The following is a 71816-nucleotide window of genomic DNA, read 5'->3' as shown; positions in this document are numbered from 1 at the left end:
TATCCTCTACGATCTGGAGTGTGCCTTTACTGCCCATCATCTTGATAAACAATAGCGGGACATTTTTTTTATTCGTTCATGGGATGTCGGCGTCGCTGACAAGGCCAGCATTTATTGCCCATCGCTAATTGCCCTTGAGAAGGTGGTGGTGAGCCACTTTCTTGAACCGCTGAAGAGCTTGTGGTGAAGATTCTCCCACAGTGCTGTTAGGTGGCGAGTTCCAGGATTTTGACCCAGCGACAATGAAGGAACAGCGATATATTTCCAAGTCAGGATGGTGTGTGACTTGGGGGGATCGTGCAGGTGGTGTTGTTCCCATGTGCCTGTTGCCTTTGTTCTTCTAGGTGGTAGAGGTCGCGGGTTTGGGAGGTGCTGTCGAAGAAGCCTTGGTGAGTGGCTGCAGTGCATCCTGTAGATGGTACACACTGCAGCCACGGTGCGCCGGTGGTGAAGGGAGTGAATGTTTAGGGTGGTGGATGGGGTGCTAATCAAGCGGGCTGCTTTGTCCTGGATGGTGTCGAGCTTCTTGAGTGTTGTTGGAGCTGCACTCATCCAGGCAAGTGGAGAGTATTCCATCACACTCCTGACTTGTGCCTTGTAGATGATGGAAAGGCTTTGGGGAGTCAGGAGGTGAGTCACTTGTCTCAGAACACTCAGCCTCTGATGGCTCTTGTAGCCAGTGTATTTATGTGGCTGGTCCAGTTAAGTTTCTGGTCAATGGTGATCCCCAGGATGTTGATGGTGGGGGATTCGGCAAGGGTAATATCATTGAATGTCAAGGTGAGGTGGTTAGACTCTCTCTTGTTGGAGATGGTCATTGCCTGGCACTTGTCTGATGTGAATGTTACTTGCCACTTATCAGCCCAAGCCTGGATGTTGTCCAGATCTTGCTGCCTGCGGGCACGGACTGCTTCATTATCTGAGGAGTTGCGAATGGAACTGAACACTGTGCAATCATCAGCGAACATCCCCATTTCTGACCTTATGATGGAGGGAAGGGCATTGATGAAGCAGCTGAAGATGGTTGAGCCTAGGACACTGCCCTGACGAACTCCTGCAGCGATGTCACCTCCAGACTTGACTATTCCAATGGTCTGGTTGGCCTCCCATCTTCCGCCTTGCATAAACTTCAGCTGATCTAAAACTCTGCTGCTCATATCCTAACTCACACCACGTTCCATTCACCCATCCACCATGTGCTCGCTGACCTACATTGGCTCCCGGTCCACCAACGCCTTGTTTTTAAAAATCTCATCCTTGTGTTCAAACCCCCACATGGCCTTGCCCTCCCTATCTCTGTGACCTCCTCCAGCCCTACAACCCTCTGGTGACTCTCAGTTCATCCAACTTTGATGTCTTCTGCATCCCCCACTTCTTTCACCCCATCATTGGCGGCCATGCCTTCAGCCATCTAAGTCCTAAGCTCTGGAATTCCCTTACTAAACCTACCTGCCTCTCCCGCTTTCCCTCCTCTCTTAAGATTCTCCTTCAAACCTAAGCTCGGTGTCAATTTTTTAATGATTATGCTCCTGTGAAGCACCTTGGAACATTTTACTAGGTTAAAGGCGCCATATAAATTCAAATTTGTATTGGTTGCGATGGTAGCAGGTTTGAGTGGAATGGGTGCAGGGCTGGATGGGATTCTACCAAGGTTGGGTGGATAAAGGAATGAATGGGAGGATATTAGGATTGGGCAGAATGGCAGCAGTGGGTGGATGGGATAGTTCTGGGATTAGCTAGAATGATACCAGGGTTTGGTAGCCATGGTAGCAGGACTGGGTGGGCATGATTGAATTGGGTGGTACCAGTGTTGTGTGGACTGGTAGCAGGGTTGAATGTGATTCTCCAGGGTTGGGTGGAGTGGTAGCAGAGATGGGACCAGGGTTGAGTAGCTATGATGTCAGGGTTGTGTGGGCATGATAATTCTGGGTGGCACCAAGGTTGGCTGCAGTTCTAGTGAGGTTGGATGGTATCAGGGTTGGGTGGAGTGGTGCAGGGCTGGATGGGATTCTACCAAGGTTGGGTGGATAAAGAGCAGGGTTGGTTGGGCAGGATCGAATTGGGTATAGTACCAGCATTGGGGCTTTAGTAGCAGTGTTGGGTGGGTATAGTAGCAACATTGGGTGGGTATGGTAGCAGGGTTGCATGGAGGGGTAGCAGGGTTCGATGGGAGGATACCAGTATTGGGTGCTGAGCACACAGGCTTTGACAGGAGATACCAGTGTTGGGTGGAGTGGTAGCAGGGTTGGACGGGATGGTAGTCGGGTTATTGGGGAACGTAGAGTTGGGTGGGACAGATAAAATCCACTTTATAAACAATCATTGAAATTGATGGATTCCTGGAGCATGATGTCACACCCATGATGCTCTGGTAAGAGCAAGTCCTTGTTTTTTTGAATGGTGTTGGACAATGAAGGAATGTTCCTGGAATACTGGGAGAGCTCCCTGCTCTTTGTAAAATGGGATCTTTTACACCAATCTAAGCCGGCCAAGCCTCAGTTTCACATCTCGTCCAAAAGTCGGCACCTCGACATTCCCACACGACTGTGCTGAAGTACCAGCCTTGATTATCTGCTCAAATCTGTCGTGGGACTTGAACCCACTCCCCCGAAACTCCGAGGTAAGACTGGCCCCAACTGAGGCAAACTGATGTGATTGGAATAGTTAAAAGTGGTATCAGGCACAAGAGAGTAGAGCAAAAATATTAAACAAATCAATAAAACATTCTCCCAATATCACACCAGTAAAAGAGCAGTTAGTCAAGGGTGGAATTCTAAAGACAAGTGACACTCGGTTCTCAATGTTCGACACAGAGACAGCTGTGGTTTCAGGTTCTATCGTCAGAGTTGCCTTTAAATCGGATCCACTTGCTGTTGCCAGTTCCTCAGGAAAGATCCTTGACTTGAGGATTTTGAACACTTCAGACCCTGGGATGAGAGGGAGGTTGAGATTGTGAAGTGACAGCTCCCTGGTAACCATCCCGATCTCAACAGTGACCTTTGTCTTTAAAAATCATCTGTAATTCTGTTCACAGGTCGGATTCACCCACATTGTTTAAAAAAAGATCACCAGTGTGTTGTTTAATTATCTTGGTACTTACCTGCAGTGATTGTATAAAGGAGGGAAGTCTGTCAGTGAAGTAGTTTTGCTGTCTGATATTGGACACCTTGGCCCCGATATTAGCATGGAGGCGGGATTGCAGTGGACGGGTGATTGGGGGCATGGGTGACCCGCCCAATAAAAAATGTCCGTTTCGCACGCAATCGCGAGTCAATTGGAGCTCCTTAATGTGGCTTCTGGGTTTGTCGTCGGAAAGCTGCGCAGCGGACGGACTGCGCCCCCACATCACAGGCTGTCAGCTGGAGGAGCTCTATTTAAAGGGACAGTCCTCCAATGGCTGCTCCTGGAGCAAACACCCACACATCACAGTGGATCAGCACAGGGGCAAGGCTGCTCCAAGATTCAGCAATGCCTCACTCCAGGTGCTACTGGATCGGGTGAGGAGGAGAAGGGATGTGTTCTACCCAATGGATGGGTGGAAGTGCCCTGCCTCTGCCACCAAGATGGCTTGGTTCGAGGTGACAGACCCGAGGTGGCAGAGGAGGTCACCAGCAGCAGTAACATCTCCTGCACCTGGATCCAGTGCAGGAAGCACTTCAATGATTTAATTAGGTCAGCCAAAGTGAGTACACTTATTGATTCTCCTACATTCCATCTTCCACATCACTGCCCCCACCCCTCAACTCATTCTGCACTGCCGACACTACTCTATCACATCACTCCCCACACCCACTTAAGGCTCATCCTCAACTTACCTGCACTTCCTCAACACTTCCTCACCTCCCCATTACTCACCCCATCGCTACCACTCAATCCAATCCTCATGCAATGTCACGGCTCTGTCTCATACTCACGCTCTAATGCATCTCTTTCATGGTTAGCCTCACCCAAACCAATGCATTCATCGGTTGGCCACGTCACCATCACTCACTCACGCGTCTGAACATTCTCCCCTTATAGGAGAAGAGAGCCCAGAATGCACGGGAGAGGGCGAGGACCGGAGGGGGGGCCGCAACAAATCGTCATCCTCACAGACTCAGAGCAGGAGGCGCCAGAGCTTAGCCGAACTCTCGAGCGCCTGTCCGTCGGGGACACCGAGACTGGCACCCGACAAACGTCTGGTAACATAACTTTAACATTCAGCACACACAATATGAATTGATGTTAACATGCCTTGCCATCTTCAGCACCTCAGTATGCCCATCGCAACATGACACATCTGTGATCATGGTTAATATTGCCTTCTGTTCTCTTACAGGGCCTTCAGCGACCGCTGTGATGGCAGAGGGCGATTCCTCAGATGACCTGCCGGTCTCTGAGGGCCCACTGTCACATCTGAGTGATCCATCCACCAGCGCAGATACTCAAAACTCGGTGGGTCCTAGTCCTCAGTTAGTTGGGGTCGCACCTGGTGAGTTACCACACACATGTGAGCACGAGCAGACACCGGTGGCAGGGGCAGCTGCGGAGAGTCCGTGTCGGTGGGAGCACTCCTCTCCAGGCTCTGCTCAGCTGGACGCAGATGCTGACCCCTGCAGGCCATCCTTTAAAAGGAGAATGATCGAGGGGCAGCAGCACATTTGCGAGGTGCTGGAACAGGTGCCACACGCAGTCTCCACAATAGCACAGAGGATGGAGGAGTCCAACTCCTGCATGAATGGAATGGTGGCACAGGTACAGGAGGGAATCTCTGAGATACTGTCACAGGGACGTGATCAACTCTCTGAGATAGTGTCGCCGGTAAGTGAGGGAATGTCTGCGATGGAGGGAAGGCGAGCCTCCATGGAGCTTCAAGCACGGCTCACAGATGAGTCCATTCAGGCCCTGACAACGGCCTTTCGGACTCAGGGTGAACAACATTCTGCCGTCTTAAGCAGGCAGGCAGGTACTCTAGCCCTGGCCTTAAAAGGCTTCACACATGTCCTCCAAACTGTCATCCAGCAGGATGGTAGGAGTGGTGTGGGCCTGGCCTAGGGGAGGGATGATGGCGAATGGGGACATGGAAGTGGGGACGCCACTCAAAGCGCCCCCACGTCTCACCCATTGCCCCTCTCAACCAGTACCGGCAATGCTGCCTCCTCTCCAGGTGGCCGAGTCTGCCCCTGCACAGATGCAGGTGGAGCAGTCTTTGGAGGGGCCCTCATGGGCACCAAAACCCAGAGGGCGTAGGCCAAAAGCATCTAATCAGTCAGGGCATGAACAAGAGCAACCTGCCACGACCTCTGCTGCAGCCACAGGGGATGCACCATGTAGGAGTAGTCAGAAGCGAAAGGCAAAGGTTTTGTAAGCACAAAGAGGATGCACAAGGGTGTTTGACGGTTGGTCATGTTTTTTATTTATATTTGCTTTTTGTTAAATGCACATTAAATATTATTATTGTCACCACTACTGCCACGTCTTGGCCATTCTTGACTGGCTTCTGTAATAAGGCCCTTTCATGAGGTTCACCATGAACGCCCACACTTGATGACACCCATTGGGTCACTCTACAGTGGGTGTATGTGTAATTGTAGGACTGTTTTGTGCAGGGGGGGAGGGAGGGGGGAGGGCGCTGGTGAGGCCGCTGCTCTGTCCAGGTGGTGAGGACTGGAGTCTTCACACTGTCTGATGTTAGGAGAACCGTTCACATATCCGTGACTCACTGGCCTCACGAGCAGCCAGGTGAGCTGCTGTTCTGCCCATGGGTTGCTCCTCCTCCTCCTCCTCCTCCGACTCCTCCTCCTCAATTTGGGTGGCAGATGTGGATGGGGCCTCGTCTCGCGGCACCCCTCCCTGTTGTGCCCTGTTATGCAGGCCACAACACACGACTATAATGCGTCCCATTCTGTCTGGTGCGTATTGAAGCGTTCCTCCAGGACCATCAAGGCACCTGAAGCGCATCTTGAGCATACCCTCAATTGTAGACCTGGTAGCGATGTGGCTGTCCTTATAGCGACTCTGTTGCTCGGTGGTGGGGTTCCTCAGAGGTGTCATGAGCCACGTGTGCAGGGGGTATCCCTTGTCCCCAAAGAGCCAGCCCTTGCGGGTGTTCGGTGCGTGGAAGAGGGGCGGGATGTTGGACTCCCAGAGGATGAAGGAATCGTAACAGCTGCCAGTTTATCTGGCGCACATGTGAAGGAATCTCTTGCGGTGGTCACAAACGAGCTGAGTGTTTATGGAATGATAGCCCTTCCTCTTGATGAACAGTCCTGGCTCTTGTGGAGGTGCTCGTATTGCTATATGGGTGCAATCGATTACACCCTGCACCCGTGGGAAGCCAGCCACAGCCTGGAATCCCACTGCCCTCTCCATCTGGCTGAGGTCGTCCATGGGGAAGTTGATGTAGTGCGAGGACTTGCAGAACAAACCATCGGTGACCTGCCTTATGCACTTATGTGCAGACGGCTGAGAGACCCCGGCGATGTCCCCGGTGGCACCCTGGAATGATCCGGAGGTGAAGAAGTTGGGACAGTGGTGACTTTGACAGCGACAGGTAAGGAGATGCTGCTCGGCCCAGCCGGGAGCAGCTCGGCATGAAGGAGGCTGCAGTTGTCTGCGACTACCTGGCGACTGACTCTGAGCCTCCGTATGCGCTGCTCCTCAGAGAGGTCCAGGAAGCTGAGCCTCGGTCTGTAGACCCTATGGAGAGGGCAGTGCCTCCTGCGACGTCGCTCGCTCTGTTGTTGCCCTCCGTGCTCTTGTGCAGGTGCCTGTGGTCCAGCATTGTGTTGTGGAGTTCCACGTGGCAGAGGTGGAAGCCATGCCTGTCCTCGGATGAAGTGATGAATGCAGCCATGGTTACCCCCATCATAAGGTGTGAGTTTGAGGGAGTCCGCAAAGTAGGTAAATACGTTTGCACAGCAGTTTTGGGTGGAAAGTATGAATTTTGAGTGGAAACACAAAGGTCTTGCAGCCGAAACTGTGTCTGAAGTGACAGAGTGCCCTGCTGCAATAAATGAGGTTTTCTCCCCACCTGTCAAATAAACCTTTGCATCTCCCACTGGCTGCTGGCCGAAACACGTCTGCTCCAACAGGGAGTGTTTCCCACAGCACGGGAAACACGCTGAGGATCCTTCAAAATTGCACCCCCGCCAAAATGTCGAGTCAATCAGGTATCTCAAGAACCTTAACTATCTGTCAAGGTAAGTAAAGGCTTTAATTGCCGGTGGGAGTCCCACATTCAGGAGGTGCGCGAACCCGAACGCGTCACTGGGGAACCTGGAAATCAGTGGGTTGGAGCCGGGCTCTGAACCCGCTCCGGATTTCTACAATTTTAGGAGCCTCCCCGCCTCAACGTACCCGCTCGGCCATCCGAAAATCGGGGCCTAAGTCTTTGACCCCTCACTTATTTAATTAATCTCGTCCAACAGGGGAATGGTTTGAAAGGCGCACATCCTGTTTTAACTTGGAGACCCACCCACGGACCCAGCAGGCAGACACTATTCGGGATATGGTGACCAGGACTTGTGTGATCAGGAAAGCTCCAGCACTAAACGTGCCCATGGGGATTCACCAGCATTATAAACATTCTCCCACCATGATGTGGGGTTTGTATCCCATTCTCCATTTCCTTGTTATCCTGCTGCATTTTGACCAGATGTTTCTGAGAGGTAACACTTCTATCCAAGACACTTTGAAGACTGAATGATAAAGGGGGAATAGGGTGCCTGAATTGAATTACAGCCTGGAATGCTTCTTCCATTAAGTCCCCACGGATCTTCAGTCTGGTGACATCATGATCAACTGCAGTTACCGGGGAGACCCAATGGTACCCTAGTTCGAACTCATGGGAGGGGGTCACACATCCCATTGACCGTGTTAGTGGACACTCACTACCTCCATATCTGAAGGTCTTCTCGGTGGTCGTGTAACAGTATTTCCCACTTCCTTGGTAAACAATATGAGAACCGTGCCATTGGGACGTCACCCGCATGTCACAGAGGGGTGCTTCATTTACAAACATATCTGGTGGTCCTGAGTGTAATTAGTTTCACAAAACCAGGCATCACCCCGTTGGACAAAAAATTGAAGTTTTACTTCCCCCCCACTGGTCCCCAAGACCAAATAGGGCGGGGGGTTGATAGAATTCAGTCAAGGTGATTCCCACTAACCTCCCCACCGACTGTACGGCAAACAGAGGTCGGCCAGATTGGTTGCCCAGTCTAGGGAGCTCAATCAGTAGCCCAAAGATTTCCTGGGCCCCACACTGTTTACAAGGCACTTCGGCAATCTGTACCTTCTCAAAGCGTCTTATTGGACACAGGTTAGTTTCGCCAGGTGACCATTTGATCAATTGCTCCTCCGTTATCCAAGTGGGTAATTTTCCCTCAACTATGTCTCTCAGCCCTTCTGCTATTCCCTCCTGCCAATGACTGAGATACATGCTGCACACCACCGCCTTAGAGGGCTGAGATGCAATGGTCTCTTGATTGTATATGATTTCATGAATCTTATCCCGGCTTGTGTGGACACCCTGGACTATTTCATTGAAGGATGAGAGACCCTCTGACCCCCTCATCGATCAGGTCCAGGTTACCCTCATTTAGTTTGGTTAATAACTTCTTCAGTTGTCCTGTCAGTCTCCCCTGATGATAAGACTGATTTTCTGTATCCAACCTGTTAAATACCGCTCCTGCGGTAATTCCCCCGGCCTCCCAATCAGTGCGAGATCTGGGTCGCCGGGTGAGCACGATTCAGCCCCCATCCTGCCCTCCCTTCCATTGTCTCCCTGCTGTCTGCTTATGGAACCCCTCTATTATCCGAGTTAGTAACGCACGAGCCCAGTTAACATGATGCATGTCACATAAACCTTGTGGGAGCGTTACATTGCTTGAATCGACAATAACCCGGACCGCCTCATATCTCACCTTTGTGTACACACCACCGGTCCGTTATATAATCCGTCAGAAAATAAAGCCCCGTCACAACTAGATTCAACCGTGTGATATTCTTGTTGGACTTGAATCTTTATACAATTATTTTTAACTTGTGACGGGTTTTCTGATCCCAGTGTAACTATATCATCCCTCATGTTGTTCATGAACAAAGGGAAAATAAAGCTGCCCCACACTTGTTGAGCCTCCCCGTTAGGTTCAGGGAGCACGATATATGGCACACCGTAAGAGGATGTGTAAACCGTCTCCCCAACCTCTCGGTGCACACCCCAATGATCAGAGGATTGTATTGTTCGTGGAAGTCGCACCATCCTTTGTCGGGATGGGATAACATAATCCTCCATGGCCACCCTCGATGTCTGTTCTATCTTTGTTCCAGGCCAAACCGTCCTTCCATTTGAGCTGGAATAGAAACCAGCCTGTCTGTGACCATTCGTATTCTGGGTGAGGAACTCCCCCACCTTGAGTGTGAGAAAACTCCAAGGGTTTCGATCTCTCATCTGTCCTTCAATAAGGCTGTCAGTTCAAAGTGACCCTGCCTCCAACTAACGTTCCTCACAGCACAGGTGTAAGTACACATAATGCTTTTGTGGCCAAAATTTACAACCACTTGTAATCTTTCTGTTTGGAGGGCAATGATTACTTGCATTTTTGTAACATTGTGACCATAATGGACACCGATATCTCAGCCCCAATTTAGTAATTCTGGTTGGTGTAAAGCAAAACGTTAACCACCAAACCGGAGATATGGGGCATGATTTTAAAATGCTGGCGGGACGGCAATGGGGGGGAGGGGCGGGGGGGCCAATCGGCGCATTGGAAACCCGAAAAATAAATCCCTACCTTTCGCCACGTGATCGCAACTTAATTGATGGCCCTTAACGTGGCTTCCGGGTTTGCAATCTGAAAGCTGCGCAGCGGGCGGACTGTACATCCACATGACCTGCTGTCAGCTGGAGCGTCTGTATTTAAAGGGCCATTGCACCAATGGCTTTTGCTGCATAAAAGAGCAACCAGGCAGAATGGAGCAGCAGAGGGGCAAACCAGCTCCAAGATTTAACGACACCTCACTTCAGGTGCTGCTTTTTGAACTCAGTAGTGTGAGTGCTGTGTGTCTTCTGAACTCAGTAGTGTGAGTGCTGTGTGTCTTCTGAACTCAGTAGTGTGAGCGCTGTTTATCTTCTGAACTCAGTAGTGTGAGCCCTGTGTGTCTTCTGAACTTGTTAGTGTGAGCGCTGTTTATCTTCTGAACTCAGTAGTGTGAGTGCTGTGTGTCTTCTGAACTCAGTAGTGTGAGCGCTGTGTGTCTTCTGAACTCGGTAGTGTCAGCGCTGTTTATCTTCTGAACTCAGTAGTGTGAGCCCTGTGTGTCTTCTGAACTTGTTAGTGTGAGCGCTGTTTATCTTCTGAACTCGGTAGTGTGAGCCCTGTGTGTCTTCTGAACTTGGTAGTGTGAGCGCTGTTTATCTTCTGAACTCAGAAGTGTGAGCCCTGTGTGTCTTCTGAACTTGTTAGTGTGAGCGCTGTTTATCTTCTGAACTTGTTAGTGTGAGCGCTATACGTACTCTGAATTCGGTCGTGTCAGCGCAGTTCGTATTTTGAAATCAGTAGTGCTAGTGCTGTGCATTCTCTGTACTTGGTAATGTTAATGCTGTGCGTTCTCTGAACTCAGCAATGTTGTGCTGTGCAATCTCTGAACTCAGTAATGTTAGTGCTGTACATTCTCTGAACTCGGTAATGTTAGTGCTGTACATTCTCTGAACTCGGTAATGTTAGTGCTGTGCATTCTCTGAACTCGGTCGTGTTAGCTCTGTGTGTTCTCTGAACTCGGTAGTGTCAGCGCTGTGTGCTCTCTGAACTCGGTAATGTTAGTGCGATACGTTCTTTGAAGTTGGTAGTGTTAGCTCTGTGCCTTCTCTGAACTTGGTCGTGTTAGCGCTGTGTGTTCTCTGAACTCGGTAGTGTTAGCATTGTGCATTCTCTGAATGCGGTTGTGTTAGCGCTGTGTGTGCTCTGAGCAGTGCAGTGTTGGGGCTCCGCATTCACTGAACTCGCTGGTGTGAGTCCTGTTCATCTTCTGAACTCGGTAATGTTAGTGCTGTGCATTCTCTGAACTCAGTAATGTTAGTGCTGTGTGTCTTCTGAACTCGGTCGTGTCAGTGCTGTGTGTTCTCTGAACTTGGTAATGTTAGTGCTGTACGTTCTCTGAACGCAGTAATGTCAGCGCTGTACGTTCTCTGAACGCAGTAGTGTAAGTGCTGTACGTTCTCTGAACTCAGTAATGTCAGCGCTGTACGTTCTCTGAACTCCGTAGTGTAAGTGCTGTATGTTCTCTGAACTCCGTAGTGTAAGTGCTGTACGTTCTCTGAACTCAGTAATGTCAGCGCTGTCCGTTCTCTGAACTCCGTAGTGTGAGCGTTTAATGTCTTTTGAACTCAATCGTGTCAGCGCAGTTCGTGTTTTGAAATCAGTCGTGTGTGTGCTGTGCATTCACTGTACTTGGTAATGTTAGTGCTGTGCATTCTCTGAACTCAGTAATGTTCGTGCTGTGCATTCTCTGAACTCAGTAATGTTAGTGCTGTACATTCTCTGAACTCGGTAATGTTAGTGCTGTACGTTCTCTGAACTCGGCAATGTTAGTGCTGTACGTTCTCTGAACTCGATAATGTTAGTGCTGTACGTTCTCTGCACTCGATAATGTCAGTGCTGTGTGTTCTCTGAACTCGGTAATGTTAGTGCTGCTCATTTTCTGAACTCGGTAATGTTCGTGCTGTGCGTTCTCTGAACTCGGTTATGTTAGTGCTGTGCATTCTCTGAACTCGGTCGTGTTAGTGCTGTACGTTCTCTGAACTCGGTACTGTTAGCACTGTGTGTTCCCTGAACTCGGTAGTGTTAGCGGTCTGTGTTCCCTGAACTCGATAATGTTAGTGCTGTGCATTCTCTGAACTCAGTAATGTTAGTGCTGTACGTTCTCTGAACTCGGTAGTGTTCGTGCTGTGTGTTCCCTGAACTCGGTAGTGTTAGCATTGTGCATTCTCTGAATGCGGTCATGTTAGCACTGTGTGTTCTCTGAACTTTACAGTGTCAGGGCTCCGCATTCACTGAACTTGCTGGTGTGAGTCCTGTTCATCTTCTGAACTCGGTAATGTGAGCACTGTGTGTCTTCTGAACTCGGTAATGACAGCACTGTGCGTCTTCTGAACTCCGTAATGTTAGTGCTGTGCGTTCTCTGAACTCGATAATGTTAGTGCTGTGCATTCTCTGAACTCGGTCGTGTCAGTGCTGTGTGTTCTCTGAACTCGGTAGTGTTAGCGCTGTGTGTTCTCTGAACTTGGTAATGTTAGTGCTGTACGTTCTCTGAACTCGATAATGTTAGTGCTGTACGTTCTCTGAACTCGGTAATGTTAGTGCTGTACATTCTCTGAACTCGGTAATGTTAGTGCTGTACATTCTCTGAACTCAATAATGTTAGTGCTGTACGTTCTCTGAACTCGGTAATGTTAGTGCTTTATGTTCTCTGAACTCGGGAATGTTAGTGCTGTACGTTCTCTGAACTCGGTAATGTTCGTGCTGTACGTTCTCTGAACTCGATAATGTTCGTGCTGTGCATTCTCTGAACTCAGTAATGTTCGTGCTGTGCGCTCTCTGAACTCGGTAATGTTAGTGCTGTGCATTCTCTGAACTCGGTAATGTTAGTGCTGTGCGCTCTCTGCACTCGGTCATGTTCGTGCTGTGCATTCTCTGAACTCAGTAATGTTCGTGCTGTGCGCTCTCTGAACTCGGTAATGTCAGCGCTGTGTGTTCTCTCAACTCAGTAGTGTCAGCGCGGTGCATTCTCTGGATTCGGTAATGTTAGTGCTGTACGTTCTCTGAACTCGGTAATGTTAGTGCTGTACATTCTCTGAACTCAATAATGTTAGTGCTGTACGTTCTCTGAACTCGGTAATGTTAGTGCTTTATGTTCTCTGAACTCAGTAATGTTAGTGCTGTTCGTTCTCTGAAATCAGTGATGTTAGTGCTGTACGTTCTCTGAACTCGATAATGTTAGTGCTGTGCGTTATCTGAAATCAGTAATGTTAGTGCTGTACATTCTCTGAACTCGGTAGTGTTAGTGCTGTACATTCTCTGAACTCGGGAATGTTAGTGCTGTACGTTCTCTGAAATCAGTAATGTTGGTGCTGTACGTTCTCTGAACTCGGTAATGTTAGTGCTGTACATTCTCTGAACTCGGTAATGTTCGTGCTGTACGTTCTCTGAACTCGATAATGTTCGTGTTGTGCATTCTCTGAACTCAGTAATGTTCGTGCTGTGCGCTCTCTGAACTCGGTAATGTTAGTGCTGTGCATTCTCTGAACTCGGTAATGTTAGTGCTGTGCGCTCTCTGCACTCGGTCATGTTCGTGCTGTGCATTCTCTGAACTCAGTAATGTTCGTGCTGTGCGCTCTCTGAACTCGGTAATGTCAGCGCTGTGTGTTCTCTCAACTCAGTAGTGTCAGCGCGGTGCATTCTCTGGATTCGGTAATGTTAGTGCTGTACGTTCTCTGAACTCGGTAATGTTAGTGCTGTACGTTCTCTGAACTCGGTAATGTTAGTGCTGTACGTTCTCTGAACTCGGTAATGTTAGTGCTGTACGTTCTCTGAACTCGGTAATGTTAGTGCTGTGCATTCTCTGAACTCGGTAATGTTAGTGCTGTACGTTCTCTGAACTCGGTAGTGTTAGCGCTGTGTGTTCTCTGAACTCGGTAATGTTAGTGCTGTACGTTCTCTGAACTCGGTAATGTTAGTGCCGTACGTTCTCTGAACTCGGTAGTGTTAGCGCTGTGCCTTCTCTGAACTTGGTAGCGTCAGTGCTGTACGTTCTCTGAACTCGGTAATGTTAGCGCTGTGCCTTCTCTGAACTTGGTCGCGTCAGTGCTGTGTGTTCTCTGAACTCGGTAGTGTTGGCATTGTGCATTCTCTGAATGCGGTCGTGTTAGCGCTGTGTGTTCTCTGAACTGCACAGTGTTAGGGCTCCGCATTCACTGAACTCGCTGGTGTGAGTCCTCATCGTCTTCTGAACTCAGTAATGTGAACACTGTGTGACTTCTGAACTCAATAATGTCAGCACTGTATATCTTCTGAACTCGGTAATGTCAGCACTGTGCGTCTTCTGAACTCAGTAATGTTAGTGCTGTTCGTTCTCTGCACTCGGTAATGTTACTGCTGTTCGTTCTCTGAACTCGGTAATGTTAGTGCTGTACGTTCTCTGAACTCAGTAATGTCAGCACTATATGTTCTCTGAACTCCGTAGTGTGAGAGTTGTGTGTCTTCTGAACTCAATAGTATCAGCGCAGTTCGTGTTTTGAAATCAGTAGTGTTCGTGCTGTGCATTCTCTGAACTCGGTAATGTTCGTGCTGTGCATTCTCTGAACTCGGTAATGTTAGTGCTGTACATTCTCTGAACTCGGTAATGTTAGTGCTGTACATTCTCTGAACTCGGTAATGTTAGTACTGTACATTCTCTGAACTCGGTAATGTTAGTGCTGTACATTCTCTGAACTCGGTAATGTTAGTGCTGTACATTCTCTGAACTCAATAATGTTAGTGCTGTACGTTCTCTGAACTCGGTAATGTTAGTGCTTTATGTTCTCTGAACTCGGTAATGATGGTGCTGTACATTCTCTGAACTCGATAATGTTAGTGCTGTACATTCTCTGAACTCGATAATGTTAGTGCTGTACATTCTCTGAACTCGATAATGTTAGTGCTGTACATTCTCTGAACTCAATAATGTTAGTGCTGTACATTCTCTGAACTCGGTTGTGTTAGTGCTGTGTGTCTTCTGAACTCGATAATTTCAGCACTGTGCTTCTTCTGAACTCGGTAATGTCAGCGTTGTGCGTATTCTGAACTCGGTAGTGTGAGCGCTGTGTGTCTTCTGAACTCGGTAATGTTCGTGCTGTTCGTTCTCTGAACTCGGTAATGTTAGTGCTGTACATTCTCTGAACTCGGTAATGTTAGTGCTGTACATTCTCTGAACTCGGTAATGTTAGTGCTGTACATTCTCTGAACTCGGTAATGTTAGTGCTGTACATTCTCTGAACTCGGTAATGTTAGTGCTGTACATTCTCTGAACTCAATAATGTTAGTGCTGTACGTTCTCTGAACTCGGTAATGTTAGTGCTTTATGTTCTCTGAACTCGGTAATGATGGTGCTGTACATTCTCTGAACTCGATAATGTTAGTGCTGTACATTCTCTGAACTCGATAATGTTAGTGCTGTACATTCTCTGAACTCGATAATGTTAGTGCTGTACATTCTCTGAACTCAATAATGTTAGTGCTGTACATTCTCTGAACTCGGTTGTGTTAGTGCTGTGTGTCTTCTGAACTCGATAATTTCAGCACTGTGCTTCTTCTGAACTCGGTAATGTCAGCGTTGTGCGTATTCTGAACTCGGTAGTGTGAGCGCTGTGTGTCTTCTGAACTCGGTAATGTTAGTGCTGTTCGTTCTCTGAAATCAGTGATGTTAGTGCTGTACGTTCTCTGAACTCGATAATGTTAGTGCTGTTCGTTCTCTGAAATCAGTGATGTTAGTGCTGTACGTTCTCTGAACTCGATAATGTTAGTGCTGTACGTTCTCTGAACCCGGGAATGTTAGTGCTGTACGTTCTCTGAAATCAGTAATGTTAGTGCTGTACGTTCTCTGAACTCGATAATGTTTGTGCTGTGCATTCTCTGAACGCGGGAATGTTAGTGCTGTGCGTTCTCTGAACTCAGTAATGTTCGTGCTGTACGTTCTCTGAACTCGATAATGTTAGTGCTGTGCATTCTCTGAACTCAGTAATGTTCGTGCTGTGCGCTCTCTGAACTCGGTAATGTTAGTGCTGTGCATTCTCTGAACTCGGTAATGTTAGTGCTGTGCGCTCTCTGCACTCGGTCATGTCAGCGCTGGGCGTTCTCTGAACTCAGTCGTGTCAGCGCGGTGCATTCTCTGGATTCGGTAATGTTAGTGTCGTACGTTCTATGAACTCGGTAATGTTAGTGCTGTACGTTCTCTGAACTCGGTAGTGTTAGTGCTGTACGTTCTCTGAACTTGGTAGTATTGGCATTGTGCATTCTCTGAATGCGGTCGTGTTAGCGCTGTGTGTTCTCTGAACTGCACAGTGTTAGGGCTCCGCATTCACTGAACTCGCTGGTGTGAGTCCACATCGTCTTCTGAACTCAGTAATGTGAACACTGTGTGACTTCTGAACTCAATAATGTCAGCACTGTGTGTCTTCTGAACTCGGCAGTGTGAGCGCTGTGTGTCTTCTGAACTCGATAATTTCAGCACTGTGCGTCTTCTGAACTCAGTAATGTTAGTGCTGTTCGTTCTCTGCACTCGGTAATGTTACTGCTGTTCGTTCTCTGAACTCGGTAATGTTAGTGCTGTACGTTCTCTGAACTCAGTAATGTCAGCGCTGCACGTTCCCTGAACTCAGTAATGTCAGCACTATATGTTCTCTGAACTCCGTAGTGTGAGAGTTGTGTGTCTTCTGAACTCAATAGTATCAGCGCAGTTCGTGTTTTGAAATCAGTAGTGTTCGTGCTGTGCATTCTCTGAACTCGGTAATGTTAGTGCTGTGCATTCTCTTCACTCGATAATGTTAGTGCTGTGTGTTCTCTGAACTCAGTAATGTTAGTGCTGTACGTTCTCTGAACTCGGTCGTGTTAGTGCTGTACATTCTCTGAACTCAATAATGTTAGTGCTGTACATTCTCTGAACTCAATAATGTTAGTGCTGTACATTCTCTGAACTCGGTTGTGTTAGTGCTGTGTGTCTTCTGAACTCGATAATTTCAGCACTGTGCTTCTTCTGAACTCGGTAATGTCAGCGTTGTGCGTATTCTGAACTCGGTAGTGTGAGCGCTGTGTGTCTTCTGAACTCGGTAATGTTAGTGCTGTTCGTTCTCTGAAATCAGTGATGTTAGTGCTGTACGTTCTCTGAACTCGATAATGTTAGTGCTGTTCGTTCTCTGAAATCAGTGATGTTAGTGCTGTACGTTCTCTGAACTCGATAATGTTAGTGCTGTACGTTCTCTGAACTCGGGAATGTTAGTGCTGTATGTTCTCTGAACTCGGTCGTGTCAGTGCTGTGCATTCTCTGAACTCAGTAATGTTCGTGCTGTGCGCTCTCTGAACTCGGTAATGTTAGTGCTGTGCATTCTCTGAACTCGGTAGTGTTGGCATTGTGCATTCTCTGAATGCGGTCGTGTTAGCGCTGTGTGTTCTCTGAACTGCACAGTGTTAGGGCTCCGCATTCACTGAACTCGCTGGTGTGAGTCCACATCGTCTTCTGAACTCAGTAATGTGAACACTGTGTGACTTCTGAACTCAATAATGTCAGCACTGTGTGTCTTCTGAATTCGGTAGTGTGAGCGCTGTGTGTCTTCTGAACTCGATAATTTCAGCACTGTGCGTCTTCTGAACTCAGTAATGTTAGTGCTGTTCGTTCTCTGCACTCGGTAATGTTACTGCTGTTCGTTCTCTGAACTCGGTAATGTTAGTGCTGTACGTTCTCTGAACTCAGTAATGTCAGCGCTGCACGTTCCCTGAACTCAGTAATGTCAGCACTATATGTTCTCTGAACTCCGTAGTGTGAGAGTTGTGTGTCTTCTGAACTCAATAGTATCAGCGCAGTTCGTGTTTTGAAATCAGTAGTGTTCGTGCTGTGCATTCTCTGAACTCGGTAATGTTAGTGCTGTGCATTCTCTTCACTCGATAATGTTAGTGCTGTGTGTTCTCTGAACTCAGTAATGTTAGTGCTGTACGTTCTCTGAACTCGGTCGTGTTAGTGCTGTGCATTCTCTGAACTCGGTAATGTTAGTGCTGTGCATTCTCTGCACTCGATAATGTTAGTGCTGTGCATTCTCTGCACTCGATAATGTTAGTGCTGTGCATTCTCTGAACTCGGTAATGTTGGTGCTGTGCATTCTCTGAACTCGGTAATGTTGGTGCTGTGCATTCTCTGAACTCGGTAATGTTGGTACTGAACGTTCTTTGAACTCGAAAATGTTAATGCTGTGCGTTCTCTGAACTTGGTCGTGTCAGCGCTGTGCGATCTGTTAACTCGGTTATGTTAGTGCTGTGCGTTCTCTGAACTCAATAATGTTAGTGCTGTGCCTTCTCTGAACTCGGTCGTGTCAGCGCTGTGTGCTCTCTGAACTCGATAATGTTAATGCTGTATGTTCTCTGAACTCGATAATGTTGGTGCTGTGCCTTCTCTGAACTCGGTCGTGTCAGGGCTGCACGTTGTCTGAACTCAGTAATGTTAGTGCCGTACGTTCTCTGAACTCGGTAGTGTTAGCGCTGTGCCTTCTCTGAACTCGGTCGTGTCAGGGCTGTACGTTCTCTGAACTCGGTAGTGTTCGCGCTGTGTGTTCCCTGAACTCGGTAGTGTTCGCGCTGTGTGTTCTCCGAACTCGGTCGTGTTAGCATTGTGCATTTTCTGAATGCGGTCGTGTTAGCACTGGGTGTTCTCTGAACTGTACAGTGTTAGGGCTCCGCATTCACTGAACTCGCTGGCATGAGTCCTGATCACCATCTGAACTCGGTAATGTGAACACTGTGTGTCTTCTGAACTCGGTAATGTCAGCACTGTGTGTCTTCTGAACTCGGTAATGTCAGCGCTGTTCGTCTTCTGAACTCGGTAATGTCAGCGCTGTTCGTCTTCTGAACTCGGTAGTGTTAGTGCTGAACGTTCTCTGAACTCAGTAATGTTAGTGCTGTGCGTTCTCTGAACTCAGCAATGTTTGTGCTGTGCATTCTCTGAACTCGGTAATGTTTGCGCTGTATGCTCCCTGAACTCGTTCGTGTTAGCGCTGTGTGTTCTCTGAACTCAGTAGTGTTGGCATTGTGCATTCTCTGAATGCGGTCGTGTTAGCGCTGTGTGTTCTCTGAACTGCACAGTGTTAGGGCTCCGCATTCACTGAACTTGCTGGTGTGAGTCCTCATCGTCTTCTGAACTCAGTAATGTGAACACTGTGTGTCTTCTGAACTCGGTAATTTCAGCACTGTGCTTCTTCTGAACTCGGCAATGTCAGCGCTGTGCATATTCTGAACTCGGTAATGTTAGTGCTGTACGTTCTCTGAACTCGGTAATGTTAGTGCTGTACATTCTCTGAACTCGGTAATGTTAGTGCTGTACATTCTCTGAACTCGGTAATGTTAGTGCTGTACATTCTCTGAACTCGGTAATGTTAGTGCTGTACATTCTCTGAACTCGGTAATGTTAGTGCTGTACATTCTCTGAACTCAATAATGTTAGTGCTGTACGTTCTCTGAACTCGGTAATGTTAGTGCTTTATGTTCTCTGAACTCGGTAATGATGGTGCTGTACATTCTCTGAACTCGATAATGTTAGTGCTGTACATTCTCTGAACTCGATAATGTTAGTGCTGTACATTCTCTGAACTCGATAATGTTAGTGCTGTACATTCTCTGAACTCAATAATGTTAGTGCTGTACATTCTCTGAACTCGGTTGTGTTAGTGCTGTGTGTCTTCTGAACTCGATAATTTCAGCACTGTGCTTCTTCTGAACTCGGTAATGTCAGCGTTGTGCGTATTCTGAACTCGGTAGTGTGAGCGCTGTGTGTCTTCTGAACTCGGTAATGTTCGTGCTGTTCGTTCTCTGAACTCGGTAATGTTAGTGCTGTACATTCTCTGAACTCGGTAATGTTAGTGCTGTACATTCTCTGAACTCGGTAATGTTAGTGCTGTACATTCTCTGAACTCGGTAATGTTAGTGCTGTACATTCTCTGAACTCGGTAATGTTAGTGCTGTACATTCTCTGAACTCAATAATGTTAGTGCTGTACGTTCTCTGAACTCGGTAATGTTAGTGCTTTATGTTCTCTGAACTCGGTAATGATGGTGCTGTACATTCTCTGAACTCGATAATGTTAGTGCTGTACATTCTCTGAACTCGATAATGTTAGTGCTGTACATTCTCTGAACTCGATAATGTTAGTGCTGTACATTCTCTGAACTCAATAATGTTAGTGCTGTACATTCTCTGAACTCGGTTGTGTTAGTGCTGTGTGTCTTCTGAACTCGATAATTTCAGCACTGTGCTTCTTCTGAACTCGGTAATGTCAGCGTTGTGCGTATTCTGAACTCGGTAGTGTGAGCGCTGTGTGTCTTCTGAACTCGGTAATGTTAGTGCTGTTCGTTCTCTGAAATCAGTGATGTTAGTGCTGTACGTTCTCTGAACTCGATAATGTTAGTGCTGTTCGTTCTCTGAAATCAGTGATGTTAGTGCTGTACGTTCTCTGAACTCGATAATGTTAGTGCTGTACGTTCTCTGAACCCGGGAATGTTAGTGCTGTACGTTCTCTGAAATCAGTAATGTTAGTGCTGTACGTTCTCTGAACTCGATAATGTTTGTGCTGTGCATTCTCTGAACGCGGGAATGTTAGTGCTGTGCGTTCTCTGAACTCAGTAATGTTCGTGCTGTACGTTCTCTGAACTCGATAATGTTAGTGCTGTGCATTCTCTGAACTCAGTAATGTTCGTGCTGTGCGCTCTCTGAACTCGGTAATGTTAGTGCTGTGCATTCTCTGAACTCGGTAATGTTAGTGCTGTGCGCTCTCTGCACTCGGTCATGTCAGCGCTGGGCGTTCTCTGAACTCAGTCGTGTCAGCGCGGTGCATTCTCTGGATTCGGTAATGTTAGTGTCGTACGTTCTATGAACTCGGTAATGTTAGTGCTGTACGTTCTCTGAACTCGGTAGTGTTAGTGCTGTACGTTCTCTGAACTTGGTAGTATTGGCATTGTGCATTCTCTGAATGCGGTCGTGTTAGCGCTGTGTGTTCTCTGAACTGCACAGTGTTAGGGCTCCGCATTCACTGAACTCGCTGGTGTGAGTCCACATCGTCTTCTGAACTCAGTAATGTGAACACTGTGTGACTTCTGAACTCAATAATGTCAGCACTGTGTGTCTTCTGAACTCGGCAGTGTGAGCGCTGTGTGTCTTCTGAACTCGATAATTTCAGCACTGTGCGTCTTCTGAACTCAGTAATGTTAGTGCTGTTCGTTCTCTGCACTCGGTAATGTTACTGCTGTTCGTTCTCTGAACTCGGTAATGTTAGTGCTGTACGTTCTCTGAACTCAGTAATGTCAGCGCTGCACGTTCCCTGAACTCAGTAATGTCAGCACTATATGTTCTCTGAACTCCGTAGTGTGAGAGTTGTGTGTCTTCTGAACTCAATAGTATCAGCGCAGTTCGTGTTTTGAAATCAGTAGTGTTCGTGCTGTGCATTCTCTGAACTCGGTAATGTTAGTGCTGTGCATTCTCTTCACTCGATAATGTTAGTGCTGTGTGTTCTCTGAACTCAGTAATGTTAGTGCTGTACGTTCTCTGAACTCGGTCGTGTTAGTGCTGTAAATTCTCTGAACTCAATAATGTTAGTGCTGTACATTCTCTGAACTCAATAATGTTAGTGCTGTACATTCTCTGAACTCGGTTGTGTTAGTGCTGTGTGTCTTCTGAACTCGATAATTTCAGCACTGTGCTTCTTCTGAACTCGGTAATGTCAGCGTTGTGCGTATTCTGAACTCGGTAGTGTGAGCGCTGTGTGTCTTCTGAACTCGGTAATGTTAGTGCTGTTCGTTCTCTGAAATCAGTGATGTTAGTGCTGTACGTTCTCTGAACTCGATAATGTTAGTGCTGTTCGTTCTCTGAAATCAGTGATGTTAGTGCTGTACGTTCTCTGAACTCGATAATGTTAGTGCTGTTCGTTCTCTGAACTCGGGAATGTTAGTGCTGTACGTTCTCTGAAATCAGTAATGTTAGTGCTGTACGTTCTCTGAACTCGATAATGTTTGTGCTGTGCATTCTCTGAACGCGGGAATGTTAGTGCTGTGCGTTCTCTGAACTCAGTAATGTTCGTGCTGTACGTTCTCTGAACTCGATAATGTTAGTGCTGTGCATTCTCTGAACTCAGTAATGTTCGTGCTGTGCGCTCTCTGAACTCGGTAATGTTAGTGCTGTGCATTCTCTGAACTCGGTAGTGTTGGCATTGTGCATTCTCTGAATGCGGTCGTGTTAGCGCTGTGTGTTCTCTGAACTGCACAGTGTTAGGGCTCCGCATTCACTGAACTCGCTGGTGTGAGTCCACATCGTCTTCTGAACTCAGTAATGTGAACACTGTGTGACTTCTGAACTCAATAATGTCAGCACTGTGTGTCTTCTGAATTCGGTAGTGTGAGCGCTGTGTGTCTTCTGAACTCGATAATTTCAGCACTGTGCGTCTTCTGAACTCAGTAATGTTAGTGCTGTTCGTTCTCTGCACTCGGTAATGTTACTGCTGTTCGTTCTCTGAACTCGGTAATGTTAGTGCTGTACGTTCTCTGAACTCAGTAATGTCAGCGCTGCACGTTCCCTGAACTCAGTAATGTCAGCACTATATGTTCTCTGAACTCCGTAGTGTGAGAGTTGTGTGTCTTCTGAACTCAATAGTATCAGCGCAGTTCGTGTTTTGAAATCAGTAGTGTTCGTGCTGTGCATTCTCTGAACTCGGTAATGTTAGTGCTGTGCATTCTCTTCACTCGATAATGTTAGTGCTGTGTGTTCTCTGAACTCAGTAATGTTAGTGCTGTACGTTCTCTGAACTCGGTCGTGTTAGTGCTGTGCATTCTCTGAACTCGGTAATGTTAGTGCTGTGCATTCTCTGCACTCGATAATGTTAGTGCTGTGCATTCTCTGCACTCGATAATGTTAGTGCTGTGCATTCTCTGAACTCGGTAATGTTGGTGCTGTGCATTCTCTGAACTCGGTAATGTTGGTGCTGTGCATTCTCTGAACTCGGTAATGTTGGTACTGAACGTTCTTTGAACTCGAAAATGTTAATGCTGTGCGTTCTCTGAACTTGGTCGTGTCAGCGCTGTGCGATCTGTTAATTCGGTTATGTTAGTGCTGTGCGTTCTCTGAACTCAATAATGTTAGTGCTGTGCCTTCTCTGAACTCGGTCGTGTCAGCGCTGTGTGCTCTCTGAACTCGATAATGTTAATGCTGTATGTTCTCTGAACTCGATAATGTTGGTGCTGTGCCTTCTCTGAACTCGGTCGTGTCAGGGCTGCACGTTGTCTGAACTCAGTAATGTTAGTGCCGTACGTTCTCTGAACTCGGTAGTGTTAGCGCTGTGCCTTCTCTGAACTCGGTCGTGTCAGGGCTGTACGTTCTCTGAACTCGGTAGTGTTCGCGCTGTGTGTTCCCTGAACTCGGTAGTGTTCGCGCTGTGTGTTCTCCGAACTCGGTCGTGTTAGCATTGTGCATTTTCTGAATGCGGTCGTGTTAGCACTGGGTGTTCTCTGAACTGTACAGTGTTAGGGCTCCGCATTCACTGAACTCGCTGGCATGAGTCCTGATCACCATCTGAACTCGGTAATGTGAACACTGTGTGTCTTCTGAACTCGGTAATGTCAGCACTGTGTGTCTTCTGAACTCGGTAATGTCAGCGCTGTTCGTCTTCTGAACTCGGTAATGTCAGCGCTGTTCGTCTTCTGAACTCGGTAGTGTTAGTGCTGAACGTTCTCTGAACTCAGTAATGTTAGTGCTGTGCGTTCTCTGAACTCAGCAATGTTTGTGCTGTGCATTCTCTGAACTCGGTAATGTTTGCGCTGTATGCTCCCTGAACTCGTTCGTGTTAGCGCTGTGTGTTCTCTGAACTCAGTAGTGTTGGCATTGTGCATTCTCTGAATGCGGTCGTGTTAGCGCTGTGTGTTCTCTGAACTGCACAGTGTTAGGGCTCCGCATTCACTGAACTTGCTGGTGTGAGTCCTCATCGTCTTCTGAACTCAGTAATGTGAACACTGTGTGTCTTCTGAACTCGGTAATTTCAGCACTGTGCTTCTTCTGAACTCGGCAATGTCAGCGCTGTGCATATTCTGAACTCGGTAATGTTAGTGCTGTACGTTCTCTGAACTCGGTAATGTTAGTGCTGTACGTTCTCTGAACTCGGTAATGTTAGTGCTGTATGTTCTCTGAACTCAGTAATGTCAGCGCTGTACGTTCTCTGAACTCCGTAGTGTGAGAGTTGTGTGTCTTCTGAACTCAATAGTATCAGCGCAGTTCGTGTTTTGAAATCAGTAGTGTTCGTGCTGTGCATTCTCTGAACTCGATAATGTTAGTGCTGTACATTCTCTGAACTCGATAATGTTAGTGCTGTACGTTCTCTGAACTCGGTAATGTTCGTGCTGTGCATTCTATGAACTCGGTCGTGTCAGCGTTGTGCGTTCTCTGAACTCGGTAATGTCAGTTCTATCCGTTCTCTGAACTCGGTAGTGTTAGCGCTGTGCCTTCTCTGAACTCTGAAAAATTGTTGGACTGCAACCTGGTGTTGTAAGATTCTTTACATTTCTCTGAACTCGGTCGTGTCAGTGCTGTGTGTTCTCTGAAATCAGTAATGTTAGTGCTGTGCGTTCTCTGAACTCGATAATTTTAGTGCTGTGCGTTCTCTGAGCACAGTAATGTTAGTGCTGTGCGTTCTCTGAACTCTGTATTGTTAGCGCTGTACCTTCTCTGAACTCGGTAATGTTAGTGCTGTGCGTTCTTTGAACTCGGTCGTGTCAGCGCTGTCCGCTCTCTAAACTCGGTAATGTTAGTGCTGTGCCTTCTCTGAACTCGGTCGTGTCAGTGCTGTGTGTTCTCTGAACTCGGTCGTGTCAGTGCTGTGCCTTCTCTGAACTCGGTCGTGTCAGTGCTGTGTGTTCTCTGAACTCGGTCGTGTCAGCGCTGTGTGTTCTCTGAACTCGGTCGTGTCAGTGCTGTGCCTTCTCTGAACTCGGTCGTGTCAGCGCTGTGTGCTCTCTGAACTCGGTAATGTTAGTGCCGTACGCTCTCTGAACTCGATAATGTTAGTGCTGTGCATTCTCTGAACTCGGTCATGTTAATGTCTTACGTTCTCTGAGCTCGGTAGTGTTAGCGCTGTGCCTTCTCTGAACTCGGTCGTGTCAGTGCTGTGTGTTCTCTGAACTCGGTAGTGGTAGTGCTGTACGTTCTCTGAACTCAGTAATGTTAGCGCTGTGTGTTCCCTGAACTCGGTTGTGTTCGCGCTGTGTGTTCCCTGAATTTGGTCATGTTGGCATTGTGCATTCTCTGAATGCGGTCGTGTTAGCGCTGTGTGTTCTCTGAACTGCACAGTGTTAGGGCTCCGCATTCACTGAACTCGTTGGTGTGAGTCCTGATCACCTTCTGAACTCAGTAATGTGAACACTGTGTCTCTTCTGAACTCGATAATGTCAGCACTGTGTGTCTTCTGAACTCGGTAATGTGAACACTGTGTCTTCTGAACTCGATAATGTCAGCACTGTGTGTCTTCTGAACTTGGTAATGTCAGCGCTGTGTGTCTTCTGAACTCGATAATGTCAGCACTGTGTGTCTTCTAAACTCGGTAATGTGAACACTGTGTGTCTTCTGAACTCGATAATGTCAGCACTGTGTGTCTTCTAAACTCGGTAATGTGAACACTGTGTGTCTTCTGAACTCGATAATGTCAGCACTGTGTGTCTTCTGAACTCGGTAATGTGAACATTGTGTGTCTTCTGAACTCGATAATGTCAGCACTGTGTGTCTTCTAAACTCGGTAATGTGAACACTGTGTGTCTTCTGAACTCGATAATGTCAGCACTGTATGTCTTCTGAACTCGGTAATGTCAGCGCAGTTCGTGTTTTGAAATCAGTAGTGTTAGTGCTGTGCATTCTCTGTACTTGGTAATGTTAGTGCTGTACGTTCTCTGAACTCGGTAATGTTAGTGCTGTGCATTCTCTGAACTCGGTAATGTTAGTGCTGTGCATTCTCTGAACTCGGTAATGTTAGTGCTGTGCATTCTCTGAACTCGGTATTGTTAGTGCTGTGCATTCTCTGAACTCAGTAATGTTAGTGCTGTGCATTCTCTGAACTCAGTAATGTTAGTGCTGTGTGTTCTCTGAACTCGGTTATGTTAGTGCTGTACGTTCTCTGAACTCGGTCGTGTCAGTGCTGTGCCTTCTCTGAACTCGGTCGTGTCAGTGCTGTGTGTTCTCTGAACTCGGTCGTGTCAGTGCTGTGTGTTCTCTGAACTCGGTAATGTTAGTGCTGTGTGTTCTCTGAACTTGGTAATGTTAGTGCTGTATGTTCTCTGAACTTGGTAATGTTCGTGCTGTACGTTCTCTGAACTTGGTAATGTTAGTGCTGTGCATTCTCTGAACTCGATAATGTTCGTGCTGTACATTCTCTGAACTCGGTAATGTTAGTGCTGTACATTATCTGAACCCATTTTCCACATCGTTCACCTGAGGAAGGAGGAAGCCTCCGAAAGCTTGTGAATTTAAAATAAAATTGCTGGACTATAACTTGGTGTTGTAAAATTGTTTACAATTATCTGAACCCGGTAATGTTAGTGCTGTATGTTCTCTGAACTCGGTCGTGTCAGCGCTGTGTGTTCCCTGAACTTGTTAGTGTTCGCGCTGTGTGTTCCCTGAACTCGGTAGTGTTAGCATTGTGCATTCTCTGAATGCGGTCGTGTTAGCACTGTCTGTTCTTTGAACTGCACAGTGTTAGGGCTCCGCATTCACTGAACTCACTGGTGTGAGTCCTGATCACCTTCTGAACTCGGTAATGTGAACACTGTGTGTCTTCTGAACTCGATAATGTCAGCGCTGTGTCTCTTCTGAACTCGGTAGTGTGAGCGCTGTTCGTCTTCTGAACTCGGTAATGTTAGTGCTGTGTGTCTTCTGAACTCGGTAATGTTAGTGCTGTGTGTCTTCTGAACTCGGTAATGTTAGTGCTGTGCATTCTCTGAACTTGGTAATGTTAGTGCTGTGTGTTCTCTGAACTCGGTATTGTTAGTGCTGTGCATTCTCTGAACTTGGTAATGTTAGTGCTGTGTGTTCTCTGAACTCGGTATTGTTAGTGCTGTGTGTTCTCTGAACTCGGTATTGTTAGTGCTGTACGTTCTCTGAACTCGGTAATGTTAGTGCTGTGCATTCTCTGAACTCGGTAATGTTAGTGCTGTGTGTTCTCTGAACTCGGTATTGTTAGTGCTGTGCATTCTCTGAACTCGGTAATGTTAGTGCTGTACGTTCTCTGAACTCGGTAATGTTAGTGCTGTGCATTCTCTGAACTCGGTCATGTTAGTGCAGTACGTTCTCTGAACTCGTTAATGTTAGTGCTGTACGATCTCTGAACTCAGTAATGTCAGCGCTGTACGTTCTCCGAACTCTGTAGTGTGAGCGTTGTGTGTCTTCTGAACTCAGTAGTGTCAGCGCAGTTCGTGTTTTGAAATCAGTAATGTTAGTGCTGTGCGCTCTCTGAACTCAGTAATGTTCGTGCTGTGCATTCTCTGAACTCGGTAATGTTAGTGCTGTACCTTCTCTGAACTCAGTAATGTTCGTGCTGTGCATTCTCTGAACTCGGTAATGTTAGTGCTGTGCATTCTCTGAACTCGGAAATGTTAGTGCTGTACCTTCTCTGAACTCAGTAATGTCAGCGCTGTACGTTCTCCGAACTCGGTAGTGTGAGCTTTGTGTGTCTTCTGAACTCAGTAGTGTCAGCGCAGTTCGTGTTTTGAAATCAGTAGTGTTCGTGCTGTGCATTCTCTGAACTCGGTGATGTTAGTGCTGTACTTTCTCTGAACTCAGTAATGTTGGTGCTGTGTGTTCTCTGAACTCAGTAATGTTAGTGCTGTGTGTTCTCTGAACTCAGTAATGTTGGTGCTGTGCGCTCTCTGAACTCAGTAATGTTATTGCTGTGCATTCTCTGAACTCAGTAATGTTATTGCTGTGCATTCTCTGAACTCAGTAATGTTGGTGCTGTGCATTCTCTGAACTCAGTAATGTTGGTGCTGTGTGTTCTCTGAACTCAGTAATGTTGGTGCTGTGCGCTCTCTGAACTCAGTAATGTTATTGCTGTGCATTCTCTGAACTCAGTAATGTTATTGCTGTGCATTCTCTGAACTCAGTAATGTTGGTGCTGTGCATTCTCTGAACTCAGTAATGTCAGCGCTGTCCGTTCTCCGAACTCCGTAGTGTGAGCGTTGTGTGTCTTCTGAACTCAGTAGTGTCAGCGCAGTTCGTGTTTTGAAATCAGTAGTGTTGGTGCTGTGCATTCTATGAACTCAGTAATGTTAGTGCTGTGCATTCTCTGAACTCAGTGGTGTCAGTGCTGTGCATTCTCTGAACTCGGTCATGTTAGTCCTGTGCGCTCTCTGAACTTGGTCGTGTCAGTGCTGTGCATTCTCTGAACTCAGTAATGTTAGTGCTGTGCGCTCTCTGAACTCAGTAATGTTAGTGCTGTACGTTCTCTGAACTCGGTAGTGTTAGTGCTGTACGTTCTCTGAACTTGGTAATGTTAGTGCTGTACGTTCTCTGAACTCGGTTATGTTAGTGCTGTGCTTTCTCTGAACTCGATAATGTTAGTGCTGTGCGTTCTCTGAACTCGGTTATGTTAGTGCTGTACATTATCTGAACCCGGTAATGTTAGTGCCGTACGTTCTCTGAACTCGGTAGTGTTAGCGCTGTGCCTTCTCTGAACTCGGTCGTGTCAGTGCTGTGTGTTCTCTGAACCCGGTAATGTTAGTGCTGTACGTTCTCTGAACTCGGTCGTGTTAGCGCTGTGCGTTATCTGAACTCGGTAGTGTTAGTGCTGTACGTTCTCTGAACTTGGTAATGTTCGTGCTGTACGTTCTCTGAACTTGGTAATGTTCGTGCTGTGCTTTCTCTGAACTCGATAATGTTAGTGCTGTGCGTTCTCTGAACTCGGTAATGTTAGTGCTGTATGTTCTCTGAACTCGGTAATGTTAGTGCTGTACGTTCTCTGAACTCGGTCGTGTCAGCGCTGTACGTTCCCTGAACTCGGTAGTGTTCGCGCTGTGTGTTCCCTGAACTCGGTAGTGTTGGCATTGTGCATTCTCTGAATGCGGTCCTGTTACTGCTGTGTGTTCTCCGAACTCGGTCGTGTTAGCATTGTGCATTCTCTGAATGCGGTCGTGTTAGCACTGTGTGTTCTTTGAACTGTACAGTGTTAGGGCTCCGCATTCACTGAACTCACTGGTGTGAGTCCTGATCACCTTCTGAACTCGGTAATGTGAACACTGTGTGTCTTCTGAACTCGGTAATTTCAGCACTGTGTGTCTTCTGAACTCGGTAGTGTGAGCGCTGTGTGTCTTCTGAAATCAGTAGTAAATCTAATTTCTACACCGTTCACCTGAGGAAGGAGGAAGCCTCCGAAAGCTTGTGGAATTTAAAATAAATTTGTTGGACTATAACTTGGTGTTGTAAAATTGTTTACAATTGTCAACCCCAGTCCATCACCGGCATCTCCACATCATGGCTACCATCGACACCACAAACTGCCGGCTCACAGTGGAAAGGATATCCAAGAAGATCACGCATATAGACACAGACATCAAGTTTTTACAGAGCTGCAAGAAAGCAGACAAGATCCCGAAAGGACGACAGATCACAAACCCACTCAAGTCCACATACAACTCGGATTACGCTGAGAGACTCTGCCGTCGTACCTCTCGCACACTCTGCAACCATCTCATACAACAACTCTACAGCAGACGCCGCAACCTCGAAACTAAGATAGAGTCCATACTCTCAACCTGTACTCAGGACACAGCAGACCAGCTACGATATACCGCCAAACAGACGAGGCAACGGAACAACGCTGCCTACATGAAAACCAAGAGCAGGAAGCTTGAGAAACTCGGCATCACCACCAGCATCGACCAAGCTTCCCCTGGTACCACGGTTGCAACCACAGGGAAGTCTATCGTCAATCTGTCCGACCACACCCTTCAACCAGACGAAATCGAAGTTCTCAGCCGAGGGCTCAATTTCTGCCCCACTACCAAAATGGACCACACTAGTCTCACGGCGGACACAGAGGAATTCATCAGGAGAATGAGGCTCCGGGAATTCTACCACAAACCCCAAGATTTCAGCAGCGAACCCAATGAGACAATCAACGATCCGGAACAGCAGACAGAGGGATCCGCGATACAGCAACCGAAGAGGAAAGAGTCTCACTGGACTCCTCCAGAGGGTCGCTGCCCTCAGCTTGACATGTATGCTCAAGCTGTCAGGAAATGCATCTATGCCAGATTCATCAGCCGCACTCGGAAGACAGTCCAGAATGTCACCCGAGCACAACGCAACGCCATCAAAGCTCTCAAGACCAACCGCAACATCGTCATCAAACCAGCGGACAAAGGAGGAGCCATCGTCATACAGAACAGAACGGACTATTGCAAAGAAGCATACCGACAACTGGACAACCAGGAACACTACAGACGGTTACCCACAGACCCGACCAAAGAATACACCCATCAGCTCAACAAACTGATCAAGACCTTCGATCCAGACCTTCAAAACATCCTACGCACTCTCATCCCACGTACTCCCCATGTGGGAGACTTCTACTGCCTCCCAAAGAAACACAAAGCCAACACACCCGGACGTCCTATCGTATCAGGCAACGGAACCCTGTGTGAGAACCTCTCTGGATACATCGAGGGCATCCTGAAACCCATCGTGCAGGGAACCCCCAGCTTCTGTCGCGACACTACAGACTTTCTACAAAAACTCAGTACCCATGGACCTGTTGAACCAGGAACACTTCTCACCACGATGGACGTCTCGGCACTCTACACCAGTATCCCCCACGATTACGTCATCGCTGCGACAGCATCAATACTCAACACCAACATCAGCCAATCTCCAGACGCCATCCTACAACTCATCCGCTTCATCCTGGATCACAATGTCTTCACCTTCAATAACCAGTTCTTTACCCAAACACACGGAACAGCCATGGGGACCAAATTCGCACCCCAATACGCCAACATTTTCATGCACAAGTTCGAGCAGGACTTCTTCACTGCACAGGACCTCCAACCAACACTATACACCAGATACATCGACGACATTTTCTTTCTATGGACCCACGGTGAGGAATCACTAAAGAGACTGCACGATAACATCAACAAGTTCCATCCCACCATCAAGCTCACCATGGACTACTCTTCAGAATCAGTTTCTTTCTTGGACACACGAATCTCCATCAAAGACGGGCACCTCAGCACCTCACTCTACCGCAAGCCCACGGACAACCTCACGATGCTCCACTTTTCCAGCTTCCACCCTAACCACGTCAAAGAGGCCATCCCCTATGGACAGGCCCTGCGAATACACAGGGTCTGCTCAGACGAGGAGGAACGCGATGGACACCTACAAACGCTGAAAGACGCCCTGGTAAGAACGGGATATGATGCTCAACTCATCGATCGACAGTTCCGACGGGCCACAGCGAAAAATCGCGTAGACCTCCTCAGAAGACTAACACGGGACGCAACCAACAGAGTACCCTTCGTCGTCCAGTACTTCCCCGGAGCGGAGAAACTACGCCATGTTCTCCGCAGCCTTCAACATGTCATCAATGATGACGAACACCTCGCTATGGCCATCCCCACACCTCCACTACTCGCCTTTAAACAGCCACCCAACCTCAAACAAACCATCATTCGCAGCAAATTACCCAGCTTTCAGGAGAACAGCGTCCACGACACCACACAACCCTGCCACGGTAACCTCTGCAAGACATGCCAGATCATCGACACAGATACCACCATCACACGAGAGGACACCACCCACCAGGTGCACGGTTCATACTCCTGTGACTCGGCCAACGTTGTCTACCTCATACGTTGCAGGAAAGGATGCCCCAGAGCATGGTACATTGGCGAGACCATGCAGACGCTGCGACAACGGATGAACGGACACCGCGCAACAATCGCCAAACAGGAGGGTTCTCTCCCTGTCAGGGAACACTTCAGCAGTCATGGACATTCAGCCACCGACCTTCGGGTCAGCATACTCCAAGGTGGCCTTCGAGACACACGACAACGCAAAATCGTTGAGCAGAAATTGATAGCCAAGTTCCGCACCGATGAGGACGGCCTCAACCGGGATCTTGGGTTCATGACACACTACACGTAACCCCACCAGCGAACAAATGTTATCTGTTTTTAATATAACGGGTCATTGACTGTCTTCCTTCTCTCTCTCCCTCTCTCCTTTTTTTGGGGGGGTTTGTATATTCGGTGGCCTTTTTAGGTGACACCTTTCTGTCTGCTCACTGTGATTGCCTTGGCAACGGGCAGTAATCACCAGGCATTGTTCTGTGATTTTAAAATACGAAGGATTCGAAAATCTAATTTCGACACCGTTCACCTGAGGAAGGAGGAAGCCTCCGAAAGCTTGTGGAATTTAAAATAAATTTGTTGGACTATAACTTGGTGTTGTAAAATTGTTTACAATTGTCAACCCCAGTCCATCACCGGCACATCCACATCATGGAAATCAGTAGTGTGAGTGCTGGACCTTGCCTGAACCCTGCAGCCTGCCTGACAATGACTGGATCAAATTACACATTCCAGACAAAGGGTTGGGTGAGTATTGTCCTCCCACTTCCTGTCAGTGACAATAGCGAATGATCTTGGTTCCACTACAGTGGTGGTAATAAATGCGACCTTGTTTTTCACACTGGAGGGAAGTGTACAGTGGTGTTCCCCAGGAGTCAGTATTAGGACCACTGCTCTTTTTGATATGGATTAATGACCTGGACTTGGGTAAATAGGGCATAAATTCAAAGTTTACAGATGACACGAAACTAGGAAATGTAGTAAACAGTAAGGAGGATAATAACAGACTTCAGGAGGACATAGACAGGCTGGTGAAATGGGCAGACACATGGCAGATGAATTTTAATGCAGAGAAGTGTTAAGTGATGCATTTTGACAGGAAGAATGAGGAGAGGCAATATAAATTAAATGGTACAATTTTAAAGGAGATGCAGGAACAGAGAGACCTGGGGGTGCACATACACAAATTATTGAAGGTAGCAGGACAACTTGAGAAGGCTGTTCAAAAAGCAGAGGATGATCCTTGGCTTTATAAACAGAAGCAGAGAGTACAAAAGCAAGGACGTTATGCTAAACCTTTATAAACGACTGGTTAGGCCCTAGCTGGAGTATTGTGTTAAATTCTGAGCACCCTGCTTTAGGAAGGATGTCGAGGCCTGAGAGAGAGTGTGGAGGAGATTTACTAGAACGTTACCAGGGATGTGGGACTAAAAAACTGGGATTGTTCTCCTTGGAGCAGAGAAGGTTAAGGGGAGATTTGATAGAGGTGTTCAAAATCATGAAGTGTTTTGATAGAGTAAATAAGGAGAAACTGTTTCCAGTGACAGAGGGGTCAATAACTGGAGGAAACAGATTGAAGGTAATTGGCAAAAGAACCAGAGGGGAGATGAGGAGAAATTCTTCACTCAGCGAGTTGTTATGATCTGGATGCACTGCCTGAAGGGGTGGTGGAAGCAGATTCAATAATAACTTTCAAAACGGAATTGGATAAATACTTGAAGGGGAAAAGTTTGCAGGGGTTTGGGGAAAGAGCAGGGGAGGGGGACGAAGTGGACAGCTCTTTCAAAGCGCTGACACAAGCAAGATGGGCCGAATGGCCTCCTTCTGTGCTATATCATTCTATGATTCTATGAGCCAATTCTGTCCCAAAAACAATGCGCCCAAATTTCCAAACATAATCTGGCCCTTCCCCCAATTATCCCCGTGCTGCTCATTTAAATATATGGTAATGAGGGCAAGTGGCATTGCAGCCCCTGATATCCTGGTTTTACTCCAAAAATGCACTCGGGGTTAGTCAGAATGAAAGATATGAGGCTCAGCTGTTGGCAGGTGGAGATGAGATTGGTGAAAATGAGGGGTTTCTGAATCTGAAGACAGCTGAAAGTTTGGGGAGAGATTATTGCAGATGGGAATGACTTTTTGAAGTGATATTTTTGGCATTCAGCCTCCAAGCATTGGACCTGCTATTGGCTGCCTGTGGGAGTGTGTCACATTCTCACCCACTCTCCACTCCTCCAGGTTCCTCGTGCTCCGTGAATCACCCAGTGTCACATGATCACTAACACCATCTAATCCCACTGGGTGAGAGTATCTGAGCTGGTGCATGGAAGTGAAGGAGCAAGTGATGGAAGGGTTGAGTTCAAAGAGTTTGGGACAGAGAAACGTGGGGCAGGAACTCATGGGTGGGCCTTGAGTCTCACTTCATCTCGTTCATCTCCCTCTTCATCATCATCCTCTTCATCTTCATCATCACTATATTCATAGTTAGTGAGGAAGTAGTTGTTTCTCTGTTCCTATTCCTGTTCCCCTTCCTGATCATCATCTTCCTCATCCTGAGGTCCCACCTCCCCCGTTGCTGTGATGGATCTGCAGGAAAGGAGGGTACAAGCTAAGAATAGGTGAGAATTTCTGGGTACTGGGAGAATCTTTAATGGGCCAGGCCACCATCCGTGAGAGGATTCCCGGGAAGGTGAAAGACTCGGCCTCGTTCACTTGTCTGTGAAACTACAATGGACACTGGTAAAGTCCCAGGGCTGCAGATTATTGTGCTTCTTCCAATACCAATTCTTGGTGTCTTGTTGCGATGATGGGAATTTAATATGAATAATTGTTACCTTGTGCCAGTGGTAGAGAGAGCCAAGGGGTGTCTGAAGGTATGAGAGAGTCCCATGTGACTGTACAGCTGACTATGGGGAAAGTGTGTGTGTGCTGCAGACAGGCTAATGCAGAGAGAGAAGTAGAGGATTCCCTTACCGTACCAAACTCCTTGGAGAGGTTGAATTTCTTCCTGATTTTGGAAGATGACCTCTTCACTGCTGGCACTGCATTGCTCTGCTCAGCCTCCTCTTCCTACACCAATGTGTGTGAAGTTTGCTGAGGAAAGTGCTCCTCATATCCAAAAATGGCCCACCTCCTTCCCAGGACCTTTCTTCACCTCACCCACAGGATTGTCTCACTAAAGGGGTCTGACCTCACTCCCCCATGGCAATTACTAGACTTCTGGCCCACTTCACAAGAAGTGCAGCAATACCAGCCCAAAGGAAGCTTTTCCCCCACAGCAAGAAGTGCAGAGACAGCTTTAAGGTGCTGCTCCTACACATTTAAATCTCTACACAGGTAATCCCGTTCTCTCCCCCACCGCCACCCTCCGACCTCACAGCTACTGACACAAATTGCACTGGGACCGTGCCAGCCTTGTGTGAATAATTGGACCTCGGAAAGCCCAAGGGGGTCCCCTCTGTGTACTGGGGGTGCACATTGAACCATGCAAAGTGCCCCAGTCCTGGGAATGCACCAAGAGCAGAATTTCAACCTGATAATGGAAGGAACAGACCAGAAGTGGAGGAGGATCCAGAAACTAAATTTGATGAGCCCATCCTCACCATAATTGGGCATGAGAGCATCGATACAGTGGGGCGAGGGTGAAGCAAGAGGCCTGTGCCAAGCTCAGAGCTCGTCCCATCTTGCTCTTGTCATGAATTGTCCCTCTCCTCACTTTCTGACACACGGGCAAACACACAACTACCAAAGATCAGACACATTGCAAGCACTCTTTGTCAGTGAGTTGTCCGCAGTCTGTGGGCTATTCTCTGAACTAAACTCTAAGGGCTAGAAATTGGGCCGTGTAGTGCCCGTTGTTTTGACGCTGTGTGGCCTCCTGAAGTGCCAAGATGGCGTATTCTCTGTGCACGCACGTTTTTAGCATGATGTGCGCCGTACACCATCTTGGTATAGGTATTAGCGAAGGCGCAGAGAGCAAACACCGGCAGCATATAAAGTAGGGAGAAAATGCATACAATCAGTGTGCAATGCGGATTTAAAGTGATAGACACCATTTTGGGACTCAACACTCAACTGAACGCACAGTCTTAACCCCGACCATCTGAACATGTCTTAGAGTGGCCGGAGGATTCCCTACCAGGGCTATTTAAAGGGATCATGCAGGATTTACAGGTTAGTTGCTAGATTATTGCTTTTGGCTGCTGATGCATTTGTGACTGTTTTTGGAGGTCTCCTATATTTGATTACGAGGACGAGGGGACATAGCATAACCGTTAGAGCCAGGACGTGCAGGTGTGAAGTTAGGAAACGCTTCTACATGTAAAGGGTGGGAGACGTTTGGAGTGCTCTTCTGCAAACGGCAGCTGATGCTCGCTCAAATGTGGTTGCTAAATCTGAGGTTGATAGATTTCTGAGAACCAAGGGTATTTATGGATATGGGGCTAAGGCGGGTATTTTGAGTTCGGACAGGTCCACCATGATCTCATTGAATGGCAGAATAGGCTCGAGGGGCTAAATGACACTCCCCCTCTGCCACTTGCTGCCTCCTGTTATGCGCCATCTTCTCCGGCAAGAAAGTGGGACGTGTGTCTGGGTAATGTACTGTCATGGTTGAAGAGCTGACAGTATGTGTGGCCTATGAGTTGTGGGTGGGCAGATTGCAACAGTGGTAACGTGTGAGGGGCAGGAAACAAGTGATTGGAAGAGTTGAGTATTGATTGAAAGAGTTTGTTTGTATGTGGATGATGGAGGGTGTAGTGTGTGGTGCCATTGGTAGGAGAGGCCACTTGGCAGTTGACCTCACTCACCTTGAGTGTCAAAGCATTGAACTTCTTCCTGCACTGCATCCATATTCGTGGTGCTGTGCACTTGGAATTGACTTCATCCCCCACTGCCTCCCACTGCCTTTAGGGCATATGTCTGGAGGGCCTCTTAACCTGTACCGCCACCCCCTCCCCCGCGGATATCGGATATCCCTCCTTCTGTCCACCTCTTGCACAAGGCCTCTAGTGCATCAGCAGAGAACCTTGGTGCCCGCACTCTCGCAGGCCTGGTAACAACTCAGATTGGCAGATTGGTGAGGTCTGGCGTGCAGATTGGAGGATGTAGGATTGAGTAGTGCGCAATCTTTATTCAATGTTTTAACATAACTCATCAGTGTGTAAACATAGGAACGGGACCTGCATCTGTGTATTACGTGTGTGATCTCTGATCACCATTCAGACTCCGTGCAGACAGCACAATGTTATTTTTAGCAAATAACAGGTACTGGCGACCTTCAAGAGATTTTCAGAGACATCCTCCCTTTAAGAGATTGGGGCTCCCCCTGCTGGTGGATCCTCGTGTCAGGCCTGGATTTTAACGCTGCTCTTGGGTGAGTCCTCAGACTGGACGAACGTCTCACTCTCCCTGCACAGGAAGCACCGGGCATGGGTTAATTGTGGTTCGTGATACCTGAGCCCGGTTTTGGGGGGTTAACCAATTTAATCCCTCACACTCTACAATAACTCTTCACACTGCAGAAATATTCTTCACACTTCTCTGTCTAAAAACAATCTATGTATTGTTCCTTACCTTATTAGGATTACTGTAAACAATTTTACAACACCAAGTTATAGTCCAACAAATTTATTTTAAATTTCACAAGCTTTCGGAGGCTTCCTCCTTCCTCAGGTGAATGGTGTGGAAATGAAATTTTCGAATCCTTCGCATTTGAAAATCAGAGAACAATGCCTGATGATTACTGCCCGTTGCCAAGGCAATCACAGTGAGCAGACAGAGAGGTGTCACCTAAAAGGCCACCGAATATACAAACCCCCAAAAAAGAGAGAAGGAAGACAGTCAATGACCCATTATATTAAAAACAGATAACATTTGTTCGCTGGTGGGGTTACGTGTAGTGTGACATGAACCCAAGATCCCGGTTGAGGCCGTCCTCATGGGTGTGGAACTTGGCTATCAATTTCTGCTCGACGATTTTGCGTTGTCGTGTGTCTCGAAGGCCGCCTTGGAGTATGCTTACCCGAAGGTCGGTGGCTGAATGTCCATGACTGCTGAAGTGTTCCCCGACAGGGAGAGAACCCTCCTGTTTGGCGATTGTTGTGCGGTGTCCGTTCATCCGTTGTCGCAGCGTCTGCATGGTCTCGCCAATGTACCATGCTCTGGGGCATCCTTTCCTGCAACGTATGAGGTAGACAACGTTGGCCGAGTCACAGGAGTATGAACCGTGCACCTGGTGGGTGGTGTCCTCTCGTGTGATGGTGGTATCTGTGTCGATGATCTGGCATGTCTTGCAGAGGTTACCGTGGCAGGGTTGTGTGGTGTCGTGGACGCTGTTCTCCTGAGAGCTGGGTAATTTGCTGCGAACGATGGTTTGTTTGAGGTTGGGTGGCTGTTTAAAGGCGAGTAGTGGAGGTGTGGGGATGGCCACAGCGAGGTGTTCGTCATCATTGATGACATGTTGAAGGCTGCGGAGAACATAGCATAGTTTCTCCGCTCCGGGGAAGTACTGGACAACGAAGGGTGCTCTGTTGGTTGCGTCCCGTGTTAGTCTTCTGAGGAGGTCTACGCGATTTTTCGCTGTGGCCCGTCGGAACTGGATGCTTGCCCAGGAGCTGTCATGATGTCTTAATTTTAAGCCAATTATCTGCACCAGCCTGAGTTGAAAGGGATGGACGAGGGGAGGGATGTCTCCTGGGTGACCAGGTCTATCCTCTACAGCCGTGGCTCATGACTCCCAAACAACAATTGCAGCCAGAAGCAGAACACGGATACAATGAAGCTCAGACTACAAGCAGAATTATCATCAAACATACCAATGGATGCTGAAGCAGCAATTCACATGGCTTGGTGGAGAGGGGACACCTCCTTTCTCCCCACAACCCCCCACTGCATGGTCATTAACTTTACCTCTGCAAAGATGCCTCAAAATGCAGGTCGATGACCAGAACGGCAAAGTCATGGGAGAGCAAGAATGAAAATGAGAATGAGGAACGAGTTGTAAAAACAGCACGGCAGCAAGAAAGTCTGGAGCTTCAGTCACTGTCTCCAGATACCTTCCAATCAGTGCCACAGCTACACCATGTCTTAAACTACACACCACATCTGGAAAGTAACCATGTCCAATTCACCTTCTCCTACACTTTCCTGCTCAGTTCTTCCAACACCATCTATGGATGTCTTATCCTCCATTCCTGCTTCAAAGTTGCTAATGACAAATAAATACTCAGCACAATCTTCAGGATGAAGCTCAGGGCATTTATTGCATCCATTGTGTGGCATGTGGATATTGTCTGCTTGAGTTGGCACAGTATTGTCTCAACAGCAATGCCCAGGGTGTAGAATCTGATTCACTACAGCATTTCCCACAACCCCTGTTTTGCAAAGCAGTGACATACAATACATTTCTCCAGGGCAAACAACACTGCATTCATATTTAGAATATGTTATGGTACAATTACATTGTTCATCAGGTTCACTTGGTCAGATTACCATCAGACCTGATAATAACATACTTCATAATTCATAATTCATACAATTTACATTTATCTGGAGCCTTTAGCGTAGAAAAAATGTCCCGAGGTACAATTATTGATTAACAAGAATTGATACATTTGGATATATGTTAATTAAGTTCAATTGATCTGACCAAATCACATTAAAGCATAGTATAGAGTAAAAGTACAATATATCACATCAATAACATCAACCTGTTGCCCATATCACTGATTATGCAGCACACATGGTTTCAATAAGTTGATGTTACACGCTCCCACACCTCTCCTCCCGCAGTAACTGCTCTTCTGCTGCTGCTTCTTCCTTATCATTTTCCTCTCCCTCTTCCCATCCCCAGGGATATCTCAGGTCTCTGTTGCTGGTTACGTTGTCCAACATACAGCACCCTCATCATCACTGGACACTGAGACAATGTCCCTGCTGGGGGGCCCATAGATTGGATTGTGTGTGCAGTTGATAATTTCCTTGGGGAAGTTGGTAATTCTACAGTACTCCAGTTGACTCTTGCTGCTGTTCCTGGTCACACCTGATACTGATGTAGTTATTGATGGGTGTGGTGTGAAACAGGCAGCATCCTCATCTTTACTGGAGACTGGGGCGATGTCCCCCGGTGATTGATCCAAAGATCAGAATCTTTCAGAACCCTAAAAGCTTATTCGATCACCAGCCTGATCCTTGCATTGTTCTGTTGTCATGCCGATGGGCTTCTGTATGGGGATTGGGGGCAGGGATGAGTATCTGGAGCTGCACTGAGTACCCCCCCGGTCTCATTCAATTATAGTCGACAAGTTTCACTACTTAAAATCAAAGAATCTTGGCTCAGGCAGCAGAACACTAACTGAACTGTAGGAATTTCAGAGGTTCATCGTTTACCATGTAGACATTGATGAAGTATTATAACTCCCTGTGATTAATATACATTGCTGGATTGTGGAGCAGCACCTGTTTTGCACCATGTCTATGGTTGATGACGTCCCACACCTCGGGGAAGGTGGTAATTCTACTGAACTCCAGCTGCCTTTGGTGGCAGCCGGAACTGAGGTGTCGGCCAGTTTTCTGACACAGAGCTTCAGTCACTTTCCTCATCAATCAGTGGGCCGCATAATGACTGGCATCGGTGGTACCGCCATTAATACTGGATGCTTTTGTTACTCTGCCTTCTACTGGTAAGGCGGTTGCCATCGGCGACTGCCCCTGTAGGACACAGGAGGGCACAGACCCCAGTCACAGCGTCTTTGGCCGGTCAGAGTCTCATAAGGGACCGCTCCTCAATGGAGTTGAAGTAGCTGTGTATTGTTGTCCACCATTTCCCCGGAGCTAATTAGTTGTCACAGTAGTACAGTCCCCCCACTCTCTTAACTCCCCACCACCATCTCCGAGATCTGTTCCTCTACAGTCAACCACTGATGATCAAACACCAATGCAGTTTAGTAGCAAACAAGTACTGACAGAAACAGTGCAGTTTCCTGCCTTTCTCATCAATACTCAAAATTATTTCCATCTCTCGGCTGAATGCCTACGGTCAACAGATTTCCCCCCAACTTCTCCCCAACTTTCCCACCCAAGAAAAATCTATCCCACTGTCAGACACACTCGTATAACGGGGTCTGAGTTAGATTTGCAGTAACTGCTGAGCCAATTGTGTCAAAACGATTTATTGCCAATCAAGAGTTACTGTTATAGTGTGGGAAGAGAATGTATGAGGGGTGGTCTATATGAGGGAGATCTACATGAGGGGGGTCTATATGGGGGTGGTCTGTATGAGGGATGGTCAATAGGAGGGGTGGTCTTTGAAGGTGGTCTATATGAGGGATGGTCTAAATGAGGAGTGGTCTATATGAGGGGTGGTCTGTATGAGGAGTGGTCGATATGAGGGGTGCTCTGTATGAGGGGTGCTCTGTATGAGGGGTGCTCTGTATGAGGGGTGGTCTGTATGAGGGGTGGTCTATGCACTAATTGGTAAGGTACAGCCTGATCCTGGTCCCTCCTCTCTGCTGTCTCATTATCTGATATTATTGCTTCTCAGGCAAAACAGGATCTAATGGAACTGCAGTGAATTCATTACTTTACAGACAGACAGTGTTTGGTGCAGCAATGGTCCTAAAGCCAGGACCTAGAGGGGTGTACGGTGAAGGTGGTGAAAGGTTTAATAACATTGGAAAATGGACTTGTCTCTTAATAAATGTCTGTATTATGTTTGGTGGCGCTAACAGTAAGACTGTACTGCTGATTTAATCACCTATTGGGAATACAACTTGGTGCGAACGACACCTACATGGGTGGAAACAGGAGCCAAAGTAAAAATTACCGACACTCAGAAAATCAAGCCCAGAGTAACAGTGGGTTTGTCTCTACTGCAAACCCATGGTAGTTCATTTCAGTAATGATGCTCTTACTATGAATCAAACAAGAACATCACAAAGGGGCTGTACATGGGAACTGAATCCATCACGATCACTTGAAGAAAACAAAGACATTTCTGGCTACAGGCACGATGGGCAGAATGGCCACCTTCTGTGCTGTATGATTCTGTGATTTTAGGAACAGGGCACATTTGATTGTTACTGCGTTTAATGCAAGGAATCGCCTGGGTGCAGCATGTGTGGGAAATTGGATGGGCTCTTTTGTAATTCCCACCCCTTGATTTCCCTCCTCATATTGTACCCAGGCAAACCCTTTCACCAAGCATCAGACTGTGATAACCTTCCCTGAAATGGAAGAGGAATATTTCCAGGAACGAATGCAGCAAAAAGCGAGTATCGTAGAGTGGAATTCCTGCAACGTTCGGGGTTTGACCCATTTAATTTATCACCTACAGCATCGACTCACTGGATTGGTGTTTGGTGCCGACCATTTTCATCAGTCCCAAATGCAACCATCACCACTCTCTGTGCATTCTCCGTAAGATCATTCAGTGCATCATTCAGCAATTTGTAGGTCATCAGAAATGATGATCCTGCTCCAAAGATGGAACCAATGACTGGTATGAAATCGAGGACGAGCTCAAGTGCTGAAATGGTGACAGCAGCGAGACCCATCAGTGTCCTTGTAACTAAATCTGGAGTTATTTCACCAACCAGGGGAGTTTTCACTACTGCTTTCAGAACTCCCACAGGTTTCCCTGCCATGTTGGCCAGTCTTTGAAGAGAGGCATCATCCAGACCCAGATATTTACGGAAATCTATTATTCCTCCAACCAGAATCCCAATGTCACAAGCAAGGGACACGCCAGGAACTGGCACTGCTCCCACTGCTCCTGAAAGTGTTGCCAACATCCAGACTCGTTTCTTCAGCTCTTGTCTTTTCCTCTCTACAATCTCCAAATTTAGGTTTGGACGGGCCAGGATGAACACACTTTTCTTTATATTCTGAAGATCATCTTCAAGAGCTTCATTTAACTGTTTAAAATCATACAGATTCGGTTCAAAGTTCGATATCAGGAAAACAGAGGGTGATGGAATCCCTGCCTCTTGCAACTTCCTGACACAGTCATTCCTGATCTTTTCCAGTTCTTCTTCTTCATTAACTTTCATCCGTTTCATTGAATTGAGATCATTGTCAATTTTAGATCGAACAAAGTAGAAATTCTTCCCCAGCCGTTTAATCTCTTTGGCGAGTTTTGTATCATTTTCTCTGAATCGACTGTGTGAGATAATGATGAAGAAATCGTATCTTTCAAATTTCATTTCCTTCAGGTATTTATTGGCTGGGAATTTTGTGGTTCCAATTCCTGGCAGGTCCCAGAAGTAAACATTAGGCAGGTTGGGATGTGGGTATCGGGTTGGCTCCATTGTAGTTTCTGTGACCCCGGTTTCAGCTGCTCCCTCATCATCGCTCTGAAGTCCTCTCATAGTATTGATGAAGGTGGATTTCCCTGCGCCTGTTTCTCCTGTCACTGCAATGTTAAGCTCTGTATTGTCCAGCTCCTTTATCTTCCACTGTATCAGAGGTCTAACCTTTCCCAGCCCACCCGTTTCATAATCAGACTTCAGTTTGTTGAGCTCTTCCTGACTGAAGAATGTAGAGTTCAAAGACTGAGCCATCTGATCTCTGAAAGGAAACATTTTACATGATGTTTTGCAACAGACGAAAAGAACTTGCATTTATAAAGCACATTGTCACATCGTCAGGACATCCCCACACACTTTACATCTGATGAATTACTTATGAAGTGCAATCACTGTTGTTATGCAGCCAAATGTGACAGCTAATTAATGCACAGCAAGATCCCACAACAACCAATGAGATTAATGACCAAATGATATGTTTTTGGTGCTGTTGCTTGAGGGGGGAATGTTGGCCCGGACACCGGGAGAACTCCCTGCTCTTCTTCCAACAATGACATGGGATCTTTGATACCCACCTGAACAGGTAGGTGGGCCATGGTTTAATGTCTCAACTGTTTAACCCAGACAGGTTTGTCCCCGTGTGCACAGCAGAAAACAGGAAGTCCCGCCCACACTTCCAGCCGGAGGGCCGATATTTAAAAGGGCAATATACCTCAGTGAAATACTTGAGGTACTTAATATTTTGTGTATTGGACTTTTAAACAAATTTAACTTTACCTATTCAGGTTTCCCATCACTTCCCATTCACGTCAGGTGAAAACAGATGGGGAGGGCCGGGTCCACGAAGTGAGACCCTTTATTGCTCATCCAGGCCCAACCAGCTCACCTGGCTGACAGGAACTCCGCAATTCGCCGCTCTCCCCCACCATCCCCCCCCCCCTGATCTCCGATGCTGGCTGACCCCCACCCCGATCTCCGATGCTGGCTGATCCCTCCCCCGATCTCCGATGATGGCTGACCCCTCCCCCAATCTCCGATGCTGGCTGGACCTCCTGATGTCCGATGCTTGCTGACACCACCCCCCACCCGATGTCCGATCGTATCTGACAGCCCTCCCCCCCCCCCCCGCCGATACTGGCTGACCCCCTCCCCACCCGATGTCCGATGCTTGCTGACCCCCCTCCCGTCCAATGTCCGAACGTGTCTGACCCCGTCCCGATGTCGTACACGTCCCCCCACCTCCCCTGCCACCACCCCCCTCCCATTTTTTCGGGGCCTGATGATCTCTCTCTCTCTCCTCTCTGATTTGCAGCTCCTTTCACCGGCAACAGGCAGCAACCTATCAATCTGTCTGACTAGTGGCGGTGAAAGGAGCTGCAATTAGAGCCAGAACTTTCAGGAGTGAGATTAGAAAACATTTCTACTCACAAAGGGTGGTAGAAGTTTGGAACTCTCTTGCGCAAATGGCAATTGATACCAGCTCAATTGCTAAATTTAAATGTGAGATAGATAGCTTTTTGGCAATCAAAAGTATTAAGGGATATGGGCCAAAGGCGGGTATATGGAGTTAGATCACAGATCAGCCATGATCTTATAAAATGGCGGAGCAGGCACGAGGGGCTGAATGGCCGACTCCTGTTCCTATGTTCCTATGGTGTGTGGGAAACCCAGAAGCTCAAATACTTACCTTCAATTGAGTTGCGATTGCAGATTGCGATGCACTCAATTCGATTCAGGGTTCCCCATGTGAATATCTACATACACGTGGGGTACCCGGCTCGGAGTAAAAATCATGCCCCAGATGTCCAGTTTAGATCATAAGAGGGTCCTATTGTTACGCTCCCGATTTACACGATCGTATGATTAGATATTTCCACTGTCCTGAGAGACACCTGTTCCATGCACACACCTGGTATTGGGCTGTGCATTTGTTTGATCAGAGGGAAAGCAGATTGAATGGTTCCAATCAGATCTTAGAGCCCTAAGAATTGGTCCTCTCCACCCTGATGCCCAAGTTGCCCATGGTAGCTACGCCTGTCCTTGCCTCCCCTGTCAGGGGACCTCTGCTGCACGACTCCAGGGTCGTCTGCGTGGCTGCACACACATCCATCATGGTGCCTCAGATGCAGGTGATGAACTCATCCAACTGACCCACCATTTGCTGCACATTCTGGGACACCACCTTAACTGCCTGGTCATGGGTTTGATGCTGTGTCAGCTCCGTTCGATTAACTGGTTCATAGGTACCACAGAAGAGGACAAGCATCTCCTGTCCTTCCAGACAGCAGCGACTGTCCCCTCATCTACCACCCCAAGTTTCTCCTCAACATTTGCCCTCTGTGCATCACCATGTAGTTTCCCCTCAGTCTGACTAAGCCCTACCGAGTGGGTGTCTCTCAACTGGTGCTTGCGAGGCTCAGATGCAATGATGGGGCTGGTGAAGTGAGGGTTGGGTGGAGACAAACTGAGGCCCCTGGTTCTTGAGGCTGCTCCTCCTCTGCTGAAAGGTTGAGGAAGAGGAGAGGTTAACAGAGGTGCATGAGCTGCAGAATATCCTGTGGACTCTCACTACAAATGGTGAAGTTAAGCACTGACAATATATTGTAATGAAAGATTGTGCTGTAACAGAAGGAACTGAAGAAAGACAATACGAGGAGTTTCCTGACCAACCTGGAGCTGGCACCTCCCATCCTACTTCTCTGTCTCCCGCTGTTTGTCCTTTGTGACTGCCCAGCGATTCCAGAGCTTCCTCCGCAGAAAGGGTGAGAGGTCAGAGGCTTGTGGCTCCTCCCCCGATGACACTTCTTTGTCTTTGGTTGTGTTTGGTTTTCTCCTTTAAGAGGAAAGTAGAGAGTGTGAGTGACGGCACTTTATTTTCCATCAGATAAAGTACAAGACTGGTGGGAGTAATCAACCTTAATCAGGGTGGGAACAGGTGCAAGAAACTAGAAAATACATAACGGCGCTTTTTCACATCTTCACTAAGTCAGATTGTGAGGGAAGGAATGGGATGTGAAAGGTCTCATGTTTCCTCATCATTATTTTAGGAAAGTAGCACCTGGTGTCGAACACAGGGAGGGCAAGGTGGGTGGAAATGGAAAACATGGGGCCAGATATTGTTGAATAAATAACGGCGTCTGAACGATGCACGCCATTATTAATGCACAAATCGGCCAGCATATTGTAGCGAGGAAGAGATACACCGTGAATTGTGAATCGGCACAAGTTGCTGGCCAATTTGCACCGCTCCGCCGTTCAGCTTCATGAAAATGGCATCTCGTGTTTAACCTCCCTGTGATTTTCATGACGTTGCTGCATTTTCACATTATTTGCCCATTGATGATATTGTAATTGAAAATCAGGAAATGGTTGACTTGCTAAATACTTACTTCGTATCAATCGTCACAGTAGAGGATAAAGTACCAGAGATACGAGAAAAAGCAAAAATAAATCAAGGGGAGGAACTTACTAGATTTAATATAAGTAAAAAAATTGTAATGGAGGAAATAATGAGACTAAAGATAGACAAATCTCCAGGACCTGATGGTTTCCACCCCAGGGTATCAAAAGAAGTTGTAGATGCTCCAGTCATGATCTTCCAAAACTCTCTTGATTCAGACATTATCCACTTAGAATGTATAATTGCCAATATCACTCCATTATATAAGAAGGATAAGGGAGATAAACTAGGAAATTATAGGCCGATTAGTCTAACGTCTGATGTTACTAGAATCTATTATTAGGGGGAAAGTGACTGAGCACTTGGACAAACATGAACTGATCGGAGAGAGCCAGCATGGATTTGTAAAGAGCAAGTCATGCCGAACGAACCTAGTTGAATATTTGGAGCAGGTGGTAGATAAGGGAGTGTCTATGGATGTTATTTATATGGACTTCCACAGAGCATTTGATAAGGTTCTACATAAGAGACGGCTAACAAAAATGAGAGCACATGGAATTGGAGGCAACCTATTCACATGGATATGCAATTGGTTAGGAGGTAGGAGATGGAGAGTAGGTTTTATGCGTATGTACTCCAATTGGCAAGATGTGACTAATGGTGTATCCCTGGGATCTGTAATGGGGCCTCAGCTTTTCACTATATTTATAGATGACTTAGATGAAGGAATAGAGAGCCATATATCCAAGTTAGCTGATGACACCAAGTTGGGTAGCAGAGTAAATAATGTAGATGGGAGCAGAAAGTTGCAATGAAAGGAATCGCCTGGGCAATGATAGACTGGGTGAGTGGGCAAAACTATGGCAGATGGAGTTCAACGTGGGGAAACGTGAGGTTATTCACTTTGGACCAAAGAAAGATAGATCGGATTATTTTTTAAATGGCGAGAAGCTAGGAACTGCGGAGGAGCTGAGATTTACATGGAGTTACATCAAGTGTACAGCACAGAAACAGGTCATTCGGGCCAACTGGTCTCTGCCGGCGTTAATGCACCACACGAGCCTCCTCCCAATGCTCTTCATCTAACCCTAACAGCATATCCTTCTATTCCTTTCCCCCTCATGTGCTTATCTAACTTCCTCTTAAATGCATCTATGCTATTCCTTGTGGTAGCAAGTTCCACATTCTTACCACTCTTTGGGTAAAGACGTTTCTCCTGAATTCCCTATTGGATTTATTCGTGACTACCTTATATTTTTGACTTCTAGTTTTGGACTCCCCACAAGTGGAAACATTTTCTCTACATCCACCCTATTAAATCCTTTCATTATCTTAAAGACCTCAATCAGGTCACCCCTCAGCCTTCTCTTTATTGGAGAAAAGAACTGTTCAGCCTTTCCTGATCAGTATATTCTCTCAGTTGTGGTATCATCCTTATGAATCTTTTTTGTACCTTCTCCAGTGCCTCTGTGTCCTGAACTGTGCACAGATCTCCAAGTGTAGTCTAACCAAAGTTCTATACACATTGCTTCCCTGCTTTTCAATTCTATCCCTCTAGAAATAAACCCGAGTGATTGGTTTGCTTTTTTTATGCTCTTATTAACCTGCATCGCTACTTTCAGTGATTTGTGTACCTGTACCCCCAGATCCCTTTGCTCCTCTACCCCATTTAGACTCTTATTATCCAAGCAGTATCTGGCCTCCTTATTCTTCCTACCAAAATGCACCACCTCACACTCATCTATAGTGAAATTCATTTGTAAGTTACACACCCATTTTGCAAGTTTATTAATGTCTTCTTGTATTTTGTTGCATTTTTGCTCCGTATTAACAATAACCCCACTTTTGCGTCAACCACAAATCCAGGGGTTCAGGGCTTTAAGTACAGATATCACTGAAAGCTAGTGGAGAGGTACAAAACAGATTTAAAAAGGCTAATGGAATGTTGGCCTTTATCTCAAGAGGACTGGAATACAAAGTGGTGGGAGTTATGTTGCAGTTATATAAAGCTCAGATTAGACCCCATTTGGAGTACTGCGTTCAGTTGTGGGCACTGCACCTCAGGAAGGATATATTGGCCTTGCAGGAGGTGCAGTGTAGATTCACCAGAATGATACCAGGGCTAAAAGGGTTACGTTTTGAGGAGTGGTTGCAAAGAATTCCCTTGAGTATAGATGATTAAAGGGTGATCTAATTGACTGTTTAAGATGATTCAAGGATTTGATACGGTAAATAGAGACCAAGGGCTCTATTTTCGCACCCACGATCGGGTGCATTCCTGGCAGGGGGGCTACGAAAATCGGGGATTCCCGGGGCGGGTCGGGAGCCCGGCTCCAACCCGCCCACTTCCGGGTTTCCCACTGACGCGCTGACATGCGCGCGCAGCCCCCGCATGTGGGACTCCCGCCGGCAATTAAAGCTGGCGGGGTGCCATTTAAGGTATTTATTTTGGTATTTCAGGTCGTTTACAGACCTGATTAACGAGATATTTTAGGAGGGTTGGGATTTTACAAACTACTGGGACTGTTTCCCGTACTGGGGGAGACACTCCCAGTTCAAATGGACATGTTGCAGCCATCAGCCTGTAGCAGCTGCAAAGGTCCATTTGACAAGTGGAGGTGGGGAGACCCTCACTCATTGCAGGAGGCCAGTCTGTCACTTTGGACAAAGTTTGGCCTCCACCACCCACCTCCTAACAATCAAATTCACCAACTTGCACACTTACCCCGGTGTCCAGACACATGTACCTACCTTGCGGACCCCCTCAGATGTACATCTTCCAGATGGGGGCCGCTGTAGCTGCAGTCATGACCTCCTGGGAGGGCGAACAGCATCACCAGCCTCGCCGGCCACGCCGTCCACCTCTGATACGTGGAGCTCCATAACACAGTGCTGTGACACATCCACCTGCACAGCAGGAGGGAGGGCAACGGCAGAGAGAGAAGCGTCGCAGAGGGCACTACCCTCGCCACAGGATCCACAGACCGAGGCTCAGCTTCCTGGACCTCTCTGAGCAGTAGTGCGCACGGAGGCTCAGAGTCACTCGACATGTAGTCGTGGACATCTGCAGCCTCCTTCATGCCGAGCTTCTCCCGGCTGGTCCGAGGACCATCTTCTTACCTGTCACTGTCAAAGTTACCACTGCCCTCAACAACTTCTCCTCCACATCCTTCCAGGGTGCCACCGGGGACATTGCCGACGTCTCTCAAAAGAGCCCTGCAAATACACCTATACTCACGTGCCATGGGATCTGTTACATCCACCTGAGAGGGCAGATGGGGCCACGGTTTAACATCACTCCTGACAGTACAGCACTCCCTCAGTATGACACCGGAGCGTCAGCCTGCATTATGTGCTCAAGTCTCTGGAGTGGGACTTAAACATAAAACCTTCTAACTCAGAGGCAAGAGTGCTATCCACTGAGCCACAGCTGACTGAGCCACTCTAATTCATCCTCCTTCTCAGTTCTTCCTCTGATTATTTCTCAATCCTTAAATCTCATTGATTAAGGAGATACATTGTTTGTCCCGTTGTTCACCAAGGTCCCAGACACCCTGAATCCCTCACCGTGTCGTTATCAGTTTGCATTTCCAGCAACTTTATGGGCAAAACATTTTAAAACCTAAATGTGCATGAACAAGTCTAACTAACGGGGCTCGTCACGAGATGCCCCACTCCAGCAAAATCTGACTCATGCTTTTAAGTTTGGTTCAGTTTAATCGTGGCTTGCCTCTCTTACCTTGGCTCCCCTCATCAGGTCATTAAATTTCTTCCGGCATTGAGTTTCTGACTGGGAGTTGCTGAACAGGGGTTACCTTCGGCCAAGGTCACGTTCTTGCACTGAGACTGGACTGTGCATTTTATGTGACTCCTTACCTCAATCTCAAAATGTTTTACCTCCTTTGCCTTATCTCGACCAAAAACACCTCAAGTGAGGAGTCAGAAATTTAGGGCCTCTGCGCCACGAAGAACCAGCCTCAAACATTATTGTAACTTTCTAAGTTGCTGCTCAAACACAATGGATGCCCTGGCCTCTTTAAGCTGCTGCAGCAACACTGGATTTCTCTCGTTCCCAGAGGCAGCCTCCCAGCAGAGGGAGTAAATATCACTGGGAAATCACCCTGAATAGTAAGTTAAGCTCCACACATGAAAATTGGACAGGGTCATGGCGGGATCACATTGGTGAGCAGACGTGCAATCCTGGTGCAATTCCAGTGTGACCCTGACATGGAGGAAAATCAAGGCCTTGGCTTCGGTCAAACAAAAGGGAGATTATTATGCTGATATCGATTGAATGTTGAGTTAATGTGCATTTTTAAAGCATTATTTGAATGGCTATGACTGGTACAATGAGCACGATTTTAAAATGCCGGAGGGCTGGAAGCAGGGCGGAGGGGGGGAAAGGTGGGGCGGGCAGGGGGTCAATCGTGCGTGGGAAACCCGAAAAAATAATCCCTCCCTTTCCCCACATGATCGCAACTTAATTGATGGCCCTTAACGCGGCTTCCAGGTTTGCCGTCTGAAAGCTGCGCAGCGGGCGGACTGCATACCCACCTGACCTGCTGTCAGCTGCCCAACCAGGAATTGGGCAGAATGGAGCAGCAGAGAAGCAAGCTAGCTCCAAGATTCTGTAACACCTCACTCGAGGTGCTGCTGGCCGGGGTGAGGAGGAGGAGGGAAATATTTTACCCAGCATACAGGAAGAAGTGCCCTGCCTCTGCCACCAAGAAGGCCTGACTCGAGGTGGCTGAGGAGGTGACCAGCAGGAGCAACATCTCCCACACTTGGGTCCAGTGCAGGAAGCGTTTCAATGACCTAACCAGGTCAGCAAAAGTGAGTACACTTACTGATTCTCCTGCATTCCGTGGTGCACATCACCCTCCCCTCCTCATACTCTGCCCTGCCAAGCCTACTCCGTCACATCACTCCTCACACCCACTTAAGGCTCATTGTCAACTTACCTTCACTTCCTGAGCACTTCCTCACCTCCCCATTTGTGAACCCACCACTCCCACTCACCACAATCCTTGTCCAATGTGATGTCTCTGTCTGATACTCACCCTCTGAGGCATCTCTTTCACGGTCAGTCTCACCCAAAGCAATGCATTCATCGGCTGCTGACTTCACCCTCACTCACTCAAACATCTGTACTTTCTCCCCTTGAAGGAGAAGAGGGCTCAGAATGCATGCGAGAGGGCTGGGACTGGAGAGGAACTACAACAAATAGTGGTCCTCACAGAGGCAGAAGAAGAGACCCTGGAGATCAGCCACACCCATGAGTGCCTGTCCCTCCGGGATGCCGAGACTGGCACCCACAAACGTCTGGTGACACAACTTTAACATTCATCACGCACAACATGAATTGATGTTAACAATGATTGGCATGTTGAACACCTCACAATGCTCATCGCAACATTACATCTGTGATGATTCTTAATATTGCCTTCTGTTCTCTTCCAGGCCCTTCAACCACCAAAGTGACGGGAGTGGGAGATTCCTCAGAGGAGCTCCTGGCCTCTAAGGGTGCACCATCACATCTTAGAGAGCCATCCACCAGCCCAGATACTCACATCTTGCTGGGTCCTAGTGATCAGTTCGTTGGGTTGGCACCTGGTGAGTCACCACACACAAGTGAGCACGAGCAGACACTGGTGGCAGGGGCAGCTGTGGAGAGTCCAAGTCAGTGGGCGCACTCCTCTCCAGGCTCTGCTCAGCTGGATGCAGATGTTAAACCTCAGAGGCCATCCGTTAAAAGGAGAATGATCGAAGGACAGCATTTACGAGGTACTGGAAGATGTCTCCACAATAGCAGGGAGGATGGAGGAGTCCACCTCCTGCATTAGAGGACTGGTGGCACAGGTAAGTGTGGAATGTCTGCGATGGAGAGAATGGCAGCCTCCACTGAGCTTCAAGCACAGCTCACAAATGAGTCCCTTCAGGCCCTGACAATGGCTGAATGGACTCAGGGCGAACGACATTCTGCTGCCTTAAACAGGCCAACAGATACACTAGTACCGGCCTTACAAGGCACTACACATGTCCTCCAAACTGTTGTCCAGCAGGGTGGTAGGAGTGATGTGGCCCTGGCCCAGGAGAGGGATGACGGCGAAAGGGGACATGGAAGTGCAGACTCCACTCAAAGTGCTCCCCACGTCTCACCCGTTGCCTCCCTCTCAACCATTTCCCACAAAGCTGCCTCCTGTCCAGGTGGCCGAGTCTGCTCCTGCACAGGTGCAGGTGGAGCAGTCTTTGGAGGGGCCCTCAAGGGCTCCAAAACCCAGAGGGCATAGGCCCAAAGCATCTCAACAGTCAGGGCATGAACATGAGCAACCTGCCACGACCTCTGCTACAGCCGCAGGGAATGCACCACGTGGAAGTAGCAGGAAGAGAAAGGCTAAGGTTTTGAGATGACAAAGTGTATGCACAAGGGTTATCTGACAGACTGTGATGTTTTTCATTTATATTTGTTTTTTGTTAAATTCACATTAAATGTTAGCATTCTCACCACTACTGCCACGTCTTCCCCATTCTTGAGTCCCTTTTGTGATAGCGCCCTTTCATGTGGTTCATCGTGAACGGTGAAACTTGATGCCACCCAGTGGGTGGGTTTACAGTGGGTGTATGTGTAGCTGTAGGACACTTTTGTGCGGGGTGGGGGTGGGCTGGTGTTGGTGCTGCTCGTTCCAGGTGATCTGAGGACTGGACTATCTTCACTTTCCAGATGTCCTTATGAGAATCATTCAAATACTAGTGACTCCCTGGCCTCACGAGCAGCCAGGTGAGCCGCTGCTCTGCCGCTGGGTTGCCCATCCTCCTCCTCCTCCTCTTCCTCCTCATCGTCATCCTCCTCCTCATCCTCATCTTCATCCTGCTCCTTCTCCTGCTCCTCCTCAACATTGATAACAGATATGGATACTGGATTAGGGCATGGGGCCTCATGTGGAGGTGCTCGGATTGCTACGTGTGTACAATCAATTGCACCCTGTACCCATGAGAAGCCAGCCAGAGAGTGGAAACCCACTGCCCTCTCAGTCTGGCTGACGTCGTCCATGGGGAAGTTGACGTATTGTGACGTTCTGCAAAACAAACCATCGGTGACCTGTCTTATGCACTTGTGGGCAGACGATTGAGAGACCCCGGCGATGTCCCCGGTGGCGCCCTAGAATGATCCGGAGGCGAAAAAGTTGAGGGCAGTGGTCACTTTAACTGCCACGGGCAATGCGACACCACCAGGCCCAGCCGGGAGCAGCTCTGCATGAAGGAACGTGCAGATGTCTGTAACCACCTGGCGACTCACTCTCAGCTTCCGTAGGCACTGCTCCTCAGAGAGGTCCAGGAAGCTCAGCCTCGGTCTGTAGACCCTCTCACGAGGGTAGTGCCTCCTGCGACGTTGGACCCTCTGTTGTTCCCCTCTCTGCTCTTGTGCAGGAGCCTATGGCGCAGCACTGGGTTGTGGAGCTGCAAGTGATGGAACTGCACGCCGTGCCTGGTGAGAATGGTGATGTGCCTCCTCCTTGGATATACTGGTGAATGCAGCCATCACGCACCCATCCTGATGTTGTCAGTTTGAAGGGGTCCAAAAACTAGGTAAATATGTGTAAACAGAACAAATCTGAGTCTGAACAAAAAATTCTCAGTCCAAACACAAAGAAACCCCAGTCAAAAGTTAGTCTGAGAGAACTGAGTGCCCTGCTGCAATAACTCACCTTTTATCCCCATCTGTCAAACAGGGATTTAAATGGCCAAATGGCTGCCGGCTGCAACCCCCCTAGTTTCCCATGGCGTGTTTCACACAGCACGAGAAACACATTGAGGCAGTGTTGGAATTGTTTCCCTGCATCAGTAAAAATATAAGTCACCATTTCAACGACTTTAACTACCTTGATTGATGTTTTAAATATCGGCCCGCCAGCTTTAATTGCTGGCGGCACTTCCAGCTTCCTGAAGCGTGCGCGCAGACAGATGGGTCTGGGTCGTACGTGTTATTCTGCGGTTCGGAACCTGGATTCCTTCCCGCTCTGGAAATCCGTGATTTTGTTTGCCCCGCCCGCCTCCAACACACCCGGACTTCAGGGATTAAATCGTGGCCAATGTATTGTTCTGACATGGATTCACAGAGTCTTGAAACAGATGGGCCGAGGTTTCTGGCTCAGATCAAAGAATCAGGTCAGTGTGGAGTTGGTGATTTTGATTGACAGCTGTATGTGAGACCTGTGAGGAGGGGCAGGGTCAATGATTGGCTGTGGTCATTTTGACAGACAGGTCTGTGGCCAGAGGTTTGTCCTGGGCTCCCTGTACTTAACTCATCAGTCAGTCTACAGTCAACAACCAGCAGAGGGTCTGTGTTATTCAGTGACTCAGTGATTGTGTTTACATGAAAGAAAGTGAGTGACCATTTTTGACACGAGGTCTAAACCCATTTAAAATAAATGCCTGTGTTAAAATAACAGACACAGGAATATTATGAGTGTGTTAAGTATTCATGTGGTAATATCAAACAGTAATTTCTCATTTAAAAGGAATTAAATGCTTGGAATAATCAGCCAGGCAGGGAAGGAGAGACAAAACATGAGAGGTGATTTGTCCAATTGAGTTTTTTGAAGATGTGACTAAAGTAGTGGACAGGGGAATGTCTATGGATGTTGTTTATATGGACTTCCAGAAGGCATTCGGTAAAATCCCTCATAAGAGACTGTTAGATAAAGCTGAGCTCATTGAATTGAGGGCAAATTATTGACCTGGTTAGGAAATTGACTGAGCGGCACGAGACAGGGAGTCGGGATAATGGGCAGGTACTCAAAGTGGCAGGATGTGACTCGTGGTGTCCCACAGGGATCTGTGTTGGGGCCTCAACTATTCACTGTATTGATTAATGAATTAGATAATGGGATAGAAAGCCACATATCCAAGTTTGCCGATGACACACAGATAGGCAGCATTGTAACCAGTGTGGGCGAAAGCATAAAATTACAGAGAGATATTAATAGATTAAGTGAATGGGCAAAACTGTGGCAAATGGATTTTAATGTAGCCAAGTGTGAGGTCATCCACTTTAGACCTAAGAAGGATAGATCAGAGCACTTTCTAAATGGTGAAAAGCTCAAAACAGTGGAGGTCCAAAGAGTCTTAGGGGTCCATGTACATAGATCAGGAAAATTTCACGGACAGGTACAGAAAATAATCAAAAAGGCTGATGGAATGCTGGCCTTTATATCTAGAGGACTAGAATACAAAGAGGTAGAAGTTATGCTGCAGCTATACAAAACCCTGGTTAGACCACACCTGGAGTACTGTGTTCCGTTCTGGGCACCGCATCTTAGGAAGGATATATTGGCCTTGGAGGGAGTGCAGCATAAATTTACTGGAATGATACCTGGACTCTAAGGGTTAAATTACGAGGCGAGATTACACAAACTAGGGTTGTATTCCCTGGAATTTAGAAGGTTAAGGACTAATTTGATCAAAGTTTTCACAATATTAAGGGGAACTGATAAGGTAGATAGAGAGAAACTATTTCCACTGGTTGGGGAGTCTCGGACTCGGGGACATAGCCTAAAAATTAGAGCCAGGACTTTCAGGAGTGAAGTTAGGAAACACTTCTACAGGCAAAGGGTGGTGGAAGTTTGGAACTCTCTTCCCCAAATGGCAGTTGATGCTAGCTCAATTGTTAATTTTAAATCTGAGATTGATAGATTTTTGTTAACCAAAGGTATTAAGGGATATGGGGCTAAGGCGGGTATATGGAGTTAGGTCACAGGTCATCTGTGATCTCAGTGAATGGCGAAACAAGCTCGAGGAGCTAAACAGGCTTACTTCTGTTTTTATATTGTTGATTTTCTAATGTGTTTGCAATGAGTTGTTCAGTTTCCTCTCTCTGTATTGACTGTAACACCACCTCTACTGAGAGCAATTTCCACTTCCTGCCTGTTGTGAGTCCCACTCCCCATTCCGATAAGGACACGGCCCTCGGAATTTTTTCAAAGGCATTTCCTTCAGTTTGTTTCTCTTGTAACAGTTTCACTTTCACTCAATCTTCCTGTAGAACCCTGAATAAAACTTCTTACTTTTAGGAGTTTGTGTTTTGAACACATCCAGAACTTGAAGAGAAAAGGAGATTGAGACAATGAGGGGAGAACATTCAGAACAAACTTTAAAGATGAGCTGCGATTCTGTTTAAACCCGTTGAATATGAATCACCCTCGATATTTTGACGACACTCAGTTTGTTGTTTCATTTCTTGGTCCTTACCTGCACTGGTTCCTTGAAGGAGGAGAGTCTATCAGTGAAGTACTGCCGCTGTCAACACCTTAATCCAGAGTGACCGATCCAGAGTGACCGGTCCTGCTGCTTCAGTGTCTCACCCACACTGGGAGTAAATGGTGACAGTGCTGAACTGTTCTAATAACAGAGCCTTTCATCGGAGTGGTCAGGTTCATGTACACTATCCAATTAAAATCTACCCCAGTGGAAGCTCACTTGTTGCCGGGGAGATTCTGCTTTTCCATCCCTGAACTCATGAATCTGAACAGAAGAGACTTCTCACTCAGACACAGAATGGGTGGAAAATCGGGGGGAGTGCGAGGCTGAATTTCAGATACACGCTCTCGCTGGGCGAGACTCCCGACAGATGCACGGGTTTGAAAAATTCCCACTTTTCAGTGAAGGATTCGGTTCTGTTTAAAGTTTAATTTCACTCATTTGCTTCTCACTTTCCTGGATTCTAATCACATTGAATATCGTCTGGAAATCATTAAAACTGATGATGTTCGCCAAAAAACAGAAGTTTCATTCGCCACGTAGATGTGCAAAGTTCACCTGCCACAAACCGCTCCCCTTCCAACCTGTGAATCATTTACCAGTTGCTGCACCCAAAACATTCACAGAAGCTGATTCTTTGTCTTCCTGCCAGAAACAAATAATGTGACTGACATTGCTCACTAGCTGCACATTGTTAGAATGAAAGCCTTTCCTGTTCACAAAATTAATGGGTTGTCACATGGTGCTTTGAGTACCACACACATTCTATCAATTGCTCCTTACGCCTGTGGGAACTCTGCCAGTCGCGCTCTCTCTTTGTTTACCTGGTTCCATTGGGAAGGATATGAATTACACACTCTACTGAGTACAGCACCAATGACCTTCTTGAAGCAGTGGTGGGCAGCTGCCTGACTAATGTTGAAAGGTCACCTGATGCTGCCCGGAAGGATCCAACAGCAAATAATTTTAAGGCAGTGGTGACTTTGACTGGTACATACAATCCTGCTCTCCTGGTGGAAGTGGGCTGCAGGTCTTCAGCATTTAACATTTACCACCATTAGACTCCAGGGTGAAGCTCAGCTTTCTGATGGTCAGAGAAGGCTAAGGAAGAACTTCTTGATCTGTAAACCCTGGTGAGGGGGTGACTGCGTGTAGGGAACAAACATCTTCTGTGATGTTTCACTCCAAGATCTTCCAATCCAGCATCTTCCATGTCCTTGTCATCCTCCTCTTCACAACAAAGGAATGGCAGGATTCCCATTGGAAAATCCATGTTCCCAATCCAGAGTGGTACTTTTTACAGAGCAGAGTAGAAGTAGCAGCAAAAGTCCTGACAGAGCCTCCAAACATTTTAGGGATTGATGTACCGGCAATGTAACACCAAACCTCAGTTGAGGCAATCAAACTCTGAGCAGCATCCACCTCAGCAATACCTTACTGCTGCTCTTACCACCACTTGGATTGAAGAGCTTAGTTATGCTCACTTGAGCCTGTTTAATTCTGTTAGACCGAGCTGTAAATTGGACTGGTGATTTTTTTCAAGGAAAGTTTTGGTGCTGTTTAAAGGTGCGGTGAATCACTGCCCCATTTTACTGCACTTACTGCCCCAAATCCATCCCAAAATGGGTGGTCTTTAAATTCAGCCCAAGTGTCTCCAGGGGCATCACTGACATTTAACCAACTAAAGTCCCAAACCCTGCAGCATTTAGGATGTCTATCCAAAGAGTTCTCCAGAGGGATCTGGGTGTCCTCATACATGAAACACAAAAAGTCAACATACAGGTGCAGCAGGTAATCTGGAAGGCAAACGGAATATTGGCTTTTATTTCTAGGGGGATGGAGTATAAAAGCAGGGAAGTCATGCTACAACTGCACAGGGTGCTGGAGTACTGCTTACAGTTCTGGTGCCCTTATTTAAGGAAGGACATACTTGCATTGGAGGCAGTTCAGAGAAGGCTCACTTGGTTGATTCCAGGTATGGAAGGGTTGTCTTATGAGGAAAGATTGAACAGGTTGGGTCTATAGTCATTGGAGTTTAGAAGAATGAGTGGAGACCTTATTGAAACACACAAGATTCTGAGGGGACTCGATAGGGTAGATGCTGAAAGGATGTTACCCCTCACGGGGGAATCTAAAATTAGGGGGCATAGTCTCAGAATAAGGGGTCACCCATTTAAGACGGAAATGAGGAGGAATTTCTTCTCCCAGAGGGTCTTGATTCTTTGGAATTCTTTACCCCAAAAAGCTGTGGAGGCTGAGTGATTGAATACATTCAAGGCTGAGTAAAACAAATTTTTGATCAGCAAGGAAGTCAAAGGATATGGGGAAAAGGCGGGAAGGTGGAGTTGAGGTAAAAATCAGATCAGCCATGATCTCATTAAATGGCGGAGCAGGCTCAAGGGGCCGAATGGTCGTTTTTTTTTCGTTTTTTTTATTCGTTCACGGGATGTGGGCGTCGCTGGCAAGGCCGGCATTTATTGCCCATCCCTAATTGCCCTCGAGAAGGTGGTGGTGAGCCGCCTTCTTGAACCGCTGCAGTCCGTGTGGTGACGGTTCTCCCACAGTGCTGTTAGGAAGGGAGTTCCAGGATTTTGACCCAGCGACAATGAAGGAACGGCGATATATTTCCAAGTCGGGATGGTGTGTGACTTGGAGGGGAACGTGCAGGTGGTGTTGTTCCCATGCGCCTGCTGCCCTTGTCCTTCTAGGTGGTAGAGGTCGCGGGTTTGGGAGGTGCTGTCGAAGAAGCCTTGGCGAGTTGCTGCAGTGCATCCTGTGGATGGTGCACACTGCAGCCACAGTGTGCCGGTGGTGAAGGGAGTGAATGTTTAGGGTGGTGGATGGGGTGCCAATCAAGCGGGCTGCTTTATCTTGGATGGTGTCGAGCTTCTTGAGTGTTGTTGGAGCTGCACTCATCCAGGCAAGTGGAGAGTATTCCATCACACTCCTGACTTGTGCCTTGTAGATGGTGGAAAGGCTTTGGGGAGTCAGGAGGTGAGTCACTCGCCGCAGAATACCCAGCCTCTGACCTGCTCTCGTAGCCACAGTATTTATATGGCTGGTCCAGTTAAGTTTCTGGTCAATGGTGACCCCCAGGATGTTGATGGTGGGGGATTCGGCGATGGTAATGCCGTTGAATGTCAAGGGGAGGTGGTTAGACTCTCTCTTGTTGGAGATGGTCATTGCCTGGCACTTATCTGGCGCGAATGTTACTTGCCACTTATGAGCCCAAGCCTGGATGTTGTCCAGGTCTTGCTGCATGCAGGCTCGGACTGTTTCATTATCTGAGGGGTTGCGAATGGAACTGAACACTGTGCAGTCATCAGCGAACATCCCCATTTCTGACCTTATGATGGAGGGAAGGTCATTGATGAAGCAGCTGAAGATGGTTGGGACTAGGACACTGCCCTGAGGAACTCCTGCAGAAATGCCCTGGGGCTGAGATGATTGGCCTCCAACAACCACTACCATCTTCCTTTGTGCTAGGTATGACTCCAGCCACTGGAGAGTTTTCCCCCTGATTCCCATTGACTTCAATTTTACTCGGGCTCCTTGGTGCCACACTCGGTCAAATGCTGCCTTGATGTCAAGGGCAGTCACTCTCACCTCACCTCTGGAATTCAGCTCTTTTGTCCATGTTTGGACCAAGGCTGTCATGAGGTCTGGAGCCGAGTGGTCCTGGCGGAACCCAAACTGAGCATCGGTGAGCAGGTTATTGGGGAGTAAGTGCCGCTTGATAGCACTGTCGACGACACCTTCCATCACTTTGCTGATGATTGAGAGTAGACTGATGGGGCGGTAATTGGCCGGATTGGATTTGTCCTGCTTTTTGTGGACAGGACATACCTGGGCAATTTTCCACATTGTCGGGTGGATGCCAGTGTTGTAGCTGTACTGGAACAGCTTGGCTAGAGGCGCAGCTAGTTCTGGAGCACAAGTCTTCAGCACTACAGCTGGGATGTTGTCGGGGCCCATAGCCTTTGCTGTATCCAGTGCACTCAGACGTTTCTTGATATCACGTGGAGTGAATCGAATTGGCCGAAGACTGGCTTCCGTGATGGTGGGGATATCGGGAGGAGGCTGAAATGGATTATCCACTCGGCACTTCTGGCTGAAGATGGTTGCAAACGCTTCAGCCTTGTCTTTTGCACTCACGTGCTGGACTCTGCCATCATTGAGAATGGGGATGTTTGCAGAGCCTCCTCCTCCCGTTAGTTGTTTAATTGTCCACCACCATTCACGACTGGATGTGGCAGGACTGCAGAGCTTTGATCTGATCCGTTGGTTGTGGAATCGCTTAGCTCTGTCTATAGCATGTTGCTTCCGCTGTTTAGCATGCATGTAGTCCTGAGTTGTAGCTTCACCAGGTTGGCACCTAATTTTTCGGTACGCCTGGTGCTGCTCCTGGCATGCTCTTCTACACTCCTCATTAAACCAGGGTTGATCCCCTGGCTTATTGGTAATGGTAGAGTGAGGAATATGCCAGGCCATGAGGTTACAGATTGTGCTGGAATACAATTCTGCTGCTGCTGATGACCCACAGCGCCTCATGGATGCCCAGTTTTGAGCTGCTAGATCCATTCTGAATCTATCCCATTTAGCACGGTGGTAGTGCCACACAACATGTTGGATGGTGTCCTCAGTGCGAAGACGGGATTTCATCTCCACGAGGACTGTGCGGTGGTCACTCCTACCAATACTGTCATGGACAGATGCATTTGCGACAGGTAGATTGGTGAGGACGAGGTCAAGTAAGTTTTTCCCTCGTGTTGGTTCGCTCACCACCTGCCGCAGGCCCAGTCTAGCAGCTATGTCCTTCAGGACTCGGCCAGCTCGGTCAGTAGTGGTGCTACCGAGCCACTCTTGGTGATGGACATTGAAGTCCCCCACCCAGAGTACATTTTGTGCCCTTGCTGCCCTCAGTGCTTCCTCCAAGTGGTGTTCAACATGGAGGAGGACTGATTCATCAGCTGAGGGAGGACGGTAGGTGGTAATCAGCAGGAGGTTTCCTTGCCCATGTTTGACCTGATGCCATGAGATTTCATGGGGTCCAGAGTCAATGTTGAGGACTCCCAGGGCCACAACTGCTCCTGCTCCTATCTCTTATGGTCTTATGGTTTGGAACTTCTGGCATTGAACAGAAGAGATTCCTTCGTGGATGTGGGAGGTGATTTAGGACCAACTCTGAATGTTTTAGATGGAGCAGCAGGTAAGTGATTGGGAGGTTAGAAGGGAACGTTTTGTGCCAGATGTACTTAAGACAGCTCCGTGGCATATGAAACTGTTCTGTTCTTTGTGAGTAATCACCAGAAAACCGACAGTTATGCACCATCAGACCCTGATTTGCACAACTACAGTGATTTCCAGGTGACATTCAACGTGATTAGAATCCAGTGAAGTGGGACTTGAGAATATAGAAGGAAATTAGTGAAAAGTAAACTTTAAATGGAACAAACTCCTTTACTCAAAAGTGGTATTTTTTTTAACCCGAGCTTTTGTAGGGAGTCTCGCCCAGCGAGAGCGTATATCAGAAACTCAAGCTCGCACAGCCCCCGATTTTCCAACCATTCTGTGTCTGAGTGAGAAGTCTCTTCTGTTCAGATTCATGAGGTCAGGGATGGAAAAGCAGAATCTCCCCGGCAACAAGTGAGCTTGCACTGTGTTAGATTCTCATTGGATAGTGTACATGAACCTGACCACTCCTATAAAAGGCTCTGTTATTAGAACAGTTCAGCACTGTCACCATTTACTCCCAGTGTGGGTGAGACACTGAAGCAGCAGGACCGGTCATTCTGGACCAGTCACTCTGGATTAAGGGGTTGACAGCTGTTAAGCCTTTGATCTTTTCGGCCCGTCTACCGATCCTGCGCCCGAACGTATCTCGGCTCATTGTAATCGCTCCGACCCCGGGCTAACGAGCTGAACACGAGAATTTCCTGCAATTACAATGGTTCAAATGGGTATAAAATTACACCAAGAATTTTAGCAGGAGCAGAAAACAAAATAATTTTTCTGGTGTTTTATTGCGATTTTTAAATTTATCCTCACTGAGACCTGCTCTGAGTTTTCTATTGAGGAACATAGGAACAGGAGTAGGCCATTCAGCCCCTCGTGCCTGCTCCGTCATTTGATAAGATCATGGCTGATCTGTGATCTAACTCCATGGGGTCGATTTTACCAGGCCTGAGGGTTTCCGGCGGGTTGGGTTTCGGGAGAGTGGTCAACGCGCTCCGTGAAATTAGTGGGTTGCCCACGCGATCGTAGCAGGCAATCCACTAATTGGATCCACTTACCTGCTCTTCCGGGCTCCGCGCTGCTGGTCTGCGCGTCGGGCGGGCTGCGCATGCGCAGTACGATCTGTCAGCTGGAGGCTCTCTAGTTAAAGGGGCAGTCCTCCACTGACAGATGCTGCAACCAATAGAACAAATTACAGCATGGAGCAGCCCAGGGGGAAGGCTGCTCCCAGTTTAATGATGCCTCACCCCAGGTATCATCAGATGGGGTGAGGAGGAGGGGGAGGACAGAGCTCTTCCACCCGGCGGGCGGGAGGAAGCGGCCTGCCTCTGCCACCAAGAAGGCCTGGCTCGAGGTGGCAGAGGAGGTCAGCTGCACCACCAACATATCGCCCACCTGCATACAGTGCAGGAGGCGCTCCAATGACTGCAGTAGGTCAGCCACAGTGAGAACACGTAGTCTTTCCCCTACACTCCGTCTGCCACAACACTGCCCCCACCCAACATCTCCTTCGGCACCGCCAACACTACTCTGTCACATCACCCCTCATACCCACTCAAACCCCATCCTCATCTTACCTGCACCTACTCACCTCGCCAGTACTCACCCCGCCACTAACACGCAACCCAATCCTCATACAATCTCATGGCTCTATCCCATACTCACCCTCTCGTGCATCTCTCTCACGGCCAGCCTCACTCAACCTGCCACCACCTGTGCTGCAGCCACAGGGCATGCATCACATATGTGCAGTAGGCAGCGTAAGGCAAACGTGTCGTGAGCATGAAGGGGATGCACAAGGGTGTTTGAGGGTTTGTCATGGGTGTTACCGATATTGAATTTCAGAACAACTCACATCACACATTATATTGGCACCACCACTGCCATGTCTCCGTGAATCCTGTCTGTTTTGTGCAATAATGACTGCTCCTGGGTATCACTATGAGGACCCACCACTGATGCTACTGCAGAGTTGGTGCAGGTGTATTTGCAGGGCTCTTCCGCACAGACGACTGAGAGACATTGGCGGTGTACCCGGCTGCACCCTGGAAGGATGCGGTGGAGAAGTTGTGGAGGGCAGTGGTGACTTTGGCAGCGACAGGTAAGCAGATGGTGCTGGGGCCAGCCAGGAGCAGCTCGGCATGAAAGAGGCTGCAGATGTCCACGACTACATATCGAGTGAATCTGCGCCTCCGTGTGCACTGCTGCTCGGAGAGGTCCGGGGAGCTGCGCCTCGGTCTGTGGACCCTGTGGCGAGGGTAGTGCCCTCTGCGACTCGTCTCTCTCTGCGGTAGCCCTCCCTCCTGCTGTACAGGTGGATGTGTCACAGCACTCCGTTGTGGAGCTCCACGTGTCAGAGGTGGACGGCGTGGATGGCGAGGCTGGTGATGCTGTTCGCCCTCCGAGGGGGTCATGACTGCAGCTACGACGGCCCCCATCCGCAATATGTGCATCTGAGGGGGTCCGCAAGGTCGGTACATGTCTCCGGACCCCGGGGTGAGTGTGCAGGTTGGTGACTTTGACCGTCAGGAGGGGGGTGGTGGAGACCACACTTTGTCCCAAGTGACAGAGCGGCCTCCTGCAATGGGTGAGGGTCTCCCCCCCCCCAACCTGTCAAATGGACCTTTGCAGCTGCCACAGGCTGACGGCTGCAACACGTCCAGTTCAACTAGGACTGTTTCCCCCAGTGTGTGAAACACTCCCATGTTTCTCCAAGATCACACACAGTCCCTTAATCAGGTCAGTTAATGACCTGAACAAGCAAAATAAATACACTTAAGTGGCATCCCGCTGGCTTTAATTGCCTGCGGGATTCCCACCAGCGGGGGCCGCGCACGCAGCCCCACACGTCATCGGGGAACCCGGAAGTGGTCGGGATCGTAGCGCGATCCGGTCACGTGACTGGATATCGGGATTTTCGGGGCCCCCCTGCTGGAAACCCACAGGAAACCCGACGGTAAAATCGACCCCCATATACCTGCCTTTGGCCCATATCTCTGAATACCTTTGGTTGCCAAAAAACTATCTATCTCAGATTTAAATTTAGCAATTGAGTTTGTATCAATTGCTGTTTGCGGAAGAGAGTTCCAAATTTCTACCACCCTTTGTGAGCAGAAATGTTTTCTAATCTCGCTCCTGAAAGGTCTGGCACTAATTTTTAGACTGTGCCCCCTACTCCTAGAATCCCCAACCAGCGGAAATAGTTTCTCTCTGAAAACCCTATCTGTTCCCCTTAATATCTTATAAACTTCCACCAGATCACCCCTTAACCTTCTAAACTCCAGAGAATACAACCCCAATTTGTGTAATCTCTCCTCGTAACTTTACCCTTGAAGTCCGGGTATCATTCTAGTAAACCTACGCTGCACTCCCTCCAAGGCCAATATGTCCTTCCGAAGGTGCAGTGCGCAGAACTGCTCACAGTACTCCAGGAGCGGTCTAACTAGGATTTTGTATCGCTGCAGCATAACTTCTGCCCCCTTGTACTCCAGTCCTCTAGATATAAAGGCCACAATTCCATTAAGCTTCTTGAATATTTTCTGCACCTGTTCATGACACTTCAATGATTTATGTACCTGAACCCCTAAGTCCCTTTGGACAGCCACTGTTTTTAACTTTTTACCATTTAGAAAGTACCCTGTTCTATCCTTTTTTGATCCAAAGTGGATGACCTCACATTTGTCTACATTGAATTCCATTTGCCACAGTTTTGCCTATTCACCTAATCTATCAATATCGCTTTGTAATTTTATGTTCTCATCTACACTGCTTATAATGCCACCAATCTTTGAGGAGTCTTACAACACCAGGTTATAGTCCAACTGCTTTATTTGAAATCACAAGCTTTCGGAGCTTTCCTCCTTTGTCAGGTGACGAAGGAGGAAAGCTCCGAAAGCTTGTGATTTCAAATAAAGCTGTTGGACTATAACCTGGTGTTGTAAGACTCCTTACATTTGTCCACCCCAGTCCATCACTGGCATCTCCACATCACCAATCTTTGAGTCATCGGCAAACTTAGATATGAGACTTTCGATGCCTTCATCTAAGTCGTTAATAAATATTGTGAATAATTGAGGCCCCAAGACAGATCCCTGCGGGACTCCATGAGTCACATCCTGCCAATGTGAGTTTTATTTTTATTTTTTTTAAATTCGTTCACGGGATGTGGGCGTCGCCTTCTTGAACCGCTGCAGTCCGTGTGGTGACGGTTCTCCCACAGTGTTGTTAGGAAGGGAATTCCAGGATTTTGACCCAGCGACAATGAAGGAACGGCGATATATTTCCAAGTCGGGATGGTGTGTGACTTGGAGGGGAACGTGCAGGTGGTGTTGTTCCCATGTGCCTGCTGCTCTTGTCCTTCTAGATGGTAGAGGTCGCGGGTTTGGGAGGTGCTGTCGAAGAAGCCTTGGCGATTTGCTGCAGTGCATCCTGTGGATGGTACTCACTGCAGCCACAGTGCGCCGGTGGTGAAGGGAGTGAATGTTTAGGGTGGTGGATGTGGTGCCAATCAAGCGGGCTGCTTTATCTTGGATGGTGTCGAGCTTCTTGAGTGTTGTTGGAGCTGCACTCATCCAAGCAAGTGGAGAGTATTCCATCACACTCCTGACTTGTGCCTTGCAGATGGTGGAAAGGCTTTGGGGAGTCAGGAGGTGAGTCACTCGCCGCAGAATACCCAGCCTCTGACCTGCTCTCGTAGCCACAGTATTTATATGGCTGGTCCAGTTAAATTTCTGGTCAATGGTGACCCCCAGGATGTTGATGGTGGGGGATTCGGCAATGGTAATGCCGTTAAATGTCAAGGAGAGGTAGTTAGACTCTATCTTGTTGGAGATGGTCATTGCCTGGCACTTGTCTGGCGCGAATGTTACTTGCCACTTATGAGCCCAAGCCTGGATGTTGTCCGGGTCTTGCTGCATGCGGGCTCGGACTGCTTCATTATTTGAGGGGTTGCGAATGGAACTGAACACTGTACAGTCATCAGCGAACATCCCCATTTCTGACCTTATGATGGAGGGAAGGTCATTGATGAAGCAGCTGAAGATGGTTGGGCCTAGGACACTGCCCTGAGGAACTCCTGCAGCAATGTCCTGGGGCTGAGATGATTGGCCTCCAACAACCACTACCATCTTCCTTTGTGCTAGGTATGACTCCAGCCACTGGAGAGTTTTCCCCCTGATTCCCATTGACTTCAATTTTACTCGGGCTCCTTGGTGCCACACTCGGTCAAATGCTGCCTTGATGTCAAGGACAGTCACTCTCACCTCACCTCTGGAATTCAGCTCTTTTGTCCATGTTTGGACCAAGGCTGTCATGAGGTCTGGAGCCGAGTGGTCCTGGCGGAACCCAAACTGAGCATCGGTGAGCAGGTTATTGGTGAGTAAGTGCCGCTTGATAGCACTGTCGACGACACCTTCCATCACTTTGCTGATGATTGAGAGGAGACTGATGGGACGGTAATTGGCCGGATTGGATTTGTCCTGCTTTTTTTTTTGTGGACAGGACATACCTGGGCAATTTTCCACATTGTCGGGTGGATGCCAGTGTTGTAGCTGTACTGGAACAGCTTGGCTAGAGGCGCAGCTGGTTCTGGAGCACAAGTCTTCAGCACTACAGCTGGGATGTTGTCGGGGCCCATAGCCTTTGCTGTATCCAGTGCACTCAGCCGTTTCTTGATATCACGTGGAGTGAATCGAATTGGCAAAAGACTGGCTTCCGTGATGGTGGGGATATCGGGAGGAGGCCAAGATGGATCATCCACTCGGCACTTCTGGCTGAAGATGGTTGCAAACGCTTCAGCCTTGTCTTTTGCACTCACGTGCTGGACTCCGCCGTCTTTGTGGATGGGGATGTTTGCAGAGCCTCCTCCTCCCGTTAGTTGCTTAATTGTCCACCACCATTCACGACTGGATGTGGCAGGACTGCAGAGCTTTGATCTGATCGCTTGGTTGTGGAATCGCTTAGCTCTGTCTATAGCATGTTGCTTCCGCTGTTTAGCATGCATGTAGTCCTGAGTTGTCGCTTCATCAGGTTGGCACCTCATTTTTAGGTAGGCCTGGTGCTGCTCCTGGCATGCTCTTCTACACTCCTCATTGAACCAGGGTTGATCCCCTGGCTTGTTGGTAATGGCAGAGTGAGGAATATGCCGGGCCATGAGGTTACAGATTGTGCTGGAATACAATTCTGCTGCTGCTGATGGCCCACAGCGCCTCATGGATGCCCAGTTTTGAGTTGCTAGCTGAGTACCTACCCATTATCCCTACTCTCTGTCGCCTTTCGCTCAGCCAACTTCCAAACCAAGTCTATACTTTTTCCTCGATTCCATGGGCTTCTATCTTCTTTGAAAGTATTTTTATGGCATCATTATGATTGCCATTAAAAATTGAAAAGCTTCCCCAATTGTCAGTTCTTAAACAGGCTATGCCTGATGTGCATGAACATAAGAACATAAGAAATAGGAGCAGGATTAGACCATACGGCCCCTCAAGCCTGCTCCGCCATTCAATAAGATCATGGCTGATCTTCAAACTCAACTCCACTTTCCTGCTCAATTCTCATATCCCTTGATTCCCTTCGAATCCAAAAATCTATCGATCTCAGTCTTGAATATACTCAATGACTGAGCATCCACATGTCCTCAAGGGTAGAGAATTCCAAAGATTTACAGCCCTCTGAGTGAAGAAATTCCTCCTCATCTCAGTCCTAAATGGTTGACCCCTTATTCTGAGACAATATCCCCTAGTTCTAGACCCTCCAGCCAGGGGAAACATCCTCTCAGCATCTACCCTGTCAAGCCCTCTCAGAATCTTTTGTTTTAATGAGATCACCTTTCATTCTTCTAAACTCCAGAGAGTATAGACCCATTCTACTCAATCCCTCCTTTGAGAGGATGACCCTCTCGTCCCAGGAATCAATTTAGTGAACCTTCATTGCACCCCCTCTAAGGCAAGTATATCCTTCCTTAGATAAGGAGATCAAAGCTGTACACAGTACTCCAGGTGTGGTCTGACCAAAGCCCTGTACAATTGCAGCAAGACCTCCCTACTCTTATACTCCATGAATGATCATGAGATGTCTTCAAGCTTTAATTTTCATACTTAAAGAAGGAATATATGGTGTGAGTTCTGCACTTTCCTCGGATCCTGATTGTTTACACTGATTTCTGCTCATTTACGCCCATTTTTTCGTTCCAGTGTATGGTAACGAGGAAATTTAGGCATAAAAGAGTGGTTAGAATGTGAAACTTGCCACCACAAGGAGTAGTTGAGGTGAATAGCATAGATGTATGTAAGGGGAAGCTAGATAAGCACATGAGGGAGAAAGGAATAGGAAGATATGCTGATAGGGTTAGCTGAAGTGGGGTGGGAGGAGGCTCGCGTGGAGCATAAATGCCGAAATAGACCAGTTGGGCCAAATCGCCTGTTTCTGTGCTGTAGACTGTGTTACCCTATATAAATTGATGTCAGCAAAATGGGCTAGATTTTCCTCCGTGGCAGTATCACACTGGAATTGCACTAGGACTCCACATCTGCTTCGGAATTTTCATGTGTGGAGCTAATTAACTATTCAGGGTGTGTTCCCCGTGATATTTACTCCCTCTGTTGGGTGGCTGCCTCTGGGAATGAGAGAAATCCAGTGCTGCTGCAGCAGTTGAAAGAGGTCAGAGCATCCATAGTGTTTGAGCAGCACCTTTGATGCCCTTGTCCCAGTAAAACCCTCACTGTCTCCCACCCTGGACCATCTCCCTGGTATGGCCCCCATCTCCATTCCCTTAAGTCCAAGAGGCGCAGTCTTGAACATTTAAGCTGGACAACTGGTTTAGCCAATCATCGCCAGATCTTGTTGGAACACTCTAGGCACAATCGGGCCCTTTTCCCCTCTGCCAAAACTGCTCACTATTCCAGGATCATACAAAGATAATCCCCGGCTTCTCTTCACTACAAACCGTCTTCATAAACCCCTCTCCCTTGCCCCCTCCACCCTCACCTCCAACATCAAGTACGAGGAGCTCATGGACTTCTTTGTCACTAAGATCTGTTCAGCTGCCTCTGCCGCTTCCCTCCCTTCCCCTAGCCCACCAAGCCAAACTTCCCCTAAGGTTCCCCCCTGCCCTGGTCCTGAACTCCCCATCTTTCTCTCGTTTTTCTCACATCATCCCTCATGCCCTCTCGGAGCTCATCTTGTTCACGAGACCCACCTCCTGCTCTCTTGATCCCATTCCCACTAAATTGCTGACCATGTAACATTCCTTCCTGGCCCCCATGTTCCCTCTCCTCAGGTACTGTCCCCCGCCCTTTCAAATAAGCCATCATCAACCCCCTCTCCAAAAAATCACCCTTGAACCCTCTGTCCTTGCAAACTACCTCCCCATCTCTAACCTCCCTTTCCTCTCCAAAGTCCTTGAACGTGTTGTCACCTCCCAAATCCGTGCCCATCTTTCCCACAACTCCGTGTTTGAATCTCTCCAATCAGGTTTCTACCCCTGCCACAGCACTGAAACGCCATTATCAAAGTCACAAATGACATTCCCATCCTTCTCAACCTGTCTGCAGCCTTTGACATGGTTGACCACACCATTCTCCTCCAATGCCTCTCCTCCGTTGTCCAGTTGAGTGGGACTGCTCTCGTCTGGTTCCATTCTTATCTATCCAGTTGTAGCCAGAAATCTCCTGTAATGACTTCTCTTCTGCTGCCCGTATCCTAACTCACAGTATGTCGCGTTCACCCATTACCCCTGTACGGGCTGACCGACTTTGGCTCCCAATCCACCAACGCCTCGATTTTAACATTCTCATGCTGGTGATCAAATCCCTCCATGGCCTCGCCCCTCCCTATTTCTGTAACCTCCTCCAGCCCTCCGAGAGCTCTGTGCTCCTCCAATTCTGGCCTCTTGTGCACCCCTGATATCCTTTGCCCCACTATTGGTGGACGTGCCCTCAACTGTCTAGGTCCTAAGGAATTCCCTCCCATAACCACTCTACCTCTCTCTCCTCCTTTAAGAAGCTCCTTAAAACATACCTCTTTGACCAAGCCTTTGGTCACCTGTCCTAATATCTCCTTATGTCTCCAGTATCAAATTTTGTCTGATAATGCTGCTATTGAACGCCTTGGGACATTAAAGGCGCTATACAAATGCAAGTTGTTTTTGTTGATGTTGTTGTTGTTAGAAAGCCACGATAATGTTTGATGATTCACACAGGCCCAAAATTTCTGACTTCTCACTTGAGGTTTAATTGGTAGAAATAAGGCAAATCATTTTTGAGATTGAGGGAAGGAGTCACATGAAATGTACGGTCCAGTCTCAGTCCAAAGACATGGCCTGGGTGGTGAGGACAGCCGCTGTTCAGCAACACCCAGTCAGCCGCTCAATGCCTGAAGAAATTTAATGATCTCACCAGGGGAGCCAAGGTAAGAGAGTCGAGCATCTTTAAAGGAGAAAACAGCACAAAACCATAGAAGTGTCATCGGGGAGGAGCCACAAGCCTCTGACCTCTCACCCTTTCTGTGGAGGAAGCTCTGGAATCGCTGGGCAATCACACAGGACAAGCAGCGGGAGTCAGAGAAGTAGGATGGGAGGTGCCAGCTCCAGGTTGGTCAGGAAACTCCTCGTATTGTCTCTCTTCAGTTCCTTCTGTTACAACACAATCTTTCATCACAATATATTGTCAGTGCTTAACTTCACCATTTGTAGTGAGAGTCCACTGGCCATTCTGCAGCTCATGTACCTCTGTTAACCTCTCCTCTTCAGCAGAGGAGGAGCAGCCTCAAGAACCAGGGTCCTCAGTTTGGGCTCCACCCAACCCTCACTTCACCAATGCCATCACTGCATCTGAGCCTCGTAAGTGCTAGGCGAGAGACACCCACTCGGTAGGGCTTAGTCAGACTGAGAGGAGACTACATGGTGATACACAGACGGCAAGTGGTGAGGAGAAACTTGGGGTGGTAGATGAGAAGACAGTTGCTGCAGTCTGGAGGGACAAGA

General features: G+C 47.8%; 1 protein-coding gene and 1 pseudogene across 1 annotated transcript; one reads left to right on the top strand and one right to left on the bottom strand.

The window, feature by feature from the left end:
• Positions 1-38885: 38885 nt before the first annotated feature.
• Positions 38886-56754, bottom strand: LOC137332835 (interferon-inducible GTPase 5-like). The gene is made up of 3 exons (XM_067996771.1): positions 56594-56754; positions 45616-45778; positions 38886-43207 (listed from the first exon to the last, which is right to left on the bottom strand). Exons 2-3 carry the CDS (start codon positions 45633-45635, stop codon positions 41983-41985), a joined length of 1245 nt encoding a protein of 414 aa, XP_067852872.1. The 5' UTR covers positions 45636-45778; positions 56594-56754; the 3' UTR covers positions 38886-41982.
• Positions 56755-71387: 14633 nt separating this feature from the next.
• Positions 71388-71816, top strand: part of LOC137333173 (interferon-inducible GTPase 5-like) — a 2081-nt pseudogene continuing 1652 nt past the window's right edge.

This window comes from Heptranchias perlo, chromosome 15 (genome assembly GCF_035084215.1).
Source record: "Heptranchias perlo isolate sHepPer1 chromosome 15, sHepPer1.hap1, whole genome shotgun sequence".
Lineage (NCBI taxonomy): Eukaryota > Metazoa > Chordata > Chondrichthyes > Hexanchiformes > Hexanchidae > Heptranchias > Heptranchias perlo.
This window is presented reverse-complemented; position numbering and strand designations above follow the sequence as displayed.

What these genes read in the sequence shown, in the direction of transcription:
- LOC137332835 (XM_067996771.1), bottom strand. Translation starts at nt 45,635, where the DNA reads ATGGGAGGTGCCAGCTCCAG. An exon ending in ATGGGAGGTGCCAGCTCCAG is followed by an intron (nt 43,208 to 45,615) that starts GTTGGTCAGGAA and finishes GTTTCCTTTCAG; the next exon opens with AGATCAGATGGCTCAGTCTT.